General features: G+C 42.0%; 2 protein-coding genes across 2 annotated transcripts in view; both read left to right on the forward strand.

Moving 5' to 3' along the window:
* The first annotated feature begins 2,838 nt into the window (after window positions 1-2,838).
* Window positions 2,839-39,897, forward strand: zdhhc11 (zinc finger DHHC-type containing 11). The gene is made up of 11 exons (XM_007889644.2): window positions 2,839-3,256; window positions 22,931-23,152; window positions 24,779-24,957; window positions 25,673-25,774; window positions 30,925-31,049; window positions 32,275-32,430; window positions 33,600-33,721; window positions 34,913-34,974; window positions 38,272-38,380; window positions 38,893-38,977; window positions 39,172-39,897. Exons 1-11 carry the CDS (start codon window positions 3,101-3,103, stop codon window positions 39,489-39,491), a joined length of 1,638 nt encoding a protein of 545 aa, XP_007887835.1. The 5' UTR covers window positions 2,839-3,100; the 3' UTR covers window positions 39,492-39,897.
* A 12,300-nt stretch (window positions 39,898-52,197) lies between these two features.
* Window positions 52,198-52,674, forward strand: part of LOC103176227 (tubulin polymerization-promoting protein) — a 21,067-nt gene continuing 20,590 nt past the window's right edge. The window contains exon 1 of the mRNA XM_042331895.1: window positions 52,198-52,219. The gene's annotated coding sequence lies outside the window, so the exon portion shown is untranslated. The remainder of the gene's footprint in view (window positions 52,220-52,674) is intronic.

Raw genomic sequence — 52,674 nt, forward strand, 5'->3', positions numbered from 1 at the left:
CTGAGAGGTTTATAAAGTGGAAAGTTAGTTTTTTTNCTCCAATACTCAAGAACTCTCCAACAGATTCTCCATAAATTTAGATATACAGTATTCCTCTGAGCCTTTTTCAAATGAGTAAAGGGTAATTTAACCCCCCTTTTGCTATGGTCTTATTGTACTACCACTATTTGCTATCCATTTTGTTCCCCGGAGTTAGATTAAGAATTCTTGGGGCCCCCAAGAACATTGAGGGCCCCTCTGTACCACCCCACCCTCCCCTCCCCCCCTGCAGCCCAATAACAACAAAATGACATCCTGGTGCCAATGTTTGGCCCCTGGCAGGGCCCCATTTTTGTCTGGAATCCCCTGGCACTGGTCCCTTATACCCGTGCATTAATCCGCCCCTATTGCTCCCATTCTCTTTTGTCAGGTTTGTCGTTCTAGTTGTGGGTGTTTGCATTTTTTCCCTCCTTAGCACAGAGTCAATTGTAGTGCCCTTATTGTTCCAATTGAAATCCTTTCATTCAGCAAATGGGGTAGAGATTTGCATGTGACTTTGGAGGGTATAAAGCTCTTCAGTACATTTCCTCCTCGATTTTCTCTACTTAGATGGAGTCCTGTCGCTCCTGTAGCCTTGCAAGCGAGACACTTGGGTTCAATTCCAGGCAGAGTAAAAACCTTGGGTAAGTTTCCTTACTCCACACGCCTAATAATAATCCCTCCAAAAGAAAACAATAATAATAAATTGGTCATTTTCAATCAATGACTGTTTGTGGGACACTGCTGTGCGCAATTGGCTGCCACGTTTTGCCCACAAATATACGGTTAATTCACTTTACAGCATATTCTGTGAAGCGCTTTGAGACGTCTAGAAGACGTGAAAAGCGCTATATCAAATGTAAGGATTATTATTTATTCTTATTATTAGATGAGCCGTCCTGAAGGTATCTGAATGATAAAGTACATTTAAGCAAGAGTGAGTCTTGACTTTCTGCTCTTTGACTTCTTCATATCTCTACTTCCCCAAAAAGAATTTCCATTTCTTACACAATCCACAGTTCAGACCTGTCTGATTATAACTTCTATTTAATGCTGAGCTCTGAGTGGCTTTTTGGAATTGTGTTGAAACTGCAAACGTATTTCACAAAAGTTCCTTAACATAGTTAAAACAGTTTGAGTAGGACTACTCTTTTGAGGTTCAGGCCAAAGCACATTTTGGGGTTGGAGGCATAGAGGCAGCAGCATTAAGGATGCTTTATTCTGTAACAAGTGCTGGTACTTGACCTGAACGTGGAAAAATAAAAATAGTTCTGTACTCACCACTGATAGAATGCACCTCCTTGTGGGCTTCACAGAGCACTTGCCTCGCAAGCGAGAGGACCTGGGTTTGATTCCTGGGCAGGGCGAAACTTTGGGCAAGTTTCCTTACTCCACACGTCTCCGTTTACCTAGCAGTAAGTAGGAGCCAGGTTGTTAGTTGATTGGCTGATCTCTTTTCCGGGGGTAATAATTCCTTCAAAATAAATGTTTAAAATAATTTGGTCACTCAATCCACGCCTGTTTGTGGGACACTGTTGTATGCAATTGTCTGCTGTGCTTTGCCCACAAAATATACAACTCAATTCACTTTAGATTAGATTCTGTGAAGTGCTTTGAGACATCTCGAAGACATGATAAGGCGCTATATCAAATGCAAAGATTATTATTATCACGTGGGCTGGCAGCAGTTTGAATATACAGGATGGACTTTTAACATGCAAAATCACTTTTTTTTTTGGTGCCGGTCCAACTTATTCAGAATTCTAAATACATGGTGTCCAGATAGCTGGGGGATTATTGTATTTGTAGGCAAACGCAGCAGCCCATTTGCACGCAGCATCGTCCCACAGACAACCATCAGTGAATGATCCTTTTTTATTTGGGGGATTGTAGGCCACGACACCCAGAGAAACTGCCTTCTCTTTTTGAACAATGCCATGGGTTCTTTAACCTGAATAGTTTAATTTCTCATCAGAAGGACGAGCCCTTTGCAAAGAGAGTTTTCCTGGTGTCTAGCCTACAGGTGAATTAACCATGCATTTTAGTCGTCCATGTTATGCACAAATTGGCCAATACATTTGCCTACACATACATCAACAACTGGACTTATATAGCGCCCTCCACGCAGGGCAGCCTCTCAGAACACTTAATAGTGGCAGAGCCTGACTCTGAGCAGGGTGGAGGTGGCCGTAAGCACGGTCAGAGAGGAAAGGTTTCAGGCGGGACTTGAAAGAGAGAAGACAAGGCGGAGGGATTTAGGCAGAGTGTTCCAGAGTTTTGGGATGTAGTGAGGCGGAGGGTGTGAAGGACGAGCAGAAGGTCGGTGCCAGTCGAGCGGAGGCGCTGGGTGGTGGTTTGGGGAGTGAGGAGGTCAGAGAGGTAGAGAGGTGCCAGGGTGTGAATGGATTTGAGTACGAGTGGGAGGATCTTGAAGTCGATCCATTCGGTGATGGGATATACATTCATACATACGTACATGGTCTACTCCACTTGACAGCAATTCCGTGTGAAACTCTTTGAGATATGTTGATGTTATAGGCCTGATATTGAATGCAAGGATCAGTATTGGGATTATTTAAAACAAGGTATTTGTGGGAAGGAAGAAATTATTACATGCATTAAGCCTTGAACTGTAGAAAAATATAATTTACACTTTGCTTCTTGTTGAATGTGTGGGAGTCTTTCATGACATCACATCATATGAGACATGGCACTATGTTAATTAAATATACTGGAAATATCAGTAGATATATATGATGCATTGAGTATTTGGTAAGTCTGGCCACTTCCTTTCACAGTTTCCTCTTTTTCACTGTTTGGGGGAGGAGGAGGTTGCAGGTAGTTGTGAAGGCAAGGCTGAAGTAACTAAAGGAAGTCATTTGGACGACACTAAGGCAGTTTTCACTGGTCTGTGAGCACAATGATGTGGAGTGTAACTGCAGAATATAGTAACGGTAGTAATACAAGAGAGAAGATGAGGAGATGCAGATCTGCATAAACCGTTCTTTCTGAAATTACCTTGAAGAACTCTGAATTCTTGCTTTTTTTTCCGTCTTAATGCTAAAGAGTTTTTACGCTGAAAATGTCAGTGGTTCGTCCTGCATTAAACCGTACCTGCTCATGTGGCACTCACAGCTGCCCTTCTTTCAGTGGATACAGAACTGTTGTGGTGAACCTTTCAGGACAAGTGGGATTTTTTAACCATTATTTTCAATGCTGCTGTGTATTCTGGCACTTGGTATGTACAGCATCCTTTCATATACTGTATCTATAAGTGTTACAAATTGAGTGAACAATGTTTTAGGATTAACACGGCATGTCATTAGAAATAACTGAGTCAGCTTATTTCAGTAACTTTATCTTAAATGCTTTTACAATTTTATTTACTGTTTAAATTATAGGTCACTAATACAGATTACTTGGAAGATACAATCGGTTCAGTTATCCGCTCAATTGAGGTCACTTTATGTCGGAAATTAATACCAAATTAGACTTTCACTTGGCTCTCTGTTTTTGTGCTTGCAGATGGTTTTGACAACGTATGCCATTCAAGGCTAATCATGCTCTCTGTAGCATTGAGTCATTCTTTCAGAATGATTGATTTTGAATGCAATTAATTGTTCCTAGAATATTAAAATGTTTCTGCGAGGAAAAGGAATAGGTTGGATTTGTAACATTTCTGCCTTACACAATGCTGTTTGTGTGCAATCTGGTATGCAATAGAGTAAAGTACAATGTTTGTGCCTGATGACTTTTCAATTCTCCACAATAACCTGCTGACACAGAAGACTTTAAACAATAGTGAAACATCATTGCGTTGTACTTTAAAGGTGGTTTAAAAACTGTGTGAAAGACGTAAATGTGCATGGTATGCATAACTGAAACATAGACAGCTTTACATTTTGTGGCCAGGAAGTGGGAAATGTTTCTTTTGTTTGCCTTCATGTGTGGCCAAGAGTGGCGTGCATAAAGTGTTATTTTCTAGCGATAACTTTCTATTCCATTTTGGTTCTTTTTAAGCAGTCAGATGCACAGAAGTATAATAAGATGAGATTCTGTCATGTGTTACTTTTCTTCCTTCTGCTACAGTGAAACGCGAGGGCAGGCAGTGGAAATAGGTCTTCTCAGCCAAAGTTGTAGCCTTCTTTTAAAAGCTGGTTTGGACTTGGATTCCATCACTGCCTGCTCACTTTGGGCAGGAAGTGGAATCAGACAGAAAGTTAGAGGGCATACAAGATGCAATGTTTGTCAGACCATGACAATGTACCACACCATCAAGTATAGGTAATTCAAGCATGCAAAGAGAATAAATATGTTTTTCAGTTGCTTATCTTCAAAATTAGTTTGCTAAAACTATCAGAGTAGTATTTTTCTCGTCACCAATTGATGACACAGTTATCTTAAATGGTGCTTGGCATCGTTGTGCTATCACATCTGTTGGTGTAGGTTTCCAGGAAGGAAAGGCGGTCTTGGTGAGGGACCAGATGTAAGCGAGAAAGGAAAGGTGGGGAGTGAACTGGATGCCAGTTGTTATCACTCAGTCTGGTTGGTGTGAGTCAGTTATGGGTGATAGCCAAGTTTGGTGTCGGGACCTGTTTGTATGTCTTCACTACCACTAGCTGTTCCAACCTGCTGCCCAGATCATTTGATGGGAAGTGTGTGTGTGCACAGGACAGAATGTTTGTAGAAACATTGCCTCCCCAGTAGTCACCTGTCAGGGAACAGTGGAATTTGTGTTAGTCCAACGCCCAGTTGAAAATATCACATGTCACAACAGCCCTGCTTCAGAAACCCAACCAACAAAATTTCCATATCATTCAGCATTTGTGCGTGAACTGTGGTAACTGTCTCGGTGACGTTTGGCCCCAGATACCATAAGAACACAATGTACAAACTGATTCAATGCAGCAGGTGTAAAGGATATCATACCATATCAGAGACCAGGGCTCTGTATTTCACCTCCAAAATAATGGATGTATTTCACCTACAAAAGACAGTCGTTATACTGTGAAGTGTTTTCGGACTTCCTTCAACGTGTTAAGGCACTGTATTGGGGTCCATAACATTAGCTACTGACCAGCGTGTTGGGACATCCTCCCGCCATGAAAAGCGCTATACAAATGTAATCTTGTTGTTGTATTAAGTGCAAGGATTATTACTTCTAAGATAATGCCTAACATTCAGCGTTTCTGCAGTTTGGAGTGGAGTTAACACAGTCATAGCGCAATGTTTAGGATCCATAACATTAGCCACCCCCTCCCTCCCTTGCATTATGAAGGATTTGTGAAACAAAATGGCCACTAAGCAATAGTTGTGTTGGCAGTTGAGGGAGAACTGGAGGTGGGGGAGGGGAAGGAATGACAAAACAAAAGTAGCCTGAGTGGTATTGACTGAGACCTAGGAACACCAAATCTGCGCTCTACATTAGAGTGGGCAGAACCAACAGGGTAAAGAACATTTTACGCAGTAACAACCTCCCCCTTTTTTTTTCTCTTGCCTGATGCTAAAATGCCTCCTGTGAAGTGTGCTCTGCAGAGATGCCATCTGTGGAATGTAGCAGGTCACCGATGAGTAACCTGGATTGGAATGTTATCTCATATCCTGGAGTTTTGTGGATTATCTTTGGGTTAGGAGGAAGAAACTCCACCAGTTGTCTTGTCTGCTTGGAGAGTTTCACTTAGTTGCCCACCTCCCTCGGAAGAGTCCAACTCCCTTGGATATCGTCTACGATGGAACGAATTGTACAATACCCATTGGAAGGAATAAGCTAAATTGACTGAGTATTGCATCTTACTGCAGAATCTCTTTGGGTTTTGAATGTTACAAAATTGTAAATGTGCCAACGGTTGTGGTTCTTGAATCACTGACCGTAATTAATGCAAACTTCTTTTGTCATTTGGCCTTTCTGTGTACAGTAATTCGTTCATTTTTGTCACTCCATTCAGAAATGGTATCTTGCGTTCAGCAAACTTTGCTTTATTTTCAAACAATTTTCCATGAAGTGGGCGTCCCTTTAAATGCCATGAGTGACAGTGGGGTTTTGTAACTGGTGTTGCTGTTAAAGCTTCCAATTGGTAAACAGTAACTCCAGGTAGCCTGAAGTACATCACGTCAGTCCCTGGGAATGTCACTTCAGTAATCATGTCGGAGAGAACATCCTGTGAATCAACATGACATACTTTGTATTTGCTGCTAAACAACTCCCATTATTATGATTTCCACCCAGAGCTTTAATTGACTGGATTGTTAGCAGGACTTGGAGCAGACCAGTGGCTGGGATTTTCACGACTCGACTCCCAGTAACAAGTAGAGTACACCTTTTTTTAGTCAGCCGGGTGCCTGATGCACGCGGAAACCCATTACCATCTCAGAGTATCCAAACCAGACTGGGAATTCCATGCATTCCACCTACACATGGAAACTCTGGAGTTTAGAATAGATGGTGCACATTTTCTCTGGAGGGATGCCTCCTGCTTGCCTAATTCCAGAGAGTATTAACCACAGGTTGATAAGAGACATGTCTTCACCAGCTAAAACTACATAGCTTGCCCAAGCTGGGCAAACATCGGGAGGCTCACCAATGTTTTGCACACAAAATATACAGTCATTTCACTTTATAGTATATTCTTTGAAGCGCTTTGAGACATCTTGAAGATGTGATAAGGCGCTATATCAAATACAAGGATTATTATTTATTATAATATCTAAAAAGGCAAGCTGCATGGTTTTACATGGTTAAAGTCCAGCAGTCCCCCAACACACACTCTGGGGTCCTCAAGCTTTGGCTATTGCTAACCTGTACTTAAACTCTCCTGGGGGAAGTATCCCTCTGGGGAGAGAGTCCTCAATCTATAACTGAAAATGGAAATGTAGATACCTATACGGTTTGGATACTCTCTTAAGGATGGTGAGAGGCTTGCACATGTATCGGACATCTGGTTGACCCCCCAAAAAAAAGTTTTATGGAGTGATCAGTGAGACTTTAGAATTCTGATTCATGTATCACTGTCGATAGTTACAGGAAATAAATTGGTTTTATTTGAAGGAAGTTGACTTTCAGTAGCTCATGACTGTCAAGTATTTAAAAACAAAGCAATCACAATGACAAGATTGTTGTTTCTTCATTTGTAATATTTTTTCTTGATCTGTTGTGCATGTGGGATTTTTTTTTAAGAGGATGGTGTAATTCTTCCTCTTTTTGCATACATGATTATTCTTGCTGAAGCTGGTTTTATCTGGAGATTATGTCTCTGCCAGAGATTGATTCCCAGTGTATTTGAAGGGGACTTTGGTTATCTGACTGAAATGCCTTGGTGGATACTAGTTAACATTAGCAAAATTGTGCACTTTTTGGCCTTGCCAAATGTGCATCGGCATTGTTGCGACCCACTTGGCCTGTGTCGCACGGGTACATTCTGAAACGCAGAGTAACAAGCTTGGTCTGACGCAGACTGAAGTGCAAACTCTTCTCTCTAGCGATGGTTGAAACAAGACAGGACGCTCCCTGAACGGATTACAGTATATTCTGTGAAGCGCTTTGAGAGGTCTCGAAGACGTGATAAGGCACTACATCAAATGCAAGGATTATTATTATGATTATAAGCACACTATAATTTTCATGCTTCTTGTGGGGGTGGTGGGGGGGGTGGGGTGGGGTGGGGGAGGGGGATGAAGAGAAGAAACTTACTTTTATCTAGAAAATCGTTTGTCAAATAACCATCAATACATAATCAATTCTGTGTAGTGCTTTGAGACATCCTTCCAATGCGATGGGCGCTATATCAAATTTAAGGATTAAAAGTTTTGGGGAAAAAAATAAAAACTTGCTATTTTATGTACACTATTTACCATTTACTTTGAGATGTCTCGAAGACATGATAAGGCGCTATGTCAAATGCAAAGATTATTATTGTTACCATTTCTTCCAGGCATTGGCCTCATACACTTCGCAGAATCCTAACAAGTGTCATGACATTATTATAAGTACTTCACTGACTTCATCAACAAACTGTTAGTCCCCCAAGAATTAATTGGATCCCATTAATTCTATTTGCATTATATTTGATTAAATTATTGAGCTTTGAGTGCACCTGTGTTCTATGCCTGTTCTGAACTGTGTTCACTTGCTCAACTTCCTGTGGAAGCATTGCAATCTGTAATCCCTCAGTGCACACATTCTCACGTATCAGCTACATTGAATGCACTGGTGATAATAGTTACTTGCTGTGGCAAAGACTCCAGAACTGAATAAAACTTCCACTCCTGAACCCTCAGGTACCAGTCAGAAAAGAGAAGGGAAACCTGTACTATACATTTGGACAAAAAAAAGAGGTAAAGGATCCATTGGACCTCACTTCATTGTTAAATTAAGGCTGAATGTAGCACACCCAAGGAAGAGATAAGTTGTGTTACTCTGTGGTTCCAGGTTCTGCATCTGCTTAGATGAGCTTCCTCTCTCGTAGTTACAAGATAAAGGATCCAGTGCAAAATCAATTCCAAACATCTGCCCTCATTCACAGGAGGCTTCAGGCCTGTCACTGATAGATATGATAGATATGTGCCTACTGTCTCTTAGAAAGGTTACTTTCCATGTCTGGCTTCACAAGGGAAGATTGAATTCAGGACCAGGAGAATACCATTTGGCCCATCACGTCTGCTCGTGGTCTAATTTCTTCAACTCCTATTGATACCTCAACTCTGTGGTATCAACTGGTTACACCCAGGGTATACCTTCGGATCCCCAAGCCTGGATCCTGCCAACCTATACCAGAATTGGGTAAGCAGGTGCATTTCTGTGGGGAGAGAGAGTACACATTCCATACCAGACAAATTGAAATTTCCATGCATTACAAGCAACTCTGTTTAGATACACTTAATGGTGATCAAATCACAATTTGATTTGTAAATTTAATAATAATAATAATAATCCTTGCATTTGATATAGCGCTTTTCACGTCGGGAGGACGTCCCAAAGCGCTTCACAGAACACACTGTAAAGTGAATTGACTGTATATTTGTGGGCGAACGCGGCAGCCAATTGCGCACAGCAATGTCCCACAAACAGTCGTAGATTGAAAAATGGCCAATTTAATTATTGTTTTTGGTTTTTTGGAGGGATTATTATTAGGCGTGTGGAGTAAGGAAACTTGCCCAAGGTTTCGCCCTGCCTGGAATTGAACTCAGGTCTCTCACTTGCAAAGCGAGTGCTCTAACCACTGAGCTACAGGACTCCTTTAAAAAAAAACTGTAGGTACTAGGATGTGTCTAAGTATGACCATCTGAAACTCCATTTTGATAGCTCTGCCAGCTCCTGGGAGCTTCTTTGGATCCTACTACAGGTTTACAGAAGACTAAATGAGATTGGCATCCGATGGGAGCTGCTAGGAGTTGGCTGATATAAATCCAGGTACCTGGAGTACTTGCGGTTTATAACTCTCACATTTCAGACTCCTCAATGTAGAAGAGTGCCATCCTATCCCAATCCTAGACCTCAAAACTTCTCATTCCTATGAAAGGGGAAGTTCAAAATATTTACCCACAGTCATTTGCTGTGGTCAACAGTCCAGCTGTCAGCCATCATTTTGAAGCGCATCCGTTTTTACATTGCTGTTCAGGAAAATCCCAAAAGGTTTCTCAACCATCAAATAGCTGCCAAGTATGGCCAACATTGTGTTTATTTTGCAAATGCATTTCTGCAAAAACTTTCAAAATAGCCTTTACATATGCCTTTACATATGCCTAAAAAAGCTGTTTCTGTAACTCTTATAAGGATGTCAGCCTGGCTCAGGTGGCACTCTTCCCCTGAGTCAGGAGGTTATGGGTCAAGCCCCTGGAAGGTACTTTGAATTTACGTAATCTCAGGTGACAATCCAAGGCAGTGCAGGGAATGTGCTGCATTGTCAGATATGTCATCTTTCAGGTGAAATATTAAACCAAGGTTCCATCTGCCTGTTCAGGTGAACATTAAAGACCGTGTAGTACTATTTGGAAGGAGAAGGGAGTTCCTGGTGTCCTGAACAACAATCCCCCAAATAAAATCGGTCATTCACTTCATGACTGTTGTACAACATTGCTGTGTACAAATTGGCTGCCATATTCTTCTAGACGTCTCAAAGCGCTTCACAGACTGTATTTTGTGGGCAAAACTTATTTTCATCAAATATAAAATGTATTTTCATGTACAAAATACACAGTCAAGGCACAGGATACCAGAGAACTCCCTGCTCATCTGTGAAACATTGCAATGAGATCATTAGTATTCATTGACATGACCCACCACAACAGTTAGCAAGGAGCTTACTTTGAAGTATCAAGTATGAAAAATATTGCAACTCTTCCCCAGTAGCAGAATAATTTTGCTAACGGCACAGGACTTGTGACTAGTTAATTTTTGACCCTTTGAACCACAGCCTTTTGTACAGTGACTACAGTAATGGATGGAACTGGCCATCTGTGAAGAAAACATTTGAGTATTGCCAAATAGACCTACTGCATATCCTTTTAAATCTGCTCTTAAATCTGTAATCCAGTAAGATGTTTTAAGGTTCATTTTTAAAATAGTTTACTTATCAAAAATTGGTTACCTAATGCTTTTCAAATCTGCATGTGATCTGAGGTAGCTGTGCTTTATGAACCAAAATGCTGGCACAGTTAGTCACCGTGACCTCAATTGTGTGACACTATTGACTGCCTCCTGCCTCTGTGGCTAAGCACGGAAAATAGTGCTTTTGAATTTCAACACTTTAATTGTCAAGCTATTAACTGAACGTAGACTAAATGGAGTAAAGTCCCAAATTTGCTGTAGATACATGCAGCTGCATGGTTAATATGGTGTACCTTACTATACTTGAATAGTCTTATTTACTCTCCTTTATTTTAGATTGCATTAAGTTGTAGTTTCTAGGTTAAGCAGGTGTTCCGTGTGCCCTGTTATTTAGTAATAATCCTTGGATTTGATATATCGCCTTATCACGTCTTCGAGACGTCTCAAAGCGCTTCACAGAATATACGTGAACGTGTAACGTGTAACGTGTAACGTGAATTGACTGTATATTTTGTGGGCGAAATACAGCAGCACAGCAGTGCTCCACAAAGAGTCATGTATTGAGTGACCAAATGATTATTATTTTATTATATTTAATTGCAGTCAAGGAGTTTTCTTTACAGCTGTATTAAGTGAGAATAATAATTGATTTCATTCATTTGGCACGAGACTTGCCCACTGTGGTCTGGTGCTTTAAAAATATAACGTATTTGAAGCTAGGAAAATAACCAGTGTTTTAGATGTTGAAATGATTTTGCAATCTGCCCTTTTTGTTTGATAGTAAATCTCACTCTAAAGATAAAAGGAGTGAGGGAGAATATTGCTGAAGTGAGTTTGTGAGAAACAGATGACTGACTATACATTATTGTGAGATCTCTTGCTCCTGATCTATATTCACTGACCTCTCCTGAAAGAGTGTGCATGATTTGGTAAAGATAGGATTGGACTTGGCTTTAATGCCCTTCCACAGTTGAATGACCCGCCAACACTGTCTGTTTTCAAAGACGAACAGTTGCTGCTTGGGCAACCATGCCCAGTGTGAAGCATCACTTTCAGGAGAAGCAGATTGGAAACAGATCTGTGAAAACTGTCGAGTAAAAGGGGTCAGAGTCTCTTGATATCAGTGCCATGATTTAATTTCCCCAGCAGCTGTTTAACGGTGCTGCAGGATTCTTTTGCAGGTAATTGTAATCTCTGAGGCTTATAGAATCACCTTTGGCTTCAACTGTAGCCATATTTAGCATTAGCAAGGAAAAATGATGGTCACATTTGAGTGACGTGGGGTAATTCTGGTAAACAAAGTTATGCTATCCGTGAGAGCCACTAGAAAACCCACAATGCTTGCAATATCTTTTGTGCAAGTTACAAGTGTTGCCATATGTTTTAAATAGGGGAAACGTTTAGTTTCATTTCTATTAGGAAAGATCTGGCAGTTCAAAATGATGTCAGAAATGGAGATCAGAGACTGTTTTTATTCTAAACTATGACTGCTATTTATATAGCGCTCATCATGCAGGATAGTGCCCCGGAGCGCTTGACCGTGGCGGAGTCTGACCTCTGAGCCGGGGGAGAGGGAGGGGGGAGGTGACCGTAAGCACGATGAAAAAGGAAGGTCTTTAGACAGGATTTCAAAGTGGAAAGGGAGGGCGCAAGGCGGAGGGATTGAAGGAGAAAGTTCCAGAGTTTTGGGGGGTAGTGGCTGAAGGCACGGCCACCGCTGGTAGAGTGGAGGGGACAAGGGATGAACAGGTGACCGGAGCCAGCTGAGCGGAAGCAGAAGGTGGGGGAGTGGGGGGTGGGGGGGTAAGCAAATCGGATAGGTAGGGAGGTGCTAGGGCATGAAGGGATTTGACAATGAATGAGAGGATTTTGAAATCGATGAGTTCAGTGATTGGAAGTCAGTGGAGTGAGGCAAGGACCAGTATGATGGGGGTACGGAGTTTCGAGGTGGGTGAAAATCTGGGCGGCGGAGTTCTGAATTAGCTGAAAGTGAATTGACTGTATATTTTGTGGGCGAAACGCAGCAGCAATTGTGCACAGCAGTGTCCCACAAACAGTCGTGGATTGAGTGACCAAATTATTATCTTGTACCATGTCTTATCAGATGAGACCTTAAACTGGAATGTTCTAGTGCTCCAGGTAGATGCAAAAGAATTCCTGGTAATATTTTGAGGAAAAGCAGCACATCCTCTCAGTATGCTAGATAGTGTGCTTCTCATCCTAATTTACCAAAAACACAGGGCGGTTACTCATTCATTTCAATGTTATTTATTGGATGTACTGGCGCAGATTAGTTGCCAGGTTTACCTACATTATACGTCACTTTATTTAAAAGTAACTCATTGTGTCAAGCTCTGAGACATTTCAATATGAAAAGGCACCACTGTCAAATGCTATTGTTGTCAGCAATGAAGTAGTTAGTGTAAGTGAGGAATATCAAGGTTGGAACACAAAGTGCTAAATGCTCTTATTTTCACATTCTTATATCATCTCTAGAGTACAGCACTTCAAATGGCCATTATCTAAATAAATACACGTTTCAAGATCAATGAGCTTCATTTGAAAAAATTAACATGACTGAGTGTTGCATGGCAATGCTAACTTTAAATGTTTCTGACTACCAGAAGAGGGAGCGTTAAGCTAATGCTGATTCGGACAATAAGCCAGTTAACTTCAGCAGAGCGATGCTGGTTTGCCTCAGCTGCATTGTGTATTCTGGAGTCCCTGGTGATTGTAGAGTGCTATGGAGACCTCAGGCTGTAAGTGCTGGCCATTGACACATCGCACCTTTACTCTCCTCCAGATTCAGATTGGTCAAAGAGGATCCTTTAACCTGTAACATGCAGGTGAGTTGGAGCGAGGATTGCAGGCCTGAGACAGAGAGGCTGTTCTAACTTAATGATCTAAGTCAGGGGATGTATTGCTAAATCATATTTGTTTGTTTATTGGTAGTTAAGTCCTTTTCTCCCATTTTGTTTGAAAGTCATTTCTTACCTGTAGTAAAATAGAAACAGTTTAAGATCATGGCAGTTGTTGAAAGGGGGAAGAAACATGAATAATCTGAGTAATTTTTATTTTTTTCAAAAAATATATTAATTATTGTCATTTTTTTAAAAAATTGACTGAAATAAATAATAATCTGTTTGTCTGGGAAATTGATTTGTTGTTTAAATTCCTCAAATTTCTTGCCATCTACTTGTAATTGTGAAGAATATAGAAATAAAGAGGTATTTCTCCAATTATATAGCGAGTGGTCAGTCAGCTCTTGGAGCATTTTATTTTTGCACAACTCATTTTGGGAAGGTTAGTCTAGCTGTGAAGGGTATCCAGAGGGTTTACTACATTCCATATAAACCCCGGCTAGATGGACTAATAGGAGGGTAGAGAGATCTGGTCCGATGAGTGGAATTTCTGGCTAAGTGTAATGGAAGTAATGCATTTTATGGCACTGCATACGTGTTTCTCCCACTGTATACTAAAAAGTAGTCACCCAATTACATGGGCACCTGATGCCAGAGAAAGGATGGCAAGGTGGGAAGCCATGGGCATCATGTGGGCTGCTCAGCATTCAGTAGGAGAGTTGGGTTGATGGGAGTTTACACTCGGTCCTGAGGAAATGTTTGGCAATCGGAATTTTTTTCTGAATTTTTGGGTTTCAGGCTCAGTCCTGCTCTATTCGAAATCCAGAGCCCAGTAAGCCAGGAGTTTACTGTAATACAATACATGGAATGAAGGTACTTAGTAATGATGAGTTATGATGAGAGACTTGATAGTCTGAGGTTTTAATACTAACACAGATGAATTGAGGGCTGATTTGATTGAGGCATTTAAAATAATAAAAGGAATTGATGGGTGAGAGAGTGGTCAACTCTTCCCTCTGGTAGAGGAATCCATTTCTAGCTGATTTCTAACCTTATAATTTGAGCCAAGACAGTTAGAAAAGAGGTCAGGAAGTATTTCTTCACACAGAAAGTTGTGAATATGTAGAATGTTTTGCCTCAGAAAGCTGTAGTGGTCCAATCAATAGGGATGTTTGAAGGACAGAGAAGGATGTCTCTGGGTATAAATGGTGAAAGTGGTGTTGGAATTAAAAGATCTGTGAAGATAATAATAATAATCCTTGTATTTGATATAGCGCCTTATCACGTCTTTGAGACGTATGAAATGCTTCACAGAATATATTGTAAAGTTATTATTATTGTAAAGTGAATCAACTGTATATTTTGTGGGGAAACACTTTTATTAGATCTTTATTAGAAAGATCTAATAAACTGGTGGAACAGACTCAATGGGCGGAATGGTCCCCTCTTGTTACTGTTTTCCTATATTCCTAATGTGCGATAGTTGACCTGAATGTCAGCTCCCTGTGCATTGTATTTGTATTACCGATCTATTCACTATTGAACCGTAAAATCTGCTGGCAAATGTGTAGCAATTACTAACTAAACGGGTTTACAATTGATCTCTGGTATTGTACGTCCTTGTAATATGCATTGGAGTAGTTATTTGAATGCTTACATGTCTTTTGTTTTGAAGCTGCCTGAATTAATTTGTTAAGGTTCCTCACAAGTGTTTCCCAGATGTTTAATCAGCAGCACTGCAGCTGTTGAGATCGAGGGCAATTCAGAGTGAAACTGTACCAATTTTAACCTGACTGCTGAATATTAAGCCGCAAGCTCTTGAGCTATGAGCAACAATTAGACAAGCGAAGCTTCGTCAGTCTCGAGATTTCATAGAATTGTATTAAAATTTGAAATGGGATTCAAAAACTAAACCCAGGACAATACTTTAGGATGTTCCAAGACGATAGAACAGGAGGATACAGGTTTAGAGTTGCAAAGGGCAATTAAGGACAGATATCAGAAAGTATTTCTTTACTCGAGTAATTAACAACTGGTAAAGGTTGCCACGAAGTGTGGTTGAGGCCACGGCACGGGAATCATGTGAAAAGGAGCTTCCATACTGTAATGGCAGGATGATAAAGTGGATGAGATAAGTTGGGCCAAAAGGCCTTCTTTATCTAAACCAATCTTGTAATTAGCTGACGCTATATCACAAAAAATAATCCAGTTTCAATAAAGATAGGTGCATTATGTAAAATGGGAAAGGAAAATGTAACTGTTCAATCCACTGCTGCTATTATTCAGATGGCTGCTGTTTAGCTAGAGGCAAACTGTTTTACAAACCACACAATTCCTGACCAATAAATATACTGGGTTTAATACTGTGGCTGTATTGAAGTTGTTCTGAAAATCAAGTCAAGTTCTATTCATTAATCTTTCGCTTAAGAGAATTGTTGATAGCTATTTTGGTTCAAGCTTATGTATTTGAACTTTTTGTTCACCTTGCATACGGCCTATAATGTCAGAGCTTCTCAGTGGGATTTGCTGTCATGTGTAGTGACTGTACATTTACAGGCAATTGTACACTCAGCAATGAATCACAAATAACCTTGAAAATGTTGCTGAGTTTTTTTCCTTAAAAATCCATTTTTAATGATCATAGATTGCTGAGGCCTTCAGTGTGCATTTAGTTTGAGTGACCTTGCCAGGAGTTTCAATATGTGGTAAACATGGAGTTGGTTTTCATTAAAGTGGTCATAATCCAAACCTTTGACTGGAGAACTTTATCATTTGTCCAAATTTCATTAACTGGAAATGAAAACCCTTTAAATGTTTCAGCACAGTCTGTGAATTTCAGTCTAGTCACAGTATGGTCACGGCAGATTTACAACATCCTTTTGCAACTGGCTTTTTCAATCGAACGTATAGTTCCTAAATCTACTGCTAGTCACATTTTTGTTCTCGTCTGTAAATGTGACTTACTGCAAAATAATCCACATGATGTGGATGTTACAGTGTAGGACAGGTCACACAAAAAAGGTATTATGGCTTTAATCCAGAGTGAACCTGTGAAATGAGGCTGAAAGCAGTTTCTGCTGCATTGTGTTTTAGAGAAAAGATGAAAATGAAACTGTCAGTATCAATTTTCAGCAATGTTTCATTTTTCGGCTCCACTGATTTTCTTTTTATTTTACCATTTTTGTATTGTTTTAAATTTGCATGAGTTCCTATTCAGTTGCAACGTTATTCAGTGAAATGTGAAAACCCGCAACAAATCTCTATTGAAATGTATTGTCTGTCTCTCAGATTACCTTTACAAGGGTTACATCTTTGGTTTGACAAAAGCATGAAAAAGATGAAACCAAATAGCTTGCCTTACTAATGTTGATGTCGTCAAAGAAAAATCTTACAGTATTTTTATAAACAGGTGAAATCCCAATCATTATTACATTATTTTATGAATTGTAATCAGACCGCTTATGTTTGAAGTTGAGTTGGTTTGATTATTTCCATTTCTGTTTTTACTCCAATAACCTGTCATTAAGAGATATTTATTAGAGGTGAAATGATTTCAGTTATTTCCTTTATTATCTAACCACTTAGCAGTGCAAACTGCTCGAGCGCCAGAAGCTGCTGGTCACAGAGTTTGGTATTTGATACCGAGTGCTTCAGTGACTAGAGTCAGGGCTTTTCGAGTTGGGAGGACAAAACCAGTATCCCGTATGTGTTAACAAATTTTAAATACGCACTTCTCAAAATAAAGTTAAAATATTTAATGGACACACGCATATATTTTGATGACACCCCAAAGCCTTAAATTAAGTCGGAGTCGTAATACAACAAAAACAAATTACATTTGTATAGTGCTTTTCACACCAGAAAGACATCGCAGCGCACTTTTTTTGGACCCGAGCTGAGAGTTGTGGTCAGAAAGGGTGGCGGTCAGGGGGTTGGTGGTGGGAGGGTGGCTGAAGGCACGGTTGAAAAGGAAGGTCTTTAGACTGGACTTGAAGGAGGTAAGAGAGGGGGTCCCTCCAAGGTGCAACTCTCCTACCTGCTGAAACACCTAGAGTTTTTATCCCCTTGTTTCCTTGTACTCTCACACTTACACAATACAAATTCTTACAGACAATGAGTTTTCATGCAAATCAGACAACAATAACAACAAAAATAAAATTACAATTGCAAAGCGCCTTTCACGTTGGGAGGACGTCCCAAGATGCTGAACAGTCAGGAATCAGGACCCGAGTGTGGTGGGGGGAGCAGGGTTAGGATGAGGAAGGGCAGAGAGGGAGGAGGGCGGCTAAAGGCACAGTCAAAAAGGAGGGTCTTGAGTCGTGTCTTGAAGGAGGCAAGAGAAGGAGCAAGGCAAAGGGATTGTGGGATGGAGTTGCAAAGGTGGGGGCAGAGAGACGGAAAGCTCGACCGCCGATGGCCGGAGCCTGCTCCATGTCTCCTGCTGAATGGAGGGACCAAACAGGGGTCAGCAGGTCAGAGAGGTAGGAGGGGGCTGTGGAGGGCCTTCAAAGTGAGGATGAGGATTTTGAATTCCATGTTCTGAGGGATGGCGAGCCAATGGAACCAGGCGAGGGTGGGCGTGATGGGGTCACGGAGCCTGGTGCGGGAGAGGACACAAGCTGCAGAGTTCTGGATGATCTGCAGCTTGTGGAGGGAAGAGTTGGGGAGGCCGACAAGGAGGGAGTTTCCGTAGTCGAGCCTTGAGCTGACGAATGCATGTACGGAGGTTTCGGCGGTCTGAGGGGTGAGGCAGTAGCGGAGTCTGGCAATGTTGCGGAGGTGGGGGAAGGCAGAGCGGGTCATGGCATGGATATGGGGGAGAAAGGACAGTTGAGGGTCAAACAAGATGCCCAGGTTCCTGACTGGCTTGGTGAGGTGGAGTGGGCAACCGTGGATGCTGATGCTACCAGTGCCTGAGATGCGGAGGTGCTGGTGCGAGACAGCCTCAGTCTTGCTGACATTCAGCTGTAGAAAGTTGGCTCTCATCCATAACTTGATGTCTGACAGACAGCCTGTCAGAATGTCAGTTTGTTCTGGAATCGAGGGTGGAGGCAGAGAGATGGGTGTCATCTGTGTACATGTGGAGGTTGACCCCATGTTTGCGTATGATGTCAGCAAGGGGGAGCATGTAGAGGTTGAAGAGGAGGCGACCAATGATAGAGCCCAGAAGAACACCGCACGAGATTGTGCGGGGGCTGGAAGAGAAACCGTTGGCAGAAACAAATTGGAGATGGTGTGAGAGATAAGACCTGAACCATTGAGGGACAGAATGTTGAAGGTTAAGGTGAGAGGAGAGGCGGTGGAGGAGGATGGAAAGCTTGAAGGCAGCAGACAGGTCAAGGAGGACGAGGAGGCAGAGGGAGCCCTGGTCACAGATGGACAGGATGTCTTTGGCACCTTGACCAGGGCAGTAGATGGCTGAAAGTAGGGAAACAACATCCTTTAACTGATTCCAAAAGAATACCATGCAAATATGAGGGCAACATTCTTACAAACATTCAGTCTCCATTCAAACAAATATTCAATCAAGTTTGCAGGTTCCCTGGTCATGGTGTTACCGTTGCCACACGCTGTTGTTCGCTATAGATTCATCTGTGTCCCGCTATATCAAGGTACATTTGTGTTGTATTAGTGCCAAAAATACTCAGTATAAATATTTATATACAGTGTAAGGAGAAAAGAGTAGTGTGGAGAGCAGAATGTATGTACATTTGCTTTAGAATGCGAACAAAATTCAGAATGACTGTACCAAGTCTAATTTTGTTCACAAACAGTACATTATTTCTTGCATATTGAAGTGGCCTGCAACTGAAACATATTTTACAATAGTTATTTGCATCCAATTTTTTTTAAAAAAATGTTTTGTTCAAGCAGTTGATTACATTGGTACTGCCTTTCAAAGCAATTTAAGAAACTTGCATCAGCCAATATGAGAATGAGGTTTATTCTCCCATAATGATCACTGCGAGACAAGCTGGTGTTCATTTGATGTTTATACTTCTTTCTTTCAAGGCAGGTTGTAGAGTAGTGATGGCTTGTGATACCTTGTGATTGTTATGCATGTCACTCCAATACTACTATATGACATAGAAATTACAGAGTTATAAGGCAAAGAAACAAGCTATTCAGCCCAACCAGTGCGTGCCAGTGTTTATACTCCACACAAGCTCCCACCCCTCTTATTCCCCTGTCCTTTTCTTTGTTTCCTTCGCCCTCACATATGCACCAGGTTTTCCTCGTACATTGATGCTATTTGCTTCAACCACAGCTTCCAGCTGTATATTTCACTACCCTGTAATTCAGTAGAGAATCATTATTTCATTGAACTATCTTAATAACAGTCATTATAATAAAATGAATTGGAGGCTTTTGCTCTAAAGAATGATTTCAGAAAATAAGGAATTGTTTTTGATGTTTCAGCCACGTTAATAACCAGCAATGTTAATTGACATCTTCCATGACTTGTTAGAACATGACAGGTTTGAACATGTTCCGTGTACAGTAGATAATGTTGCTAGACGGTTTCAATTAGATCAACTGATTCATAATGAAGGGACCCCTGCCAAAGCATTGGCCAATCTTTCTCATTTGGGTGGTTTTTTTTTGGTCAGCCAGGTGTCTGACACATGCGGAAACCCATCGCCATGCTTAAGAGTATTCTGATTGATCAGATGGGTCTTTCCTGCATTCTCACTTGTATTTTACAATTTCCTGCGTCTTTTCTTTTAATCTCCAATTTTTTTTCTGTTTATCTATTTTTCTTTACTAATTTACAAATAACAATAATCCTTGCATATAGTATCTTATCACGTCATCAAAGTGTCTCAAAGTGCCTCACCGGATTTTACTGTAAATTGTAGTGACTGTATTTGTCAGCAAACTCAGCAGCCAATGTACACACAGTAATGTCCGACAAATAGCCATGAAGTGAATGATGAATTTTATTTGGGATTGTTGACCAGTACTCTTCTCTTTTTGAATAGTGCCATGGGATCTTTAATATCCACCTGAGCAGGCAGACAGCACCTCAGGTTAACATCTTATCCAAAAGATGGCAGCTCTGACAATGCAATACTCCACTAGCATTGCACTGGAGTCCAAACGAGATTGAGTTCAAAGTCTTAGCATGAGGCTTGAAGCACAACCTTCTGACTCAGAGGCAAGAGTGCTACAAACTGAGCCAGATTGATGCTCATCTTTTTGGGGAGTTAGTCCGGTGTCTAACACATGCAAAAACTCATCACCATGCTTAATCATAACCAAACCAGACAGATTTCCACATATGTATGTGACCTACGCATGGAAATGTTCCTATATTGGAAGGGAATGCAGAATCTCTCCTTTATTCTGGATAATATTTGTTTGTTGGCTTGCTTGGCAGTGACTTTTACAGATTTCACCCAATTATTTACTACAATTGTTAAATATTCATTTTTGTTTACAAGCACAAAGTAATATAAATCACTGGGATGGGACCATTTCAGAGAGTGAAATTAATCGCAATACCCATTGAAAAAAATAGATCTGTGCTTTTATGTGAGATGTTGGGCGAAGCTTTCAATGAGTGTCAACTTTGGTTATGTTAGCTATGATGGGATTTCCCATTATAATCTTGGATAACGCTTTACAGAATTTTGACCCCCTAGTAGGTGAAGTTTGTGGTGTTTCATAATCTGTTCCTTGTGTCATTTAACACAAGAAACTTTACCCTATTGTTGCTTAACATCACAATCTAAGTGGGGTTCACAACACCACCAACAACAAAATTACATTTGTACAGTGCCTTTCACATCGGGAGGACGTCCCAAGGCGCTGAACAGTCAGGGGTCAGGACCCGAGCGTGGGGGGTTGGGATGAGGGAGGGCAGAGGGGCTAGTAGGGTGGCCAAAGGCACAGTCAAAAATGAGGGTCTTGAGTCGTGCCTTGAAGGAGGCAAGAGAGGGGGGAGCAAGGTGAAGGGATTGTGGGATGGAGTTCCAAAGAGTAAGTGAGAAATAAGTGAGGTTTGATCATTTTTGTACATTTACATACTGGCTCCAGCCCTAATGTTTTACATGATGATCTTATCTCTAAATTATTACCTCATTGTGAAGGAAATTGCCTGTCTAGGAATAAATGTAAAATAATAAGATAATTAAACCTTGATGAAGTTCATCAAACTACATCGTTGTTAAGCCCTCTGAGACGCTACCCCACATGAAGGACAATGTATGAATAAATGCAAATTGTTCTCATCCACTTGACCCCACAAGGAAAAAACTGTACACATGTTAGTCTGAGGCTGTGAAGCTAAACTAAAATATCACAAGGAAAATTATTCATTATGGAAGTCAAATAGACATGATTATGCAGACAATCAGTATGATGTTTGTATTGTTTAGCTTTGCATCCATCACCCACGCAGTGTGGCATTCAATCCACGTACTCCTTATGCGCTTAGCTATTCCATAGTCTGCTGTATGGAGTTGTGCCTTGTGGCTTTATATCTGGTTTGTCTGCAGTTATTAACATTCATTTGAAAATGACACTGTTTGAGATTTATATCTGAACTAAGTATTTTATCTTTGAAGTTAGATATCCAATGTTATCAACCTATCTGTCACCCAAAAACGTAGCTTTCATTTACAATTGTTACCCCCACACACCTTTAAGGCCTCCTTCCATTTCTACACAAACTACAGTTCCCATGATGATTGGGAGCTTAGTGCGTCTCCCAATGCAGTAACTCACAAAGCCTCCTACGCTGTAGACTGCAAAAAGTGAAACTGCAGCATGAATGAACTGTCATAAGAGAACTTTCCGATTGTAAGACTCGAGACAACTGCTTTAAAATGAAGACATTTTCCGTTTCTGTGATAATCCCACATACATGACTCACAGAGTGTCACCTTTAGACACATCCTACACTGGTCTGCAAATGTCTCTTATACCTCCTTCAGATACGAAGTGGGGGTTAAACGTGATGGAAGCAGATCATAAATTATAAAACATTGTGGGGTGGCAGTGAAGGGTGCTGTTGCACATGGCTCTGCTGTGGATGCCTGCTGTTCACACAATTCATAATAACTTGAAGAAGATAGTTTCTAATAATTATACAATTTTCTGATGATACCAAGTGACCTGATCAGGTGAATAATCCAAGGTCAGTCGAACAGCAGTGAAAAAGATCTAGAGGAATTAAACAGATGGGTCCAGGAGTGACCATTTCCATTCTGAATTTCCATTCAGACCACTTCAAAAACTAACTCTTCTGGAAATCGAAAGGAGATTTAGAAATGCTGGCAAGAACGTCCAAATCTTAATGCAGAAAACTTAAATCCAGATGAAGTTCCCAGATTTTGACATCAATTCCATTACGGGAATTTCACCTGCACCTTATTGTTTAAACGCACAGCCACCTGGTGAATTTATGAATGAACGCGGCAGTTAATACAATGTGGAAAATGAATTATCTTGAGGATTACAAAAAAGGTTAATGGTGTCCTTTTGTTTCTTTCCCTTTCCTCAGATGAATTGTTATGACAGGAGATTGCGGAAGACAGGGCCTGAACGGGAGAACAGCAGAAATGATCTAGTTGCTCCTCCAGCTCGCTCACGGGTTAATGGCTGGACATTGCCTCTTCACTCATTCCAGTTGATCGCCTGGGTGCTGTACGTGTACCTAGCTACAGTCGGCTTTGGAATTTACATACCGTTGTTGCCATACAATTGGAAATACGTGGGTTATGCTGTATCCTTTACAGAATGTGATTGAGTCAACTTATCGTGCGTGTTTGTTGCACCAATATCTTTTCCACTAATTACCTTGAGTTTCATTTTCTCTGGATAAAAGAAGATGGGGTGACATTTGTGGCATTTTATAGTGAATTCAACCCATTATCACCTACAAAGTACACAGTCAGTACACTGCCCACTAACAATCCTGCGAAACCCTTTCAGATGTTCTGTCGATGTGATAAGGCAAGAATCAAATGCAAGAATTATTATTATGAAATCCTGCTAATTTGTTTCTGTTAATTGTCACCAGTCATTACCGAGGCAGCATTTAATGTACCTTCACAACATACTGACTGAATTCAGTATCATGACTGTGTTTAAATGTTAATTGCAAGTCAGCTTTTAGCATGGAGGTTTTCCTCAGTTGCTAATACTGTCCTGAAGCTGGTTGGGAGAGGAGGGGTCGAGAGGAAGACACAGCAACAACTCTGACAATAGTAGTGAGGTTATAAAATATCCAATGAAAAGCATTGATGGATTTTGAAAATAGGGTCTGAAGCTCTTTGTTCAACAATCCATCTTCGCTCACTAAGCAAATGTCATCACTTTTTCATACAAAGGTTGTTAATAGCGATAGAAAATAATCCAGCAGGTCATTCATTTGATTTATATTGTCTTGCATTGTCTTATATTGCAACTATGCAAGCAAGTTTAAACAGAAGCTTTGAACAAGATCTTTACTGGGTTTACAAGATTCACGAGCCAGAACAGAGGCAGTTTCGTCTGTAGATATTTGGTATATTGAAGGACCTTAAAAATCATTCTAAGAATTAATTAAAGGAGAGTGAGGGAGAGTTTAGATAAGAATTGCGCTGAGTTAAACTGAGAATAAGCATTGCACATTTGTAGATTGTTAGGAGATTGGGAGCTTTGCAGGGGGATGGGGCAGAAAGGGCCAAAGACTGAGCAGAGAAGATGTGTGTATTTGGATGAGAGATGGCTTAGTGATTGACGACTGAAGAGGAAGACTTAAAAACCTGAAAGGTAATTTTTTTCGGCTGAAAAAAATAGTAAAATAAACAGTTGTGAAGATGTAAGGGAGCCAGAAGGAAGAGAAACAATCATTTGTCTGTTTTGCTGTCCACCTAGTATTTCCTGTTTGCCATTGAACAGGATAGAGATAATGTACTTCTGTTTTCTTACAACAGCTATCTGCACATTAATAACTACACTTTAACTGGCAAATTAATGTGTAAACCTTTCTTCAAAGCAAAAATAGTTAAAAAGAAAACACTATGGTCAAAAAGCTGCATTTGTCAAATTTTGTTAGTGCTAGTAGGCAAGGAATTGAAGCACAGGCTTGTTATTCCAATTGAAAAAGCAATCATTTTATTACTTTAAATGGGAAATTTGAGAACGACAAAAGATTATTATATAAAAGATCCCTTTATCACCAGAGAGATATCGTGCAGTATATATTTTTCCATCTTCCATTCATTTACTAAAAAACGTTTAAACCTATTCTCCTAATTTGCCTCTAAATAATTATTTTGAGCAATGTGCTTAAAACAGTTTTCATTGTCTTCCCCTTACTGTCAATCTATCTCTGATTCTGTTCCTTAACTCTTAACATATCTAGATAATTGGCCTGATATTTGTCTTTCACTTTGTCGTTCACTTGGTTGCTGTTTCCATTGACCCTGCTGACAACAGTGTGCGTGCCAAAAAGAATTACAACACTCCCATGCCAATGTTTGATCGGACTAAGCATCCTCATGTCATTCAGAATCTACACTGCTACCTGTGTGAGGTGGATGTGTATGTATTGCCATATTTGTATTCACAGAATTAATTCTAGGTGTTCGATTTTAACCGGTTCTCTGAATGTTGAGCACTAATGGACTATGCATATTTTGGAGGAGGAGGGATATTATACTCACCTTAATGACAACAATTAGCAAAACCTGTATTCTTTTTTGGCTTGTTGTCGATTTGATCTCGATAAATCATTTCAATTTGTGTTCTTTGGTATAAGTTGTGTCCCTCCCAAGGTATCTCAGATGTGTTGGAAGTTATTCATTGCTCAGTGTGCTCTATGTTTCACATTCGTTGAAGTTAACTAACTCCTAATGTGGCAAGATTTGGCATTGTACGCTCATCAGTGATTCAAATGCAGTATTCAATGCACGGATATGAACTTATCGAGCACCTTTTTACAAGCACCTTTCACATTTTGTAGTCCTTTATAAAGACTATGATCACCGAGCTCAGTCACTTACAGCTTGAATATTGTGCTACTGATGGAAAACACACAGTCATTAACGGAAAACACACACGAGTGTCCCAAAACACTTTACAGTATGTCCTGTAAAGCACTTTGGGATGCTCTCCTGATGTGAAAGATGCTGCCACTAATGTAAGGATTGTTGTTGATGATTTGAAGAGAGAACACATTTGTGAAATCTATTAAGCAGAGGACAGTAGCGCTAAGGTCATACCAACAAATGTCTGAAAGAATCGTTTGCTTTTCTAGGGGATCAAAAGCCAAACATTGCAGTTCCTGTAACAAGTGCGTTTCTGAATTTGATCATCACTGCAAGTGGCTGAATAATTGTGTGGGAGCAAGGAACTACTGGTGAGTTGAGTGGCACATAAGCATTGACTTGTTGTGAATCCAGGGTGTTTTTTTTAATCAATTTTGTGTGGCACAAAGCAGATGAGGAAGTTGGGATGTGGTAGGGATTTCATGCAAAAGTGTTTTAATTTTCATTATATTTTTGCAGTTAAAAATATAGTAAAATAATCTTTTCGGAATTATCTTAAGCTACACCTTGGTGGCGGGTTCTTTGCCAATATGTGTCAGCTCAAAGTAAGATTGCAATGTGTATGGCACCAGCACTATCTGGCACTTAGCTGTGAATAGCACTTGGAGCAGCTGCGGTGGAATCATTGGGGTCAAGATTGTGGTATTCCTAAACACATTCATTCCTGATTTAAAGGACAATGACGAAATGTGTTTGGAAATTCCCTCCTTCCCTGACTTCTGAATAATAGCTGAAGTCAACAAAAAATCTTGAGATCCCAAATAGCAATGCTTTCAGCTGTCGCTTTACAGGATGTCAATTTGTATAATTTCTGAAAAGTGCACTGAAAGGACCCAATCTGAGATACAAAATTGCTGTTAAAATATGTCAAGAATCATGCAGGCTTTGAGGTCTCACCTGCCAAAGTCCCTGTTTTATTTTCAGGCCTTGCTTGTTGTGAACCCAGCAAGATGAACTGAATACTCACCTGATGTGAAATTTTGACCTATTTATAACATAACGATTGTTTGTAAATCATTGGTGTAGATCACTAACAAATATGCAGTCACTATACTTCACATGGAATCCTGTAAAGGTGTTTGAGACGTTTTCAAGGATGTGATAAGTCACTATGTCAAATGCAAGGATTATTATTAAACATTTCATTAATAGCACATTAAGGATTATATCATTTCGGATCCTGGAGGCAGCAGGTGAAACAATTCCTATTCCCATTGAAAACAACAGAAGCTAATGAGTAAAATTCGGACATTGTTATGGATTCACTGCAGGTTTTATGTGACGTTACTCACCCAGGCAGGGTTCTTTTTAAAGCTTCTTTCCTGTTCTGTTTTTGCAGTCTGACCGCATTTTTCTTGTCCAGTATTTCTAAGCTTGAGCAACCCATTTGGTCCTAAATGATATTCCTCTTTTGTGCTAAAAAAGCAGACTGGAGGGCTACCCTATGTGAGGGGCACTATATAAATGCAAGATGATGTTGTTGTTGTTGAAAAAGTGTCCCTAATTCCTAGGAATGTTACAGCCACTGTCAGAATCTGTTGGAATGATGTTCTGTTTTATTTTCGAGAGGTACTCAAATTTTCTGGGGGGTACTTTTATTACCCGTCAATATGTTGCAGTTTCTGATGCTGTTTGTTCAGATTTGTGTGTTCTAAAACATTTGACATGATAAGGTGCGATATCAATACCAAGGATTTTTTTTCATGAGGTTAGCTTGAAACCATTAAATCACTGTATCTATTGGTTTACAGACCCACAAGTGTTTTAGAACACATATATCAGCAATAATATCATGGGTTTATTAGTGTTCAGCTGAACAGGCAAAAAGATCTCAGATTAATGACTTATCCAAAGGACGGCTGCTCTGACAATACCACTCTCCCACAACACTGCATTGGAATGTCTTTCCAGACCATGAGCTCAGAATCCCTGAAACAAACCTACAGCGGATGGAAAGACAGACAAATAAGCAGCCTAAAGAAAGCATGTAAATTACCTATCTAGAAAAGGTGATCTGCTGTGTCCTACTGAGGAAGTAATAAAAGGGCATGATCATTTGTCTTGTGTCATAGGATCATAGAACAACTCAGGAAGCCAATTCAGCCCATTATGTCTAACTAGCTCCCCCACTGGCGCTATCTACGCTAATGAGCAATTTGGGACGTCCTCTGGACGTGAAAGGCGCTATACGCTAAGTGGAGTCCTGTAGCTCAGTGGTTAGAGCACTCGCTTTGCAAGCGAGAGACCTGAGTTCAATTCCAGGCAGGGCGAAACCTTGGGCAAGTTTCCTTACTCCACACCCCTAATAATAATCCCTCCAAAACAAAACAATAATAAATTGGTCATTTTCAATCTATGACTGTTTGTGGGACATTGCTGTGCGCAATTGGCTGCCGCGTTCGCCCACAAATATACAGTCAATTCACTTTACAGTGTGTTCTGTGAAGCGCTTTGGGACGTCCTCCCGACGTGAAAAGCGCTATATCAAATGCAAGGATTATTATTATACAAATGTAATTTTGTGGTTGTTGTAATCCTATTTCTCTTCTCCTTCCTCAAACATCACCAGGAGCTCTGTTCCACAAAGGATCTCTACAAGAGCCTAATTTAGTGATATATTTGCCCTTTCTATTAGATATTGTTTGTAGCACTACAGTAAGAGCCGTAGATGCACTCTGTATCACAGCCTTTGGAGAAGGATGAAAAGCACATCATAAAGAATACTATTGGGATTTATATGGCTTTGCAGTAACGAAGGAATGCAATGCATATTTGAGTCTCCCAATGGTTTAGTACATTTATCACAGAGCTCCGAGACTCTATCCTGTGTGCAGGGCACTATGTTCCTGTTAACCCTGCAAATCAAAACCCTAATGGGTAAAGTGATCCTGGCTGGATGAGCAGTGGGAAGCTTGCCAGAATGTGCTCTCAATGCAAGCTATGCAGTTTTAGCTGGTTAGGCTCCAGCAGTAACTCAATGTATCCTCTGGTATCCCTAAACCTTGGCTCTTGTCAACCTGTGCTTCTGGATTTAGGTAAGAAGGGTGCATCCCTCTAGGGAGAGAGTGCGCATTCCATTCCAGACACTGGAATTTCCAATGTGTAGGTGACATACATGGAACTCTGTCTGATTTGGATTCTCTTAAGCATAGTGTTGGGTTCCTGCCTGTATCAAGACACCCGGGTGACCATAAATAAATAATGGCCACTTGCGCCAGTTACTGGAAGATGCCCGACACTTACAGAGCTGTATCCCACTAGAAGGAAAATCAAGAGGTCAGACAAGTTCAGGACTGGAGGGCAGGGAAGGGCGAGGGAAGCAGTGAGTGTTCTACTGGGAATAATAGAACATCCGAGAATCTTTAGTGGAAGGCTACTGCATTTAATGATTATATTCATAATATGTGCCCAGAAGCTACTTAACTAATTTTGCCCTGAGACTAATCTGGATTATCTTTCCAGTAAGCTTCTTTTTCCCCTTGTGTTGTGATTTTGCTCCTGTTGTGCACTGTTACTGATTTAGCCATAACTGGTTCCCATAGGAGCTGTTCTGGCACAGTAACCTGGTAACCATGAGTAGGGCTCGTCAGTGCTGCTGAAGAGTCTGGAAGGAGAAAATATCGACGATCACATCAGTAACCGAGTAGAGAGGGAGATCTTTTCTTTCTACAAGAAAACCACATGTTCACTGCACTGTTCCAGTAAATCCGGCGAAGCACTTTGAGATGCCCCCCCCCACCTGCCCCCCCCCCCCCCACCCATCACGAAAGGGGTTGTATCAAATGCAAGGATGATCATTATTGTTACTTTTTATTATTGTAAAGAGCAATTCCAAATGAATGTAATCCAGTCTAGCCTTGCATTCTGCTACGTACAAACCCAAACTGCCTTTGCGTGGATTTACTGTAACCAGGAACGGATTGTCTTAATGGGAAATAGGGAAATTTCCCGAGTGCCCCCATGAATGGTTTCCGATACTTACCAACATCCAAGTGAGTGACAGCTTCGATAGCCAATCACCGCCCAGATCCTGCCCTCCTGTTTAAGGCCCAGCAAAGTGTTTAAACACGTGGAGATTTTATGCTGATTTGGTGGATCTCTATCTTTCTGCCTCTACCCCTCGATTCCAGGACCGCTGCTGTTTTGAGCAACTGCCTGTCAGACATCAAGTCCTCCAGCTAAATGTCAGCAAGACCGAGGCTCTCCTGTTTGGCTTGGGAAAGCACCTTCTTAATCCAGGTGCCGACCACATCAATCTATATAGATGCACACTTCAACTCACAAAGCCACTCCAAAATCTCGGTGTCTTGTTCTATGCTCAAATGTCCTTATAGCCCATACATCCAGAACCTCACTCGGTCAGCTTTCTCCCATCTCTGCAACATCGCTCACATCCACTAAGACCGTTATACTCACCTTCATCACGTCCAGGCTTGACTATTCGAATGCATGCTCACTGAACCCCCATCTCCTCTCAAGACAAGTTGCAGACTATTAAGAAATGCAGTCCAAGTCCTTTCTCTGTGAGCTTATCACTCGCTCGCCACTGGCTCCCATCACCCAACAGATAGAATTCAAGATTCCTGTCCTAATGTTCAAATCTTTCCAACCTACCTCTGTGATCTCCCGAAGCCCTACTGCCTTTGCTTGGCAAACACTGGCCTGCTTCATTACCTCTGTTTGGTCTGCTTCATGTCTTCCACCTATTCCATCTCACCTTTGGTAGGTGAGGTATCAGCCATAAAAATTCCAGCAAGTATTGATGGACAGCACTGGGGAGCTTGGGAACAGTTCACCAACATGTTATGTCAAACACAGTTCTTGCACAACTAGAGAGGAAACTGATTAAAAAGGGAAACCAAGACTAGGCATTAGAGAACATTGGTGTTGAGCTGCATTTTATCTTGAATTCCTGCAAAAACAAATTTCTGTCATCTCACCGTATCTGTGTGTCAGCCTGGTTTAGTGATAGCACTCTCGCCTCTGAGTCACCAGGTTGTGGGTTCAAACCCCACGTCAGGACTTGAAATTACAGTGTCTAAGCTGACATTCCAATGCTGGGGGTGTATTGCATTGTTGGAAGTGCCGTTCTTTGGATGAGATGTTAAACCGAGATGGACATTAAAGACTCCATGGTACAACAGTATTCGAAAAGAGAAGGGAGTTTCTCCTGGTGTTTTGGCCAACAATCCCCCAAATAAAATTGTTCATTCACTTTGTGGCTGTTTGTGGGACATTGCTATACAAAAATTGGATGCTGCACTTTACCCAGAAAATACACAAGTCACTTCGCTTTACAATATATCCTGTGAAGCTCTTTAAGATGTCTTGACAATGTGGTAAGTTGCTACATCAAATGCAAGCATTATTATTATCTGCTGCAAAGTCGAATTGTGAATGGGAAACCAGTTGTGAGACTGTGCCGAATTTACCCACGTCTAAAATGTTTTTCTTTCCTCAGGTTTTTCTTTTACACTGTGGTCTCGGCAGTCCTTGGCATCCTGCTTCTAGTGCTTGTGGTCCTTTACGTTTTCATCCAACAGTTTGTGAACCCTGCACAACTACGCACTGCTCCTCAGTTTAAAAGTACGTCTGTTTGAGTTTCATTTCAAGGGTCACACTTGGATTAGCATTATGCTTCCTTTCTGCAGTTGCAAAGAAAAACATATGGGACTGCCATTGTTCATGGTTCTTAAATGAGCTCATTCATCAGTGTAGAGCACATGAGGCTGAGTTGACCTTTAGAATTTTTTTTCTCTTTCTCCATACACTCATCAGAATTTGAAGGGCTTATGCTCTCCATCCAATTGAAAATGCATTCAGCGAGACACTAAATTTGATCTATCAATCTATTTTAGTTTGTTTTTATGAGAGAAGGATCATTCTCCTCCTGTTCACCCAGCGCAGTGAAATTGTTGTTATGGATAATTATTCTCCTCTATTTGGTAGGTTTAGTGCATTTGCCCCTGTGTGCTTATAAATAAATAAAATGCAATTTTAAATATCTATTTCATTTCGATTTGTGTTTACAGTATTGTTTTTGATTTAAAATTGCAATAACAGTACAATTATTGTTAAATCAACAAATTTGTGTCAATTGTCAAACAGAGCACAATAATAGTTAGCTCATATCAACAAACATGCTGTAGTATACGGTAACCCCCGAAAGGGCTTCCCCAAATGCCTGTGTGGATAAATGAACTCTGTGATGCAGTACTAAAGCCTACATAGGAACATAGAACATCAGGAACAATCCTGCACTTTATAATCTCAGCTGAATCCTTTGCTAAAAATCTTCCTAGTTCCTTCTTGAATTTTTTTGATACAACATGTTTCCACCCTTCCCTTGGTCATCTATTCCACATCTTTGTTATTCCCTGCAAACAGAGTAATGAACGCAGTCCAGGAGGTTGGCAGGTTTGATTCCAATAATCAAGTCAAATTGAAAATTCACACTGGCTGTTTTTCACTATGTGCCAACGTCCTTACATGGTGTGTGCAACTCAGGCAGCACACAGGCAGAGGCATCTGATTTAAAAGCAAGCCTGAATTGGACAGAGGGAAAGAAAACTCTTTTTGGCATATCCTTAGGCTGCATTCTTACAAATGACCCAAAGGTACTAGGATAGTGTTTCAACCCATTGCACCGCCCAGCTCTCATGCAATCATTCCGGCTCTGTTACTGCACTCGGCACCAGCACTTTCTAAACTGTTTAGAATGGGCAGGGTGATCAGTAGTGAGCTGCTGTTCAAATGTTGTCATCCAGTGTATTGTATTATTCCTATAATCACTGACTGTTTGTTTCCCTAGATCTACAAGGAAATAACACTTGGCTAGCCTTCTTGCCTGTTGCACCCATTGAGACGTCAAAGGTTGGAATTCTGGTCATTGCGGGTGTCACCTTTCTCCTGGGTATTGCTTCGCTCCTGTTACTCGGCCATCTGCTGGGATTTCACGTTTATCTGTGTGAGTGCAATGATGGGCCAGAGCCTTTTTACTGGCCTCGTTTCAATTCCTTGCATCATTTATTGGTGGAGGGGAATGGTTCAATTTAGTTTCTGTGCAAACAGAATAGGCTGAAGGTGGGAGGCGTGGGTACTGGTGCAAGTATATGCTGGTGTTAACTCCTCCACTGATGGAGCATTCAGAATTCTAACCTTCTGCCCAAAGAATCTAAGCATTCTTCTAACCTCCCCTTTAATACCTCTTCCACTAATAATCCTCACCTTAAACTCCTGCAAAACACTCACCCATTGAATGATGCATGAGTGCTGCACATTGGAGTGCTGACGTGTGCATAGTGAAGGTTCACAAGTTCAACTTATTCTGCTCAGAGACACCAAACAGGGATCCACACCTCCCATTGAGGGTCAAGACAGAGGCTGAATCAAATGTACCTGTTTTTATTCACTGCTTTGTATACCTTTAATAATAATAATAATCCTTGCATTTGATATAGCGCTTTTCATGTCGGGAGGACGTCCCAAAGCGCTTCACAGAACACACTGTAAAGTGAATTGACTGTATATTTGTGGGCGAACGCGACAGCCAATTGCGCACAGCAATGTCCCACAAACAGTCGTAGATTGAAAATGGCCAATTTATTATTGTTTTGGTTTTTGGAGGGATTATTATTAGGCTCTGTGTGGAGTAAGGAAACTTGCCCAAGGTTTCGCCCTCTGCCTGGAATTGAACTCAGGTCTCTCACTTGCAAAACGAGTGCTCCAACCACTGAGCTACAGGACTCCACTTATCTAGTGCCTAGCCCAGTGCCTTGGGAGATCCTCCTGTTGTAAAAGGCGCAATTTGTTGTTGTTGTCTAAGATCAGCACAATGTTCTCCTCTTGGCTATGGGAGCTTCATAGCCTAGAAACAGAGGAATCAGAAAGTGAAAAAAACTTAGGGAAAGGAGGGGTACAATCCTCGTTTGTACTAAGTCCTACATCTAGTACAATTTATTGTAATGTTAACATCTCACATAAGCTACAGAAAGAAACGGTTGCTTTTTTTAATATATATGTATATGTGATAAAGCTCTACAGCAAATAGAAGGATTATTATTAGTATAGAGAGAGAGTACATCAGTAGATACATTTACGGAAATAAGAGTAAGTGAAATATGTGTGTTTCCACAGTGTTCAAGAAATTGAGTACATATGAGTACATAGTGCGAGAACGCCACAGTCAGAATGTGCGAGACCATGGGAACGATCCCGAGTCAGCACGCACTGCTGCTGCCAGAATGACCTCTGCACAGGTACAGCCTTTCATTTCCCAGAGCTCTGCTTCCTAGGTTTTGTCCAGTTGCAGTTTAATTTTTACCTCTTTGCAGAGAGCCTGCGTTCTGTGTTTTATATCCAATGCTGCAGGTTGTCTATCAACATTACCCGAACCTATAGAGTGTCTTGAGCATTTGAGCATATTCCCAAACACTGGGATAACGTAGTGCTTTGGATCCAAAACCTTGACACCCCATTAGGAAGGGTCTGGATAAAAAGAATGGCTGCTAGCCCGGAACAATAGGTTGCCATTGACTTCACTTCTGGCACAACCTGATGCAGCGCAGGAAGCAGACTGGTCTGCTGTGACCATTATCAGCATTTCCAGCACTAGAGGCAATTGCGAGAGCAGCCATCTGGCCAATCCACACTGGAGAGTACTAATGGGAGCTACTGGCCCACAGGGCACGCATGTTCTAAGTGACCTCTCGTGAGATACATGATAATGGCATTGCTTTATACTCAGATTGGGTTAGTGTTTTATCAGAATAGAGCGTCCGCAGTAGTTCAAGCCGGACTTTAGTCCTGTCCCATAAATGTGAGGATGATTCAAAGAGTGGATCAACATTTCAGTATTTACAAATACTTTCTATCCCTGTATTATTGTTGACATAAATTAAAGAACAGTACAGAGATTTGGTTTTTAAAAGAATAGTTTTGGGGCCTGATACCCCAATGGTTTCTCTCTCCAGGCTTTTCAGAATGGAGCCATTTTTTTATTTCTTGAGGTAACTAATTTTTTTTCCACCTGTGCCCTCTAGAATAGGCTATAAATTTTAAATGTTTACTTCGAAAAGTAATTCTTAGGATAGTATCTGTCAAAGAAATCGAAAATCCGGGTGGGAATGCCCCGAGGTCCGACTTAAAGATTTCCCCATTTCTGTATACTGGGTACCATGTTCTCGCCAACAAATCCCCTGGATAAAATTGGTCACTCGCTTTATGGCTGTTTGTGGAAAATTGCTATGCACAACTGGCTGCGGCATTTCATCCACAAAATGCAAAGTCAATCCACTCTACAGTAAACCTGGTGATGCTCTTTGAGATGCTTTTATTATAACACCATCCAAGAATTCACCTTGAGTAACCTGCAAAGTCCCACTAGGCTGTGGCTCCTGCTCCTGAGGTACCCAGGTAATGTGTGATGTGATGTGTTATGTTCTTTGCAGGATAAGCCCACAGCAAAGACTCAGCTAGATTCAGAACTTACCACAACAGCCTCCAGGTCAAGGTAAGCTATTTGAGAACATGCAACATATTTGCTCATTCAACATCCTCCACTTACTTCTTCGTTGTCAAAGCTTCTGTCACAATGGGCATTACCCACAACTCGGATACAGTTTAACGTCACTTGTGGTGCAACACCTCTATGTTTAATTCCCTCACGCTTAAACAACTAATAGATTAACAAAAATCACCAAGAGTCATTTTATTTCATTTGTACAGTGAACAGATGAGTTGTACGCTCAATGTTGAGATGTCATTAAATGCGATGTCTCGTGTATGATTGTGCTCATCCCGGGATAAGGGTTATAAAAAGTTACTGACCAATTGGCAGGTAGAAATTATTTGGACTTGACCACATTTGATTTAATTTACCAAAAGCAGGGTTGGTCAGGCTCTAATTGAAGATTGATATTAAACTGAAGACTGAGACTGAAATCAGATACAAATGTAATATAGGGAAGGGGCAAGTTAGATTGTAAATGTGAATTGCAATGAAATTGAAGTTGGCAGCCTGGCTCAGTTGGTAGCACTCTAAATTAAAATATTGTGGGTTCAACCCCCATGTTTAGACATAGTCTAGGTTGACATACCGATGCCGTCCTTTGATTAAGACATTAAACTGAAGTCCCATCTGCCTGCTCTAGTAGTTGGTTAAAGATCCCTTTGTACTATTTGAAAAGTGGAAGATGTCATCCTGACCAACAATCCTCCAGATAAAATGAGGCCTTTCATTTCCTGGCTGTTTGTGGTACATTGTTACGTGCAAAATTGGCTGTTGCATTCACTTACTAAAATACATAATCACTACACTCTAATAAGTCTGGTGAAGTGCTTTGAAATGTCCTCCCAATGTAAAACGTGATACATCAGGTATTATTTTTATTAGAAATTGTTAAGCACAGCCACTACAGTGTGACAATATAGTATGGGATTTACCATGCGACTTCTTCCTTTCTGCGTCCATCCTAAAACACCCAAAAAAATTGAAATAATAAGTTCATATCACGGAATGGGTATCTGATGGCTAACGCCTAATAATAATCCCTTCAAAACAAAAGAATAATAAATTGGTCATTTTCAATTCACGACTGTTTGTGGGACACTGCTGTGCGCAATTGGCTACCGCATTCACCCACAAATATACAGTCAATTCACTTTACAGTCTATTCTGTGAAGCGCTTTGAGACGTCGAGAAGATGTGAAAATGCTGTATAAAATGCAAGGATTATTATTATTATTAAAATCTGGAAGTTGGATCTAGCTGGACCAAGCCTGAAGCCAAATTTTTTTNGAAAAGTTTCCATGGCCCACACTCCTGCTGGCCATTCTCCTAACATGCTCACCGTCCTTGCTGGCCTTCAGTGGCCAGAGATATCAACTTCGACCTGGTTTGAATCCCGCGAGTAGAAGATAACTTATTCACTATCTTCTGTTCGCGGGATTCAAACAATTACAATGCCTGTCCTGGCAGTCTTCGGCACTGAAAAATACCGGCGGTGAAAAAGCTGATAAATGGTGGTATCGGCATTGTTTTTACACCTTGCTGGACTGGGTCTTTCCTCCGCCCCATCCCACCATCTCCAACTGGTTTCATACACCAGAGGAGTTTTCTTTTTAAACAGGAAATGTGGTAGCATCGCATTACCATTTTACGAGTGCGGCTGTTATTATGTATATTTTATAAATTCAGGCTGAGTTGAGCCACTTTACATATCTGTGTAAACCATTATGAAATGTGGGACCCAAGTTGATGCCCTTTCCAGATATGCAACTGTGCATTAAATTGTGGCTTGCATACCAAATTTCACAGTGAGTGTAACACCCATGATTTCTTTCCGGAGAGTGGTTGCAAATGTAGATCATGCATAAAGTAAGCAACTGCTAGAGCGCCACACGTCGTGCCAGTTCCACACAGAGTAGATGCAAACTCATCAATTGGAAAGTAGGTTAATACTGCTTGATCTCTTGTCGTGTGTGTGTATATATGTTTCACCCACAAAATATACAGTCAATTCCCTTTACAGTATATTCTGTGAAACACTTCGAGACGTCTCGAAGACATGATAAGGCGCTATATCAAATGCAAAGATTATTTTTATTACTGTTCCTCACTCCCCATGTTCTGATGTTCCTGTTATTGAGTGCCGTATTGCGAAATTTATTTTGTTCACCCTATCTAGTAGAATAGCTTCATAGAAGGGAATGAAGGATAGTCCCTGATCATTGGATCTTTGGGCTATAAGCAAAACTTCTAACCATTTAACCTATTCTTATTGCGCAGGAAAAAATAGGGAGCAGAACAGATTTAGGTGATTTTGATGTTGAAGGTCATGATGGGAAATCAATGAAGTGGGTATGAAGTTCTTTATGGGAAGGGATTGTCACGTTTTTTGCTAAATAACTATTTGTAAATTTAACACTAGCTTTTTGAATACTTTGAATAACCTGTCCATCCAGCATGTTACTGTGCTACGCTAACTTTATTCAAAAGATTCAAATCGATAACTATCTCTCGGCTCCCAATCATATCTGAACCATCAGTGATGTTCCAAGTGAAGGCAAAGCCCTTCCCCATAAACTGAGAGAGGAAATCAATGAGAACCTCTCCTGGAGCCAGCTCTTGGTACCACAGAGATCACAAAACACCAATCTAATGGCGCCTCCTGCATGCGTAATCCTGACGTCATAACTGTGCTTCTGGGATGACATCAGGGAGTCCGTGGAAAGGAGGAATATCGCTGGGCCCACTCCTCTCCCTCCGACTTCACATGATCAATTCTGATCTGATGTACGTAGAGTGAGTGAGTGAGGGAACCAACTCGGAGTCAGGTCCGAGGAGATCTGTGGCTGGGAATACCAGGCATTATACTCCACTACAGCGCAGTCCCATTATAAAACCGTTTCTTTACAGTTGATATATTTCATTACAATACAGTTGCAATATGAACGCAAATCAAGCTGTGGTTTGCAAAGTAAAATGGTTGAAGAAAGTTTGGGCAAAAATACGTCTCAGTTCACTATTTTTTTATCAACCTTTTTGTGGTGTGTAAACAGGAGCATAATTGTGGGCGATCTCGTTGACAACAATTCTCTTTATTAGCGTATTAGTGCCATCTAATGTTGGCAAACTGAATTACATCAGACAGGCTGAAGGGCTGAGCAACTGAACAGTATCAACTTCATGCCAACTAACACACAGACAATCGCCCTGCTTGTCCGTGCACTCGGTCAATAGCTTTAATTGCACTATTGTTTGAAAAGTCTGTGCCTCAGGAGATGTTTGCTTGTATTTTCTTCCCAGTGCTTCCAAATACCAAGACCAGGAACAATTCACCAATAGAACATCAAATGGGATCTGCCAAGAGACCTTCAGTGTTTCTACATCCGCAATCCCCTCTCACAGTCAGCAGGTATTTTTAAGCTATGTTGTTGCACATTTTGTAGCACTCATCCTGTAGCATATTGGTTAGAGCACTCGCCTCGCAAGCAAGAGGACCTGGGTTCGATTCCTGGGCAGGACGAAACCTTAGGCAAGTTTCCTTACTCCACACGCCTCTGTTTACCCAGCAATAAGTATTTTGTTATTCAATTGGCAGATTGCTTTCTGAGGGTAATAATCCCTCCAAAAAAATAAATAAATTTGGTCATTCAGTCCACAATTGTTTATGGGATACTGCTGTGCGCAATTGGCTGCTGCATTTTGTCCACAATATATTTACAATATATTCTGTGAAGCACTTTGATATGTCTCAACAATGTGATAAGGCGCTATATTAAATGCAACGATTATTATTGTTTTAATCTATTTAAACATTCATATTTGTGTCATTAAAGAGCTGATTATTATTATCTTGTTTAAAGTGCAGCATTAATATTGAAGCTGTTTTCTGTGACTTCTAAAATTAAAATAATTTAATGCTAGGAACCAAATAAGCGACCCAGAAATGGTTTACAAGAGGACAGTAACATCGACGAAACTAAATTTGTATCTGAGAAGACATCTACTGGTAAGAATAAAACAAATAAAGCAAGTATTTGAACCATCCAGTGCTATTTAGAATTTACAAAGCGCTTCAGATTTGTCTTTATTTAAAAAAAAGCCCAACATCATGAATGGGCATTTTTTTCTGTGCCGATACGAGTGGATTTGCATTATTTTTGGTCTCTTGTATGTGCTCATATCTCACTTCTTGTCAAACAGCTCAGTCCAATCCAGAACCACAGGACAAGTCTGATGGAACGCTACAGATTGATCACAAACACTTGAAGGAGCCTCACCGAGAAAGCCTGGAGTCTATAGAAGAGATCCCAGTGGTGCAAAATCCTCTTGGCAGTGCCACTATGGAAAGTACGTGCACAGAAGAGACGAGTAATACACACAAGAGCTTGGGAGCTTCAAATGAAAGCGTGCTTTTGGACAACACCTCGAGCTTGCTGGCAAATCCAAGGAGTTCTGAACAGTTGGCTCCAAAGCCGATGGTCCAGAAAGGCACAAGGATTCATCTGAACAAACAGAAATAACTTACTAAGCACATTTATTTGTTATCAAGCGAATCCAGATTTCATCTGGGCAAAATTGAATGAATATTTTCCTGATCTCTGAATGAAAACTTTGCGATAGAAAGTTGATCAATGCAGCAGGGATTCTTGAGGCCTTCGTGTGATAGATCAAGCCCAAGTGCCTAAGTCATTCTTCTGTTGAGAAGCAGGGTTTATTAGGCAGGCCTGGAAATTTTGAAATTCCAAATGTTTGCATTCAATGTGTCTTTGAATGCTGTGCCTGAAGCTGTATGAATGCTGTGCCTGAGGCTATGATTCTTTCTTATGCTGTGCCTGAACTTATAAGCGGAGTTGAGTGAACAGGGACATGATAAACTGTTGAGCTTACGTGGTTTGATGGTAGAATAGACCGCATGATCTAGCCCAAAGCTGCTGGATATAGAAGTGGGGGGGGGGGGGGGGAGGGAGGGAGTAGGTAGGAAGAGGAAGAAGGAACTAGATTTGACCTTGTCTTGAAATTTGCTATCTCAAAGTGCACTGCACTTGTAACTACTGATCCCAATAAGTTGCACAGTTCACAGTTGCCTGCGTCACACAAAGCTGCTAACCAGTACAACACAGAACTAAGGAGCGTGATGTACAAGAGTCTTCCAATTTCGTCCTTCCCCCACTTTTCAAATTCAAAGAAAACTCACGAAAATGGGGCATATTTGATAGATGTGGCATAACTCAAGTACCATAACTATTTGTATAAAGTAGACACTCGCTCGCAATGTATGTTCGTGTGGATGTTGGGTATATTTTTCAGTGTGAAATGGGAGTCAATTTACAGTACTCAGTTTTAGGGAAATGAAATTTAGAAAAAGAAATGTTTTAGTGAATGACCTGCACAATTCTCTCACTCATGTGTCATGAGGTCTTTATGCAATATTTGTGGGTCCCAGCGACAAGCATGTAGTCTTCTAGGTAAATGCCACACCAAAGCTGCTCCAACTCAGCAAATTGCTAGAGTAGGAATGAAGACCTGGTGTCTAACTTGTGATATTCACAAACCATATTTACTGCATTAATTGCAATAAATCCAGTTTGAATCCTCATTGACTCTGCTTTGCAAAATTCTCACTTAGGCTTTGCTGGCTGGGGATTTTTCAGACTTTGGATTCACCATTGCTGTGTCGCAAACCACACATTGCAATTAAAGCAATACATCTGGTTTGGAAATATCACCAATTAGACCCCAGGAAGGCAATATGTTAACAAGATGTGTTAGTTACACCAGTCAGACGTGCATTGACCTGTACAATAGGAAATGTGAAGTTTTCACTTCATAGTCTGGCTTGGCTGGTTGCACTTTCACCTCTGGATCAGAATGCTGTAGGTTTAAGACTCATGTCAAGTCTAGGCTGACTCTCCAGTGCAGTGCTGGAGAAATGCTGCTTTGTCAGAAGTGCCACCCTCTCAGGTGGAAGTTAAAGATCCCACGACACTATTCAAAATTAGAATGGCATTTCATCCTGTTTCCTGTCCAGCAATCCTCCAGATTGCTTTATCATTTAGCACAAGGCTGTTTATGGTTTCATGCAAACCAGAAAACTGCCGTGTTTGCTTTCAAAAACAACTGCTGCACTTGATAGTAATTATCTGTGATGTGCTTTAGGTTGTTTTGATGCGATAAGTGGCTCTTAATTGTAAGTATCCTCATTTGTTGATTTAAATGTTTCCAGTTAAAAACCATGTGAAACAAATTTATAACAAATAATAATCTTCACAGAGCCACGATTGATTAATTGATAAATGCTGAAACTCTTAGAATCGGAGAGAGAAAAAATATTTTTGTATTGATCATTTTAAATGTTATCATGGGGCTGCCAGCCCATTCGGGAGTTTCCTGAATGAACCTTTGGTAGAATAATCCCTCATGATCAAGTAAAGTAACATTCACTAGTGTCGTACCAAATGACTACCTTCTGCAACATGCAGCATGGCAACAGGGAAGATTTGGTCCAGCACATTGATGGGATCAAACTCATGCATTTGTTTTTTTAACTTGACTTCTCATCTTCAATGCACTATTCACTAACGGTACTTGTGTTGAACGTGGCAATTTTTAATATTTATAGACAAATCATCTGAATTGTGTTTTAATGAGTGCCTATTATGTGAAACTTGAAATGGAAAAAAAAAGTCTATGTACATATGTGTGTTTCTATACAGGCGGTCTACTTTGTGGTCATTCTTAATGGAATTCCTCAATAATTAATCCTGTTAGGATTCCCGTTGACCCACAAGAACTCCATTATAGAACTAAATCACGTTGTCCCCATTCGTGTGATTCTGATTCCTTATTTGGGAATCCCATTAAGTAATGCAAAGTAGACCCAATAGTGTTGTTTCAGTATTTTTTTTAAATCACTTGTCATTAGTTATTACATTGATTTGTTTGCACAAGCCTTTTTAAACAGTTTCTGCATTCAATCTGCCCTGCTTAGGTCAATCCCATTATAAATGCTGTGTTCATGTTATATAACTTCAGTTGTGTTTGTGAAGACACTAATGCTATTGTGTCAAAAAACATGCACAGCTTGAAGGGCAGGGAACCTGAAATACAACAAACCAGAAGACTGCAAAGATACTAAGTTACAACCAACATGACAGGACAAATCACTAATGTTTTCTTTATAATTGACATTAGTTTTCAGTCATTTTTGATCATTTCAGTCCTCATTATATTATATTAATTATACATGAAGCACCAAGACACGCCCTTTAGTCAGCTGTTGGAAAATGTATGTAAATGTTATTTAATAAAATTCTTGTATTTTTATGATTCAGATAATAAAATATACAATTTTAATTGGTAATTGGTTTTCTGAACTTGTAGTACACACAGCTCAAAAATACAATGAATGGAATAGGACTGAGTCTACAAAAATGTACACAACATTGGACTCGGATGTAAAAGGATTGGCTACACGAGTCAACATCAAACTGGAAATTGTCAATTAGTGACCTTTACTATGACATTTGCAAACCAAGAGTAGATTTAATTACATACACAAATCTGATTTAGCAAATTTAGACCAAGTCATAATTTATCATATTTGTCTGGTTTCAGCTCTTACAATGTCCTCTGTGACCTACTCACTTTCAAAGAAAATATTAATGCTTTTAGCTGTCCTTAAGGTCACCCCTCTCAAGCCCACATGGCTGCTCTGTATTTACCCGTAGATACAATGCACAAACCCCGATCCTCCTGGAATGGACAGTTCACAAACTGGGATTTTGTTTCACAGCTTCTTAGGAAAAGCAAAAATGTCAGCAATCTCACCCCTGAGTGTTTTCTAATATAAATTCAACAATAAATGGCAGAGATGGGCTCTCTTCCAAATTAAGAAAACAATAACAACAAAATTACATTTGTATAGCGCCTTTGACGTCGGAAGGACGTCCCAAGGCGGTGGACTGACAAGAGTTTCGGACCCAAACTGGGGGTCGGGGTCGGGGTCGGGCAGGGTGGAGGGCATAGGGGGAAGAAGGAAGATTGAAAGCACAGTCGAAGAGGAGGGTCTTGAGGTGGGTCTTGAAGGTGGCAAGGGAGGGGGCGAGGTGGAGGGACTGTGGGATGGGTTCCAGAGGGTGGGGGCAGAGTGGCAGAAGGCCCGCCCGCCAACAGTGGGGAGAGCGAGGCAGGGGATGTGAAGCATGTCGGAGCCCACTGAGCGGAGGGAGCAAGCAGGATGGTAGGGGGTTAGGAGGTCACAGAGATAGGGAGGAGCAGACCATGGAGGGCTGTGAAGGTGAGGACCAGAATCTTGAACTGTATCCTCTATGTGATGGGAAGCCAGTGGAGTCGGGTGAGGATGGAGGTGATAGGGTTGCAGAGCCTGGTGCAGGAGAGGCCACAGGCTGCAGAGTTCTGGATGATCTGAAGTCTGTGGAGGGAGGAGTTGGCGAGGCTGACAAGCAATGAGTTTGCATCGTCCAGCCTCGATGTAATGAAAGCGTGTATGAGGGTTTTGGAGGCTTGTGGTGTGAGACAGTGGCGGAGCCCGGTGATGTTGCGGAGGTGGGGGAAGGCAGAGCGAGTCATGGTGCAGATGTAGGGGAGAAAGGATAGTTGAGGGTCAAACAAGATGTCAAGGTTCCACATGTGTCACACTCCCGGCTGAACAAAAAGATTGGGCGTCAAACAGGTCACACAGGTTCCTTACCGGCTCTGTGAGGTGGAGAGTGCGTCCATGAATAGCGATGCTGTCAGTGCCTGAGGTGAGGAGGCGCTGACGGGAGCCAATCAGGAGAGCCTCGGTCTTGTGGATGTTCAACTGAAGAAAGTTAGCTCTCATCCAGGGCTTGAGGTCCGACAGACATTCTGTCAGGACAGCAGTGGTCCTGGAGTCAAGGGTGGAGGCAGAGAGGTAGAGTTGGGTGTCATCCGCATACATGTGGAAGTTGACCCCATGTCTGTGGATGATATCACCAAGAGGGAGCATCTAGGTATTGAAGAGGAGGGGAGCCCTGAGGAACGCCGCACAAGACGGTGTGGGGGCTAGAGGAAAAACCGTTGTGGAGATGAAGTGGAGGCGGTGTGAGAGGTATGATCTGAACCAATCAAGGACAGAGCCGTGAAGGTTGAGGTGAGAGGAGAAGCGGTGGATGAGGATAGAGTGGTCAACGGTGTCGAAGCAGCAGCGAAGTCAAGGAGGATGAGGAGGCAGAGGGAGCCCTGGTCACAGATGGACAGAATGTCATTTGTCACTTTGACCGGGGCTGCCTCTGTGCTGTGTGCAGCACGGAAACCCGATTGGAGGGGGTCCTCATTTGACACTTGACAGTGTGCTCAGAGACACTGTTAATGGGTGCTTATTTTTGGTCAGCTTGGGTCTGACACATGCAGAAAAACATCACCATGCTTAAAAGTATCCAAACAAAGCAGAGTTCCATGCATCCCACCTATTCATGGCAATTCCAGGGATATTTATTATAATAATATGATAATAATAATCCTTGCATTTGACATAGCGCTTTTATTATTAGAATGGAATGTGCATCATCTCCCTGGAGGGATGTATTCTGCTTACCAAATTCCACAGGTTGGCAATAGTCAAAGTTTCAGGACCCCAGAGTGTGCTTTGGAGAACTGCTAGAGTCTAACCAGCGAAAAACACATCGCTTGCTATTGAATGCACTGTCTGGCAATCTTTCCCACTGCTTGTCTAGCCAGGAACACCCATCCTCCAAATAAAATTGGTCACTCACTCACATGGCTGTTTGTGGGTGTGCGCAAACTGGCTGCCGTGTTTCGTCCACAAATTACACAGTCAGTCCATTTTACAGTGTATCCTATGAAGCGTTTTGAGACACCTCGACAACATGATAAGCAATATCAAGGATTACTATTATTTAATTAGCCATTCCCCTCATGGTTGTTTGTGGGAGGTTCATGATGCAGATGACTCCTATTTTTGCTTACAAAAATTATGATTAAACCTGAGCGAAATAGCTTGTGATGAGCTTCGAAATAGTTTGATGTACATAAAGCACTATAAAAATGCAACATCTCCCTTTCTCTCTCTCTTTCTCTCACTCTCTTTGTGCTTCAGCTTTCTGTTGAACAATAATAATCCTTGCAGTTGATCACGTCTTCGAGACGTCTCAAAGGACTTCACAGAATATACTGTAAAGTGAATTGACTGTACAGTTTGTGGGCGAAACAAAGCTAAATTTAATGCTAAGTTTCAAACTGAAAGGTTATCTGAGGGTCAGTTCAGTCCCCAGCAGGCCAGAGAAAGCAATAACTTGATCCCTTTTGAGCCTTTTGGTAGCAGATTTTTCTGACTTATCCTTCCTCTGATCTTTCAACATAACTTCAGATCTCTTGCTTGCACTGGAGAATTTTGCTCCTTGTGAACGATTTATCTTGTGCATAGATCACAGAGTTAGGCTGATACTCCAGAAAGGGCATTGTATTGTCATCCTTCAGATGAGATGTTAAACCGAGGTCCTGACTGTCTGTTCAGGTGGCACTATTTGAAAAGTTTCTTGTGTGCTCGCCAACAATCCCCCAAATAAAACTGATGGTTCTCTCCATAGTTGTTTAAAAAGAACATTGCTGTGTGCCAATTGGCGGATGCATTCACCCCCCACCCTCTCACCCCCCAAAAAATATGATACACTTCACAGCAAATGCTTTTCAATGCTGTCTCGATGTGAAAGGCAGTATATTAAAGGCAAAGGATTATATTTTTTGTGATAAATCTTGTTGCAATGAAGTCACTTTCAGTAAGTTTTGTTGTTTAACCTAGCGTAACCTTTCTTTAATGAGCCTTTGAAATATTGTCCCAGAGGCTCTTGTCTTCATAAACCTAATCCAGATGTATATTCAGCACTTGCTGACCTGACCTTGCTCACCACTGATATCTTTCCTTGTCTCTTGCTTTTTATGTTGTATATAATAATAACATAGAGCTTTATCACGACATCCAAACGTCTCAAAGCTCTTCACAGAATTTTACTATGAAATCTAGTGACTATTTTATAAGCAAATATGTTGTTTCCATCCAGAAGACTGAAGACTTGGCATTGGTAAACCGTGGGAGCCAATTTCCAATTAGAGACCGAGTCTCCTTTTCCATTACAGGTCACGGGTTTATCCATTAACTCACTTTATGTTTTTCCGTCGCCTCAAAATTACAGTAAAAGAATGACTTTTCCAGCCTTGGTTTTTAATTAAGTCGTCCTTTGCAATTCAAAGGAGTTAGACAGTATTTTTTAGAGTGATGGCACTGATCCAAAAGAGACAAACTAGCTTCAGCAGTCAACATTTACCAAGTACAAAGGATTGTATATGCTTGTATATCATTATCCCCTCTCCTCGTCCCGTGCCACCCCACACCTAGGAGTTTTGATATTTCACTCATGAGTAAATATACTTCATCTAAACACCATAGATGGAATACACAATATAAATATTACAACAACAACAGCAAGATTACATTTGTATAGCGTCTTTCACATCGGGAGGATGTCCCAAGGCGCTGGACAGTGTACAGCATTTCAGACCTGAGCTGGGGTCAGGTGGGAGAAGGGAGGGGAGGGGAAGAGGGGTGGCTGATGGCATGGTCGAAGAGGAGGGTTTTGAGGTGGGACTTGAAGGAGGCTAAGGAGGGGACAAGGCGGAGTGATTGGGGGATGGAATTCCAGAGGTTGGGGGCAGAGTGGCTGAAGGCTCTCCTGCTGATGGTGGGGCGGGTGGGTCGGGAGATGTGGAGCAGGCCAGAGCCGGCTGAGCAGAGGGAGCAGGCGGGTTGGTAGAAGGTTAGGAGGTCACAGAGGTAGGGTGTGGCGAGGCCATGGAGGGCTTTGTAGGTGAGGATCAGGACCTTGAACTGAATCCTCTGAAGGATAGGGAACCAGTGGAGTTGAGCGAGAAAGGGGGAGATGGGGTCATGGAGTTTGGTGCGGGAGAGGACATGGGCTGCAGAGTACTGGATTATCTGCAACGTGTGGAGGGAGGAGTTGGGAAGGCCGACAAACAGGTTGTTTGCATAGTCGAGCCTGAAGGTGATGAAGGCATGAACAAGAGTTTCAGTGGCCTGAGGGGTGAGCTAGTGGCGGAGTCGGGCGATGTTACGGAGGTGAGGGAAGGCAGAGCGGGTCATGGCTTGGATGTGGGGAAGAAGAGACAGTTGAGGGTCGAACAAGACACCGAGGTTCCTGACTGGTGGTGAGATGTAGTGTGCAACCATGGAGGTTGATGTTGCCAGAGCCTGAGGTGCAGAGGCACTGACGTGAGCCAATCAGAAGGGCCTCAGTCTTGTTCACATTCAACTGTAGGAAATTTGCCCTCATCCAGGACTTGATGTCCGACAGACAGTCTGTCAGGACAGCAGTGGTCCTGGAGTTGAGGGTGGGGGCAGAAAGATAGAGTTGGGTGTCATCCGCATACATGTGGAAGTTGACCCCATAATAATAATAATAATCCTTGCATTTGATATAGCGCTTTTTATGTCTTCTAGACGTCTCAAAGCGCTTTACAGAATAGACTGTAAAGTGAATTGATTGTATATTTGTGGGCGAAACGTGGCAGCCAATTGCACACAGCAGTGTCCCACAAACAGTCGTGGATTGAAAATGACCAATTTATTATTGTTTTGTTTTTAGAGGGATTATTATTAGGTGTGTGGAGTAAGGAAACTTGCCCACGGTTTCGCCCTGCCTGGAATTGAACCCAGGCGTCTCGCTTGCAAAACGAGTGCTCTAACCACTGAGCTACAGGACTCCTTGTCTGCCGATGATGACACCAAGGGGGAGATATTAAAGAGGAGAGGACCAAGGACAGAGCCAGACGTGACAGTGCGGAGGAGAAACCATTAGAGGCAACAAAGTGGAGATGGTGAGAGAGATAGGAATCGAACCAGGCAAGGGCAGGTCCGCGAAGATTAAGTAAAGAGGAGAGGCGGTGTATGAGGATGGAGTGGTCGACAGTGTCAAAGGAGGCAGAGAGATCGAGGAGGACAAGGAGGCAGAGGGAGCCCTGATCACAGATGTTCAGAATGTCAATAGTGACTTTGACCAGGGCCGAGTCCGTGCTGTGGGCAGCGCGGAAGCCGGATTGGAGGGGTTCAAAGAGGGAATGGCGAGAAAGAAAGGAGCAGAGCTGGGACGCAACAACTCGTTCTAGAACCCTGGGGAGGAATGGGAGGTTAGAGATGGGGCAGTAGCTGAGAGGAGGGATAGGTCCAGGGAAGGTTTTTGGGGGATGGGTTGATGACGGCTGTTTTTAGGAGGGTGGGAACTGAACTGGTGGACAAGGAGAGGTTGATGATGTCGTACAGGAGAGGCGCCAGAAGGTGGAGCTGGGAGATGAGGAGAGAGGTGGGGATTAGATTGAGGGAGCAGATGGTAGGTTTGAGTTTGCGAACAGTCGCGGTGAGGGAGGAGGGAGAGATAGGATCGAAGGAGTGTAGGGGGGAATGGATGGGAGGTGGGTCATGAGCGACAGGTGATGTGGGGGTGGCGGTGAATGGGGCAGAGGTGGCTGAACGTATCCCCTCGATTTTGGATTTGAGGAAGTCCAGCATCTCCTCACAGTTGGAGTTTGAGGAGAGGATAGGCGAGGCATGGGAAGATGGATGGAGGAGAAGGTTTGTGGTGGAAAAGAGAAGCCTGGGGTTGTCATTTGCCTCCAAGATAACCTTGGAGTAGAAGGAGGATTTGGCAGAGACAAGAGCGCAGTGGTAGGTCTTGGTATGGTGAAGCCAAATCTGCTGATGGCCCATTAGTTTGGATTTGGTCCAGGCGCGTTAATCACCAGGTCAAGGGGGTGGTCACAGTCGTAGGTGGGGGAGTGGATGAGGAGGGACAGTTAGTGGTGGGAGTGTGGGGGAGATGAGGGGTGGGAGGGGATGGGTAGACGGGTTGGATGGGGATGTGAGTGAGGGCCGAAAGGTTGGCTCCCGTGGGTGAGGGCCGGTGGGCCTTGTGGCGAGAGTGGGGGAAGGGGCAGTCAGGGTGGGTGCTGTAGGACAGCTGACGGCATCTACCACGGTGGGCATGATGGAGAATGTGAAGGGAGGAGCAGAGGGAGGCCGTGGGGGAATCGAGGAGGGATAGGAGTCGGGTAAGTCACCTTTCTATCACCTCTTTGGAATAGAATAACAACAGTTTACACTGTATGATGACTTTGGGTGATCAATTCAAAGGGCTTTACAAAGACTGAGCAGAAGTCAGCACAGAGAGGGTGGTGGGTGAAAACATTGTCAAAGAGGTAGGAATGAAAGCAGAGAAGAGGGTGAGGTAAAGGGATTTGGTGAGAGTTTGTCTGCTGATGGATGAGTGGAGGCATATAACTGACCAGAGTTTGCGGATGAAGGGAGGCGGCCAGGGTAGGCAGTAGATTTGCAATTGTTTGCAGAAAATTAGGGTGGTGCACAATGAAAGTATTTGAATGTGAGGATGAGGTAGGTTGATCACTGATAAGTAGATGAATGAGGGTGATAGACTCCACGCTACACAAGGTGAGGTGATTCATGTAACTTTTAATGGCTTGTGATTTGTGTCTGATAGCAAATAGAGGTATCAAACGCTTTCATATTAACTGAGGTGTCACTTCAAATGTTAACCGTGCATCATAATAGTCCTTAATAATCTTTGCAGTTGATAGTACTGCCTTATCACATCTTCAAGACGTCTCAAAGCGCTTTACAGAATATACTGTGAAGTGAATTGACTGTATATTTTGTGGGCGAAATGCAGCAGCCAATTGCGCGCAGCAGTGTCCAACAAACAATCGTTGCTCTTAAGTGACCAATTGGTTATTATTAATACTTTTGAAGGAAGTATTACCCCCGGAAAAGCGATCTGCCAATCAACTAAAACTGGGTTCCTACTTACTGCTAGGTAGACAGAGACATGTGGAGTAAGGAAACTTGCCCAACATTTCGCCCTGTTGGGAATCGAACCCAGGTCTCTCGCTTGCAAAGGCCAGGGCTCTGACCACTGAGCTATAGGGCTCCACATCACAAAAGTGGAAGGAAAAATCACGTAAAGTTACAAAGAATGGATTCTACTGAACCCCGACTTAGCCGGTCCAATGGGGAGATCCAATTCGGTGATCGGAATTTCCAGCTAAATGTAATTTACAATGCCGATACCTTTACTGGCCTTTACTACTGACTTTTTTTCAGTACTAATAACTGTCGGTAAATGCCGGTACCAACATTGTAATTGTTTGAATCCCAAGAGCAGAGAATAGCGAATAAGCTATCTTCTGCTCGTGGGATTTAAACTGAGCCCAAAAAATTGTTTTGGAGGAGTCGGCTGGGTATCTGACACATGCGGAAACCCATCACCATGCCATTTGGCATCCAAACCAAACTGAGAATTTGATACATCCCATCTACACGTGGAATTTCCAGAGATGGAGCATTGGAATGGAATGCGCACTCTCTCCCTTGAGGGAAGCATCCTGTTCACCCAATTCTGGAAAGTATTAGGCCCAGGTTGGCAAGAGCCAAGGCTTGGGGACCCTAGAGTGTGCTGTACGCTGGCGGGGTACTGCTGGAGTCTAACCAGCTCAAACCGCATACCTTGTCATTGATATTGTTGTCTGGCAAAGCTTTCCCACTGCTTGTTCAGCTCGGATCACCCTACCTATTAGGAATTGGCTTGCTGAGTTAACAGGAGCTGAGTGGGATGGCTCCCTATCCCAAGTCAAAATCCCTAGCCACTGAAGGCCAGCAAACACAGTGAGGTGGGGGCGTCTGCCAGCAGAGTGGCCCAGCAGGAATTTACCAGCACCCAGAATTTTAATTTTATTTTCTGTTTCGGAATTCCAGATACCTGGAGTTTGGTAAGTCCGGTGGGGGTGGGGGGTATTTACTGTATGTATAAACCATGGCACGTAGTTATAGGGTAGATACACACAGGATATCCTGACTTTGAAAGTCAGTTTCTGTGATCTTTCAGTTTTTTTAAAAAAACAATCTTAAGAAAAACTTCTCAAAACTTCTAGTATGCGGATACTGAAACCATAACATTTAAAAGGGTATTGGCTAAATACTGAAGAGAAAGAATAGAAAAAGGGGTGGGGGGGGGGGAGAGAGAGTATGAAATTGGGTTTGGAGAATATTGTACCAGTGGAAAGTTGGCACCAAAAATGGTTTAAATGGCCTTTTCTATGCACTTTCTGAAATGTGTTTATATTGAATAACCATTGTTGTATTGTACACAAAATGTATTATGCATTAAAATCTTAGATACAGCATTGAAGACTTTACCGGGTTGATGAGGGGTCATGGATAGTATGTCAAACACACTTAACATAAGTGCTGTTTATGTAAAAATGATGTTGTCCAATCTATATGGGACCATATTAAAACAGTTAGGAGAAGGATTTCTTCCAGTGAAAGCATCATTGAAACTCCTTTAACGTTTGTGCTGTGGCTTCGGTTGAAATTGACTTCAAATTGGTGTCTCGGTGAGGAATCAGGAAACTGTTCCAAGAACTGCAGGTGGAAAATTCCACAGTATTCCTGTCCCCTTGTGGATTGGATCCCAAGCTTTCTCCACATCGACAGGAACAGATTTCTTGGTCAAATGCCCAAACCACAAGTGAATAGAAATAGAGGCGTATATATTTATTGTTAACAACAAATGACTTGTTTGGAACTGTAAAACCATTCTTTTCGTCTTAGCTCTGACTCGAGGAGGATCTGTAACGTTAGTCGGACCTTATATTAATACAAATATACCGCACCTTCCAGTCATTTGCGATTTATTTTTTTAAGTGTTGTAAGTTTATGCTCGGTTTATGTAATCGAGATCCGAGAAAGACAAATGACAGACGTGGGTGTGGGTGTGAAAGTGTGTGTGTGTGACTGAGTGTCTGTGTGTGGGGGTGGGAGTGAGTGTGTGGGGGTTGGAGAGAGTGAGTGTGAGAGTGAGTGAGTGTGTGTGGGTGAGAGTGAGTGTGTGCAAGTGTGAGTGAGTGAGTGTGTGTGGGTGAGAGTGAGTGAGTGTGAGTGTGTGCAAGTGAGAGTGAGTGTGTGCAAGTGTGAGTAAGTGTGTGTGGGTGAGAGTGAGTGTGTGAGCTAGTGAGTGTGTATGTGAATGAGTGAATGTGTATGTGAGTGAGTGAGTGTGTATGTGAGTGAGTGTGTGGGTTGGATGTGGGAGAGAGAGAGAGCGAGAGAAAGAGAAAGTAAAAGTGTATGATTTCTGCAAAAAAAAGCTTTCCTGCATCAGAGAGGGTGAGAGAGGGGGTGGGGTGGGGTGGTGGGTGTGTATGTGGGGGGAGTGGGTGGGGGGTGTATGTGGTGGTGGGTGTGTATGTGTGGGTGTGTGTGGGGGGTGTATGTGGTGGGTGTGTATGTGGGTGTGTGTATGTGGGTGTGTGTGTGTGGTGGTGGGTGTGTGTGTGGGGGTGTGTGTGTGGGGGGTGTATATGGTGGGGTGTGTGTGTGGGGGGTGTATGTGGTGGGGTGTGTGTGGGGGGGTGTATGTGGTGGTGGGGGGTGTGGTGGTGGTGGCTGTGTGTGGGGGTGTGTGGGGGGTGTGTGTGGTGGTGGGTGTGTATGTGGTGGTGGGGTGTGGGGGGTGTATGTGGTGGTGGGTGTGTGTGTGGTGTGTGGGGGTGTGTGGGGGGGTGTGTGGTGGTGGGTGTGTATGTGGTGGTGGGTGTGTGTGTGGTGGGGGGGGGTGTGTG

Source organism: Callorhinchus milii, unplaced genomic scaffold (genome assembly GCF_018977255.1).
Source record: "Callorhinchus milii isolate IMCB2004 unplaced genomic scaffold, IMCB_Cmil_1.0 Scaffold2, whole genome shotgun sequence".
Lineage (NCBI taxonomy): Eukaryota > Metazoa > Chordata > Chondrichthyes > Chimaeriformes > Callorhinchidae > Callorhinchus > Callorhinchus milii.

What these genes read in the sequence shown, in the direction of transcription:
- zdhhc11 (XM_007889644.2), top strand. Translation starts at nt 3,101, where the DNA reads ATGTCAGTGGTTCGTCCTGCATTAAACCGTACCTGCTCATGTGGCACT. An exon ending in GTGGGAGCAAGGAACTACTG is followed by an intron (nt 25,775 to 30,924) that starts GTGAGTTGAGTG and finishes TTCTTTCCTCAG; the next exon opens with GTTTTTCTTTTACACTGTGG. An exon ending in CCAGAATGACCTCTGCACAG is followed by an intron (nt 33,722 to 34,912) that starts GTACAGCCTTTC and finishes TGTTCTTTGCAG; the next exon opens with GATAAGCCCACAGCAAAGAC.